This window comes from Abramis brama (assembly GCF_963993115.1).
Source record: "Abramis brama genome assembly, chromosome: 18".
Classification (NCBI taxonomy): Eukaryota; Metazoa; Chordata; class Actinopteri; order Cypriniformes; family Leuciscidae; genus Abramis; species Abramis brama.
In genome coordinates, this window is record NC_139980.1 from 15,816,838 (window position 1) to 15,871,395 (window position 54,558).

The 54,558-nt window shown below is 38.0% G+C and overlaps 1 protein-coding gene across 1 annotated transcript; it reads right to left on the reverse strand.

The window, feature by feature from the left end:
• Nucleotides 1-8,778: 8,778 nt before the first annotated feature.
• Nucleotides 8,779-22,736, reverse strand: LOC311068051 (uncharacterized protein; the record flags this gene model as incomplete). Its single annotated transcript, XM_084090240.1, has 4 exons — nt 8,779-9,659; nt 10,236-10,269; nt 12,278-12,459; nt 22,310-22,736. 4 exons carry the CDS (start codon nt 22,734-22,736, stop codon nt 9,265-9,267), a joined length of 1,038 nt encoding a protein of 345 aa, XP_083946366.1. The 3' UTR covers nt 8,779-9,264.
• Between the last annotated feature and the right edge of the window lie 31,822 nt (nt 22,737-54,558).

The following is a 54,558-nucleotide window of genomic DNA, read 5'->3' on the forward strand; positions in this document are numbered from 1 at the left end:
TGAGAAGTGAGAAGAAAAATGTCAAGCTTATTGTCAGTGATCATTTCATTGAGATGAGGGGCTTTGTCCGAGATTGATCGACAGTTCAAAAGTGCAAAGTGATGATGCATGCAAGATATTCAAATTAGAGGTATGTTGCTGATCGCTATCAATGAGATAGATCAGAGAGTGCTGAATAGTGTGTTAAAGTTACGCTGCGCAAGTGTGGCTCTGTTTTTCTTTCTGCCACAACAATAACCTAGGTACTGACCAGGAAACAAATTCATCCATGGCCATTATTTTATTGGGCATAATCTGCCCTGTGGGCCCACATATAAAAATTTGGATACAGCTGTATGTCAAAATAATTGATTTGCCTCAGTGTCTCGTCAGACACTTTCTTTCATTCCACCCATCATTCACACCCTTTCATCTTTTTTAAGCGCAATTTTCCACCGGACAAAATTGCGATTGTTAACTCATGATTTCTGTTCTGTCTGTGCGCACCAATCTTGCACTTCTATCTACTCCTCAACCAGACCACCTAGAGACTTCGGGTTTTCGGCATTATGTTAAGGAAGGTCTAATCTCGGGAACGCACAAAAAAAATCCAGGAAAAGATTTACTATCTCTTAGTGTTGTGATCCCATGAGGTGAGAAAATTGCGCTAAAACACTCACCGAGTTTTTATTACTTGTTTCTTCACAAAAGCCTCAGCAGATTGTGAACTGACCTTCATCATCAGACTCTACTGAGCATAGAAACTGTGATATGGAGATCTCTGCATAATCGTGGATCCATTGCCAACAATATCAAACACCCACTTCTGTCTATCAACGAACTTCCTTTTTCTTGAAAACATAAGGCTGGACTGGTACCTATTGAAAAGCAGATTAAGAATGCTAGTTATACACAGAATACAAAGAACTGCTGTGAAATCAGTGAATAATCAAGATGAATTAAGTTGATATAATAATTAACACAATTTAAAGCAGTGTCTGTAGTGATCCATAAATATTAGGGGTGTAACGATACACCAATGCCACGGTTCGGTTCATATCACGGTTTTGGAGCCACGGTTCGGTTCGGTTCGGTTCTGTTTGCTGTGGGGGCAGGGTTCATGGCAGGGCACCAGCAATAATAACACTAGATTCACTTTTAACTTAATAAAAACAACAACAACAACAATAATCTAACTTATTAACTTTAACTTTATTAACTTAACTTTATACAGTGGCTTCACGTTTTCTTTAGAGCAGTTAGCACACCTGAGTTAACTAAAATGAAATAAATGCCTCCACTGACTAGTCAGAAATAAACTGCACACCTGAGTAGGGTTGCCAACTTCAGAAAAGGAAAATGCGGGACAATCGTGATTCTTTATAGGAAAACGAGGGACACTCAAAATATTTGTACTGTATCGCACAATGTACATAATTTCAGTGTCTGCAAACTGTAGTTAAGTATATGTTTAAAAGGTTATCAGACAAACACATTTGTATTGCTTAACCTATTTATGTACAATTTAATTCTAAAAATAATTTTAATGTCATACAAACAAAATGTCACATTACAAACAAACCACCATTCAAAATAACAGCATTTATCTGAAATAGAAAGCTTTTTTAACATTATACATAGGCCTACAGTTCAAAAGTTTGAGGTTAGTAAGATAATTTTTTTTGGGAAAGAAATTAAAGAAAGTAATTGCCTACTTTTATTCAGCAAGGATGCATTAGGCTAATCAAAAGTGACAGTAAATTATAGTGTTACACAAGCTTTCTATTTCAAATAAATCTATTATGATCTTTACATTCTTCAAAGAATCCTGGGGGAAAAAACAAAACAGTTTTAAACATTAATAATAATCAGAAATATTTTGCGAGCATATTATTCCCTCAGGTAGATTACATGTTTTCTTGCGTGGCTGGATGTTGGACTCATGAACAATAATCACGTTGTTTGCATTCGCCAAAATTGATTTGCCGAAATCAAAACGTGGACAGTGAGAATTACCGTTAGCGCGAGACGAGTCCGGCTTGAAGCGGAAGCGACCAGACGGCAGAGGATTATCAAATCAAACAATGATTTGTCTCAAAACGATGATTAAAAAAAGCTGTGATATGTCATCATATTGGATGATGACGGTGTTGGTGATCATTCTCAAGTGTCGTGATCAGCACTGCTGCTGTTGTATCAGTCAGTGGTTGTGACCGGAGGGTCTTCAATCTCAATATGCCGCGGAGTTGCCATCCTGAAGTGCGTATGTAAACTCCCGAGCGTGATCGATCACCCAAATCACGTGACATGCATTTTATTTAGTAAATAATATTTAGTAAAACTACAGCTCTTATTAGTTGTTAAAAGTGTACTCATTAATAACTATTTAATCAAATGTCAAGGAAGAAAAAAATAGTTTTGTGACAAAGTGATGTGAGAGTTGGGCCGGGGCAGCAGGGGGCGGGGCGCGTTCGGTTCGACATGAGAGTATCGCGGTTCGAACCGTGGCCGCACCTTTGCCCACAAAGGAAGGGATGGAATTCCTTCTGTTTGGATGATGCGTCAGTTGAAGCTGTTTGGCTGTTGCACTGGGTATTCAGTCTGTGTTGGCACTCAAAGGCCTGGGGCCCTATCTTACACCCAGCACAACTGACTTTGTACACCGACGCATGTATCATTCCTATTTTGCAACCGACGCACAGCGGACTTTTCCCTCGACAGACGCACACCGATAAATTAGAGAATGAACTTGCGCTCATGGGGGAGGTTCAGTGAAAAGAGGAGGCGTGTTCCGGCGCTAACGTTCCCTGGTGCTATTTTGCAGTTCCAGAAAACAATTCCGCCACAGACAAAACCTAGTCTAAAGTCAGTGGCGCGTTTTCAGATGCTATTTTAAGGGCGCATGCTTGGCCATAATGTAGCGTGTGCACAACGCGCTTACACTTTGCTTCTCTCATCTACACTCAGACACAGCAGTTGCCATTTTTGCAAACAATACATAATTACAGGCAAAAATATTTCACATGAGGGAAATCATTGTGGTGTCCATGAAGATGTGAAAAAATAAGCATAAATTAGCTTACACATTTCCCAAAATTATTATACGCCTGTTTAACTGAAGCTAATTTGGGTGGGTTTCTCCCATCCCCATACAATGTCACTTCTCTGTCTTTTACGGCCCTGACGAGAATGTCGTTCTCCTCGGCTGTGAACCGCTCCTGGTGCGTGCCTGGCAAATCCGCCGTTATAATAGCAAACCGCCATGGAACAAGCGCGCCTGCTTTTAAAGGGAATGTGAGATGACGCCTCTATTGGTTTATTTCACGTTACGCCCAAACCACACCTATGAGTAATGTAGCTACTTCAGACCAACCCATTTTAGATTTGCGTCGGGCGCAAGATTCATTTATCCCGCCGGTATAATAGCAACAGCGCCTGAGATCCGCCCACAAAGTTACTTGCGTTTCGCGTTTGATACTTGCATTTCAGATCGTTAAAATAGGGCCCCTGGTGTTGTGAGGTATGGTCTCTGTTGTTTCTCTGCCTCTTCTCAGTCTGGTTTTTGATTGATCCTGTCACAGTTTTGCATTGCAGGATGTTCTCCCTCAGGAAAGGTCTTAAGTGAAAGTTTCACCTTTTCCTGCATTGTCAGTCTTTCTCCACACAGAGGTGTAAACTCCTCTTTCAGGAAAGGAGTTGAAAGCCCATCAGCCCCTTCCTCTTCTTTTCTCTTTTCTTCTCTCTGCAGACGTGTCTTTGCCTCTTCGCCACTTTGTTAAACAGACTCCTGTCTGCTGCTTCCATTTGTCAAGGCAGTGTTCAGAAGCCATCTGAAATTCGAACACTCAGGGACCCCATTACTCAAATTGAACCTTTGTAAATTCTGACCCCAACTGACCTATGGCTAAGCCACGCCCCCTCCACTCACTCGGATAAACAGTCAACAATCGGTAACAGGCGCTATGGCAGCTGTCACAGTAGGAGACATTTCACAGGAGGCAATTGATGATTTTTGGAGACAGAAAGATTATATATCATCTCATAGTCACCAAAAGGGCCTTAACTATGCATTGGAGGGTTATATTAATAATTGTATTGTTGAGAAGGTCGATGAAAAGCTTCAGCTCCAGACAAAGATTTACAGGTCACAGTGTAAACGTTTGGTGCTATTTCGCTTCAAACGCTCGCTTAGCTACGTGCGTCATATTCGCTTTGGACGCGCGAATGGATTCAAAATGTTCAGGCGTCGAACTAGACGCGATACACGCGAAATTGACGCTCTATTCGCGTTTGGTGTGAACGCAGCATAATGAACAGGCTGCGAGGTCAAGATTGCAATGCTGTAATGTGTGTGTGTGTGTGTGTGTGTGTGTGTGTCAGAGAGAGAGAGAGGCGCGGGCGCGATCGAACAGTGGAAACATAAAAACATACTCCATCATTTTGTTAAGCTAGAAGCTAACTTAGGCTAACGTTAGCCTAACCTTACATTAGAGATGTTAAAGATAACGTTCAAATATGTTGTTGACTTACCTTAGAACAGATGTAGACAATGGACGTGGAAGCAGAGAATTAGTGTCAGGATTTTTGCCTATCCGTGCAGCCCTCTGTCACTTCAGAGCGTTTACCCATAGCAGAGTTTCCACTAGAAAAAAATGGTGCCGGTCAAAGTGACCGGCAGAGGTTTCGTTTTCCGGACATTTTGATGATATGCCGGTCAAATATCGCCTCTTAATTAGTCAAGTTGAGGAAAACTGGAGGAAGGCTATGTAACTTAAAAAATGACATAATCAGGCCGAATGCAACATGTTTATTAGCCTAACTTTCAAATAAAAAAACGGAAAAAAAACATGAACGTCCGACTGGCGTCAATCAACGCCAATTGTTTTTACTATGGTTTAACATTCATAGTTTAACAAACCAATCCCCCTTCCCCACATAGAATATCTGAAGCCTATTGTTTTTACTCAAGCAAACTTCCCAGTGTCTCTCCACAACCTGCAATGCGCATAAGCCGCGTAACCTTGTTAGGCGACTTCGCTGCTTCGTCTTGATCCGATTCTGCAGCGAGAACCCCCTCTCTGCAGGAACACTCGAGACCCATTTTCTACTATGGTTTTGTACGTTTCTTCATTCGGATCTATTTGCGATCCATTTCATTCTAAACAAACAACGCCGTTTATATGGTTCGTCCTTGTTTCATTATTCATTAAGATAATAATTAATAAATGCGCGCATAATTATCAGTGAACTTGATAAATGTTGCAGATATGTTTTGCTATGCATGCACAAACAAATGCCTTTCAACTTAAGTGTGCAAAATTCAGAATAAAATTAATGTGCAGCAATTTGTACAAATAGAGAGTCTAGGTCTACTATACGTGTTGTAGCCATTAAATAAGCTCATTTAGTTTAATATTTGTTAAAATATTATAATGTTATTTTTTAATTTATGTTGATTATGAAAAGTGAACCGCAGGAGTAGGATAGGATGCGCAATATCGAGAGACATGGAGCGGGTCAGACATGATTTTGACCACTTAATTAAGTTTGGTTTTGTAGAAAGATTTTTTTGAAGTGAATTTCGTTTTGTATAAATTGTATCTTAATTTTAATAATTTTTTTATCAACCAATTGCCTGTATTTAATAAATAAACAGCAAATATAGCAGACAATTGGCCTAATCATGCAGGCGCCCGCGCGGTCACTTGCATTGCTCGTGAACGGGAGCGCATCTCATCCTAATTTAACGAAACTCAGCGTAGGCCTCACAGACATGAAATATATCTTAAGAAAGCTTGAAATGTCTTTTTAACAATTTAAAACGAAAAGAAATAGGCTACTCTCTGATTATGTAATCCATGATGTGCATTTCTCTCTATAGGCGCGTTCATAAGGAGATGGCGATCGTCAACTTCATCTTTACAGCTGTTGTTGCTGTTAATAAACTAAAAATAATAGGCCTATAATTGATTTATTAAACAATAAATTAAATGAAATTGTAATTGTATTAAAAAAGCAACAAAAAAAATCCTGTTAAGTTTTTTTTACGCATTAAATTCAAGTAGGCTACTGAGTCATTTTAACTGGCCCATCCAGTTTTCTGGAGGCCCACCTACAATCAAAATCCTGGCGCCGTTAGTGCTTCGCAGCGGTCTGATATCAAGAAATAACCGACCGCATTCCACATTGGAATTCAACCAAGCCATGTAATAATGTTTAATAACTTTCAAACGGTAGAGCCTGTTCCTTTATAACATAGCCAAAGGTCGGTGTATTTTTGCTTTATACATTTTAGGCTTATTCTCAAATTCAGATTGTGTTAGGGGGGCGGGATTATAAGGCAATTTTAATCGGACAATTTGACCGGAGAGATTTAATTTTGTCGGACATTTCATTTTTTTTCCGGCCAATGTCCGGTAATTACCGGACAACGGAAACCCTGACCCATAGTAGGGCTACTTCACCTACCGTGCAGACCTCCGTTAGACGGAGCGCTAACAGTAGGAATGTTCTTATTCTTTTATTCACCTGGGAATTTTCTTATTCTTTTATTCACCTATGAATTTTCTTATTCTTTTACTCACCTATGAATTTTCTTTTATGCACACTTCTTTATACTTCATCTGTTTTTTTTACTGTCATCCTCAAGCCCAACTTAACAGTAAATACAGATCATTGCATGCGATTATTCCTTCTGGAATCAAAACTCACTTCTTGTTTTTTGTTCTTTAAGGTTGGAGGAGCTTTCTTTTGAGTGTCCGTACCACCACGAACAGACTATTTATTTGCCTCTGTGAAAAATCTTGGAGTTTTGATCCCAGAAGATTTATATACAAGGTTACGTATATACTAAGCCGAGTCGGATACAGACCAACTCCAGTTTTTTCCAGATTACAATCTCAGCTGGAGGCATAGTCAGGTGTTGAAGTTATTTTCATTACTTGGACATACAGTAAAATAGGACTCTTTGAATTGTTTTTGTTTAATGTGGATGCCGAACAACTCAGCAAAGCAAAACGAGAGAGAACTAATGTCTGGGCAAGTGAGAGGAGTAGATGGAGGAGAGGAGTAGTTGAATCAGGACAAGGGAGAAGAAGAGGTAGGAGAGAGGAGGAAGAATGTGTGTTGGACTCTGCAGCTTTGTCCTTACACATGTGGTACCAAGCTTATTTCTACCATGGAATAGAAAATAAAAAAGGTAAGTTTATTGCAAGTTTGTCTCACAGTTCTGAGCGGGAAAAAACGTCAGAATTTCGTCAAAATATGATCACTGGCATCAATTTCATGTTACTGATTCCAGTACCCTGGAGTATTCTTAGAATAAGCAATCTGTGTTTAATCATTTCTACTTAGTTGAAGTTTACCTTGCAATACTCTGTTTAAAGTACATTTTACTCAAACAATAAACAATAAATAAAAATTATATTATCAGCATTTTGAGAATATCAAGAATGTTCCATCTGATCATCTGTAAAAAAAAAAAGTCACATATACAAAATTGCTTATTTGAGATTAGTGACCTAGAAATAGGCCTATATCTTATTCATTTTACGTAATAACTTTTTCTTCACTTTATTTTCACTATCTCTTTCACTGAAAGTTAATAGAATTTAAGGGTATGATTCAACAACACACTGCAAGATCTGGACATTGATATAATTCCTTGGTGAACAGCCGGGGATTCCTTAGAGTGACATCACAATCATGCAATCAGAGGATTCAGCAGGATAGTGTTACAGTGACATGTTTACATAAGAGACTACTCTTACTTGCAATTGTGAAATAACTGGCTGGATGCAAACAAGCATGTATTGGCAGGAAGACTGACGTGAGAGTAAAGGGAGAGTGAAAGGGAGACACGCATACATTTTGACAAGTCTCAATGTTTTGTGCAGATTTGCTTATGAGGTGAATTCATGGAAAACTGGTCTGGAAAAAACAAGACAAAGATATTGGCTAAGAATATAAACTATGCAAAATAATTGAAAAAATACATGCAGATGACTAAATGTTTCAGCATATCTTTATTGATGGTGTATAATAGCTATCAATAGAAGTGCAAACCTTGCTGTATAAATAAAATATCACTAGAGAAATTGCAGCAGGGGTTTGATTGAGCAAATAAGACATTTAGGGTCATGTTCGATAAACACAAACACATTGCACTGACAATAAAACAAAATAAACTAAAAACATTGGAAAATGTCTGAATTTAAATGAATTTTCATGAGATGAGTGAATGAATGAGATGTGGATGATTGTTTGGTTTTTGCTTTTGAGGTTTTTAGTGCTTTAGTTCACAATCACGATGTTTGATTAAATAATAATAAAAATAATACAAAAAAAACAAAAAACACTTTCATTTCAATAAATACATTTTCTGACATGTGCTCTTAAAGGGAAAGTGCACTACCGAAACATTTAAAGTTCTGACGGTGTGGATTCAATCACATTATCCAATGACTCTGATTTAAATAAAGAATCAAACATTCGATCACATACAGTTTACATAATTAAACTGTTGTAGACAATTAAGCATCATAAAAAACAACATTAATTTCTGCACTACAAACACAACAAACATTTTTCAATGTCTGTTCCAAAGAGGAAACTTTGGAGGGAGGGGAGGGGAGGGGAGGGGAGGGGAGGGGAGGGGAGGGGAAGGGGGGGGGGGTCTTCCAGTTTTGATATAAATATAATGATAATGACAAACATTGAGAACATTATTGCTGTCAGTATTTAAAAGCTGAATCAGGACAATATCTGAGGACATTATAATTATTCCTTCTCAAAGTACAGTGCTATATCAGAAGTAGCTTCAAAATGATCTGCAGCTGGTTTAACTTCAGTTAAAGGCCTTCCTTTCTCTTTCCAACCACAGTCTCAATACATTCGAAGAGCTTATGGAACCACCACTAATCCAGGTTGTGGTGAGGAACGCTCCGTTTGAGCTGACATAGTGCAATTGTGATTAATACCACGTCATCGCCCACTTCCACTTGCTGTAGGTGTTTGACAAATAGTCCGTTTTGAAGAGCCTGGAAGCTATAATATAGTGTGGAAAAATAACAAAGACTTTTCCTCTATGGAAAAACGTATTCGCAGCTCTCCAAATTTTAGCTTTGCGATTACACTTTTGGTCCAGGGTTTTGACTATGGCATCGTCCTAATATTTCAAACTGGGTGAAAGCGAGAGATTTCTTCATGGTAATTCAAGACTGAGGGTCATGCCATAGTTGTAGAATTTAAACGGCTCTTCTGAAGGACGAGCACCTAAAAAGCTTCTTATCCAGTTGAGACAAGCTTGTAGCTTTCCTCATCAAGTGGAGTAGGGAAGCACTCGGATCCCAGCATGTAGTACAGGCCAAAGAAGAGCTCAGTAATTTCGATGGTGCCTTTTTCGTATCCGATTTTCATCGTGACTTCGTTTCTTTCAGACAGCATGATCACTTTCTGCATTTCCTTGCACTCGTTGGCCTGTAGGGTCTGCAGGTGGAACGATTTATTCCCTGTTTCTATTGTCAGGTTGGCACCCATGCCATTCGTTGTTAAGGTTTTCATACAAGCCCACAGATAGACCATGTAGGGTCCTCCACATTGCAGCTTCACCCTCTTCTCATTGTACAGATGCACTTTCTGGTTCCAGAGGATCTGGAATCTGGGCTCATCTCCATCTAATTCTGACACACACACACACACACACAGAAATGAGAATTAGATGGTTTAGTTTTCTTCTATATCTAGAACTGTTTCTTCTGTGACTGACATTAGTCAGCTGATTTCACCTTTCGTAAGTAGTTATGCTAAAAAGTTAAGTAACTAAAGAAAGAAAAAAAATGTGCCAAGTTGTTAGAAATGTACTCTTTTTATTTATGTCGTAAAAAAAACATTATTTATATAATGTTTCAGGGGAGTTAGACCAAATTACATTTTAGAATCCGAACTGACTTTGCCCTGATATAAAGAAGTCAACTTATGTGATATTAGACATATGAGACACTTATTGACCTTAACACAGTCACAAGGGTCTGCAGCTCTTAATTCAGAAATGAATACAAGTTGAATGCATTTTCTGCATAAATTCATAGATATGTCAAAAAAAGAGGAACACCACATCACTGACTCAAAAACTACAAGTATATAATGATCACAGGATTTTGTGGCACTTTATGGCGCTCTATCTGCTTAAACTCTTTATAGGAGGATTTATTATTTATTTACAGAAAATTAATCTGAAAGATAATAGGAACACTTACTGGGACGGGTCATCTGCATGTATATCCCACTGTCCTGTAAAAATTGCAAAACAAAAGTTTAGTGCTCTGATAAAAAATATATGAAATGTACAGTATCCAACTGCAAATGTAAATGTACAAAATCCAACTAACCATATAATCATGCATAGTTGGAATAGCAAAACAAATCATCAGCACACATTCAAAGTTAAGATATTTCTGTCTCTTTAAAACAGCATAAATGCATACACTCTATAAAGCTTCATAATCATAACAGTAATAATCATAATCACACTGGAGGAGAAAACATCAACACTGTATCAGTTAGCCTATCAGCACACAAAGCGATGGAAATAGATAACAGTAAAGAACAGAATAAGCCTGTCACAAATATGAATTCTGAACTGACGATAGCTTTAACGTTATTATTCTGTTTTCTTCTTGTCGCTTACAGTGTAAGCCTATCTTTGAATTGCAGATCATTTAAAAATAAATGTTTTAATAAAAATAGGCCCATATGATTACTTTAATGCTGTGAAAACGTATTATAAAATCTAAATTTGTCAACATATACATACATATATACATATATATATAGACCACCTAAACCAGATACAAATAAATAAATAATATATATATATATATGTGTGTGTGTATTTATGATATAATATAACTGCAATAGAATTTGACTTTTTTTTTTGCCGTTATCTCAAACAATTGCAATTAGATCGAGTAACCACGATTAGACGATTATTAATAATTGCGACAGGCCTACTTTAGAACACAAATTTTTGAAGAGTACTGTCCCTTTAAGAGCACATATCAGTAACTGTGTAAAGCACATTTCAGAATGAATATTTATCATATTCACTTGTAGCAAACTGATTTTCGTTTTTAGTGTGTTATTTTAAACTATAGATTTAGAATATCAGCCAATGAGATAATAAAGCCATCTAAAAAATTAGTACAGTCTTTGTGTTAAGCTGAGAAATCACACTTCTGCTGCTTTACAAAATTGTGAATTTTTGCTGTTATTAATAAAATAAACATTTCATTGTTTTGATATTAGGGACTTTTATTTTACAACAAACTATTTTTGTTGCTGTGTTCGGTCACCACTTGGTATCCAGGCCAAGTTGATTCAAAATACAGAAACAGCAATGATCAAAGTGATGAGAAATACCAGACACACTCATTCTGATCGACATGGAAAATTCCATCCTCTGTCAAATCAACAGAATCGCACAAAAACACTTATTGGCCACAGCAAAACGGCATTTGTGGAACATGTGGGCTGAAAAGGCATGCATAGAGAAAGTGTCACACCTTTGCCCAATAAAATGCCCTTTCAGACAGTTTCTCAGGACCGGGCTCAACCTAAATAGTGTGTGCACATCACATGTGTGGGCACTCACAGTGGGGACATTACAAAAATGGAGTGATTAAATGGAAACTGGAGCTTTACCATCCTGTTCTAGCTGGATAATTTAGTAAGTGTCATTTGCGGGTAGCGTTATCTGATATTAGTTATTTTGACATGGAAGGTTACACCTACTGACCTCAACAGTTAGGTTGACCCTCTAATCCATTTAAGGGACAATCTTAAAAACAAACTCACATAAATTTAAACAGGAGTTTCCCAAAAGGGACTTGTCAAGGCAAAGCTCAATGAGACCACACTCTGAGACATACAACAAGACCACATGAAACAACACCCTGAGGCAGGTGGTTTAACGAATAGCTCTAAACTAAACACAAACTGCTCTCATTTAAATCCCACTCAAATCTACCTAATACAGAAATACTTAATACAATCTCAAAAAGATAATCTGAAAACAAAAGATCATCTATATTCTCAGATATTTAAGTGAATAATATCTGCCTGTGACACGTCTGAAGAGCTTCACTTCAAACCAACCATTGCCATTCACGATCAACACTGCCCTCTAAAGGACTTTCTACTGCACTTTAAGCTGTAGTTACCACATCATACATAATCTACAACACTCAATCAATATTATAGTCCGTAAAGAACTGAAATTAGATCAGAAACGAGTTCTTACAGGCTGTTTGCTGGCTCCAGACTGCTGGCTGAGATAGATGTAGATGCTGAGGGCAGCACAAGCGGCTGTTAATAAACCCTGGATGACCAACACCGCGAGCGCTTTCCTCCGCCTGTTGCCACAGCGACAGCGCGCGCCACCGCCGCTCTCTAAACACTCTCGCGCATCCTTTGAGTCCATACCTAGTGACGGACAGAGTGAGTTTATCTGCCCTGAAAAGAAACTCCGCGCTTTTATAACTGCGAAAAGGCGGAGGAGGGAACAAACGAAACCCCGAAAAAAACATCCCCTTCCAACGCATCGAACCAGAGGCCGTGTGTGTGGAGGATGCTGTAGTTTTGATGTGTTTGGCTTATTCAGACCGATCTTTCACACACTTACCTCAAGCAGGCTAATCGCGGCCAATGCAAAGTGAAATGCCTGCTAAATGCTCTTTAGGCTTCAATAATAATAATAATATGTATTTTTTATTTACAAAGAAATGTTTACACTATACGAAATTAATTTATTCCATATGCATGGACAAAGGATACATATAAGATAAATTATATAGGCATTTTTTTGTAGCATATATATATATATATATATATATATATATATATATATATATATATATATATTTATTTATTTATTTTTTTATTTTTTTTTTTTCAGCATGGTGGTCTGGCACCTTATGCCAGCCTGGACCACTTAAACCAGATAAAATATATTGCGTTAAATCAAAAGTTTATAATTCAAACTTTAACATGTAAGATGAAAAGGTGTTTATATAGCCTATATATATATATATATATATATATATATATATATATATATATATATATAGCCTATATAACCACAGTCTTAGATTTATTTTTTTTTAAAATCCAGAAATTTCATAGATGATGAGTTTACTGATGTGCTGCAAATAGCAGAATGTTTAACAATATTTTAATTTTCCATCAAATTGTTTCAATGTGATATATGCACTGTAAAAATATATATTTGTTGGTTTAACTTAGAAGTAATCTGGTTGCCTTAAAATGTTTAGTTAGGCCTAATTTAATTAAAAAATGTGAGTTAATACAATAAAGGAGATTGATTTAATCAACAGAAACTCAAATTATTATGTTATCTGAACCACATGAATGATCTAAGTTGATTTGACAAAATAAAACATTATTAATAACACATACAGTAGAGTTACAGCATGCTAATATACTCTTTTCAAAATCTTTTTCACAACTCAGACTCATAGAGGTTTAAAACTCAACAACAAAAGGCTGGCAGCTTATTCCACACATATTTCATCCTTTCTCTTTTCCTTTCCTTTTGAGATTAAAGAGGCATGGCTTTCTTTAACAATATACATCATGCCATGTTTCCAAAAACGTTATAGAACAAACCTATATTGTCTCATTTAACAAATTGTCACATTTAAAGTGAAACTCAAGGGAAGGCCAATGCGATTTTTACCGTATGGTAACCCATACGACCCCAGGGGAATAGGCGTGTGTGACAACTAATATTTTAAATTTTATTACCATTGCTTTAGGCCAACTGTCATGCATGCGTTCACTGGTGTAGCCTATGCTATAAGCGCGGATTAGGCTATTTATCAAATCTTATTTTGTTTTTTGGATAAATAAGTGAATTTAAAAGTGGTAATTTTAGAGTTAAAGGCATGTTTACACCAAGAATGACAACTATAAAAAATAACCATATTATAATTGAATCAACATCAGCAGACGATATCGTTCTTTTGTTTATTCTAAGCGCGTGCTTAGTCACTTTAAATGCTAGAGCTCGTTACAGTAGAATGGATTCTGATTGGCTGACAATGTTTCTATCGTTCATCAGCTGGAAAAAAAAAATCGTTCTGGGGTGCGTTTCCCGAAAGCATCGTTAGCCAACTATGGTCGCAAGTTCCCTCGTTACCAATAGAGTTCAATGGACATTGCGATGAACTTGCGACCATAGTTGGCCAACGATGCTTTCGGGAAACGCACCCCAGAAAGCGATTCCAACCATATCGTTTCTCTGTGCCCTTATCTTTATAGCTGTGGTATGAACTCTGCTATTCTTTAATAATGAGAACGATTTTTAGAACTATATTTAGTTATCGTCCTTAGTGTGAACGGGCCTAGCCTTTTTTTTTTTTTTTAACCCTTTTCTCTAAGACTTAAAACTCTATATGTATCTGAAAAAGAAAAGAAAGCTGTGAAAACCATAAATCTTATCAAAAGGAAGGAGCATTATTTACTCGCTCCCTGGAATAATACACTTTGCTGTTGACTGTCACTTCTCACATGAGTTTCACAGCTTGCTGACCGTTTAAAAAGCTTAAAATATTAGTATTTTCTCTCACAGACATATCGTTTTGCTTCAGAAGACATTGATTCATCAGCTGGGGTCGTATGGATTACTGTCGTGACCACTTTGCGTGGTTTTTAAAGTGTCAACTTTGAGAGACTCATTTGCATGAGGGACTGGCAGAGCTTATTTCTCTAAACATCTCCGTTTGTTGTTCATCTGAAGAGAGAAAGTCAAGACATCTGGGACGGCATGAGGGTGAGCACATGAGCAAATTTTACTTTCGTTTGTAGGCTACATTGTATTATTTCAGCAGGCACGTGCACACATAGACATCAAAGGGGGCTTGAGCACCTGCCCTTTTTATTCCTGGAGAGAAAGTGCCCTTTTTCTGGGGTGTTTTTTTTTTTTTATAATTTTTTTTTTTTATAATATATATTCCTGTTTGCGCACAGCTTCCCTGTCAAACAAATATATTTATTGAAGAATAGTATATCCAAATATCAGGTCAGGAGTTATGAAGCGCTCCCTCTCTCTCTCCCGCGCCTGCGCCTGCGATGTCAAATAGACGTTTAGAAGATGTCTTTAAGATGTAATGATTTAGAATGATTTAGAATGCATGTTAAACTGACATCTTCTAAACGTCTATTTGACATCTGACAGGAAACGTCCTATAGACGTATTGCAGATGAGCAAACACTCTTAAAAATACATCTTCCAGATGTAAAATGCACATCAAATAGTCGGTGCTATCTGGGATATGTGCCGCTCACTTATAAGGGTCGTTTCTTACCATTAATTATTGGAAAACACACATACATCTCCTTCGATTAATAATAATGGCTAGTGCAGTGGCTGGGATTGGTACACTGTCAGAAAAAAGGGTACGGTTGGGGTACATTTGTGAACACTTAGGGTACAAATGGTGAAGTTGTACCCTCAATGGGTCATAGTTATACCTTAGGGTACTAATATGTATCATTTAGTTGTAAAAAAGGTACAAATATGTTTCCAGCTGTCAGAGGGTCCATGTTTTGACCATTTATTCCCCAAACAAAGGTACAATCTTTGACAAGTAAAAGCTTATTAGGCTCTGCACAGTGATCTCAACAATTCAGTGAACACATAATTGTCAATCACCCAACATAGATTAAACATAGAGCAAGATATTCATGTTCATGAGTTGTTGGTTATTTAGAAGAGATGCACAAAATAACCAAATATATTTAATAGCCCATTTATTTACTGACTGTCACTGGTTCTGAACAGTAGCCTACACAAGTCCATGACCTTTTACTGATTGTGCAGAGCATCAAGATGATAAGTTTTAAACATAAAGCAAATGTAATAAAGTAGGCCTGTATTTTTAATTGTAATTTTAAACTGTGAATAATAGTGTTTTAACTTGTAAAATAAGTTTGAAGTTTCAATTTAGACTTAAAATAAATACATATGTACTAATCTTTTTTTTTAGCAAAAGCCATTTTTAAAAGCAATGTAGACGAAAACTATTTAACGTTTATTTAAAATTATATGGGGTACTTTGGCCTCAAAGTTCAAGTACACGCATTTGACCAGCCAATGGGATTGTAGCCCGCGCAGTGCACTTTATGCGCGAGAAGTTGGGAGGGACTGTGCAAAAAAACGACGGTTATTATGGCTGTCTCACTCCTGACGCTGTCGACGGAGGATCTTCTTCTGAAATTGAAAGAAGCCGGAAAAAATATCACCGAAGACGAAGCACAGAAATTCAGAGGTATGTTTAGTTTTTAAGTATTGTGAAAATCCGTTGGTTCCCTTTCGAGTTATGTGCACTTGACGTAAGTTAGCGTCTGTAACAGGCCTAGCACTAACTTACTGACATGTGAGGGAAAACGTTTCTTCGAAAATACTGACCTGACAAAACCAACGTAAGTTACTGCTATTATGTTTTAAACTTATTGTTATTACAATTATAAAAATGTTTAGCCATAAATTAAGATATATCTTTTAGCATGACTCATGGTTACTCTACCGCGAGACCGCGGCCATAGAAACAGTTCAAACCGTTCAGACCCATCGCGTTTTGTGTAAAGAAAAACTCAATATAAGCCAACAGATTTATGAATTCAGTTTCCCACAATTTTCTTACAACTCCTTAACGTTACCCGTGTTCATCCCGGACTAAACGTTAGTGCATGAGAGTAATAATTTTGTCCTGTCAGTCATCACGAGCGAACTATGTAAGCAGCAGTCAACTGAGGCGAAGCGAGGGCTCGGAGATCGAGGCGTCCGTCAGCATCGAGCCCCTCCAAAAAAAGAAAGTGGAGTTTGTTAACCATTTATCAAAACGGGTAAACTCGTAAAATACGTTTATAATCTTTGAGCTGCTAATTTAAATAAGTTTGCTTCTAACAGTTAATCATACACTCAGAAAAAAAGGTAACCGTTACTCTCTGTACCGCTATATTAGGCCTGGTAACGTTACTTCAAGTGTAACGTTACATATTGGTACCTTTTAGCCTTTGTACCTTAGGGTACTGCTGCCCTAGTGACGGCTTTGTACCTTTTTTCTGTGAGTGTATATGTACAGTTAGTATTTTTCTAAATTAAAGTAATATTTTATACTGATGAATTTCCATTGAAAGTTTAAAAATTATTTAAAAAAAGACATTGATTTTATTGTTGCTGTTACGACCTTTGATGGAAAGTTATTGTCTAGGAGTTTTAAAAGAAGTAACATTGAGATGACCAATAGAAAAGGCTTAAGTGTGTGGCAAGAGAAACACAAGACCATCAAATTATCACCGCAAAAGATTTATTGCTCCTAAGAAGACCATAAACATTTACAAACAATTAAGAGAAGAATAAGAAATATATATATAACCAAGACAAACGAGAGAGGGAACTAAAAGTAGCGCTAACAAATCAAAGAAATAAATATAACAAAAAGAACCCCAACTGTCTCCTCCCGGTCCTCTAAATAAGAAAACAAAAATATGAAAAGAAAAATCTTCAGCGCAAATGCGCCCTGAACTTACTCTAACTAATAAACACAAAAGTACATATTTAGCGCACTTCACTAAACTAGTGTATCTAATACATAGAAACTCCTACGTGCAAGGTATGTATGTCACGTGACTTACTAAGCTTGTTCCACATCTCCGTCGTCTAAAAGACAGCAGTTAGTTTAAGTGAAGTTTCAGCAGCCAGAAGTGTCAAAGGCACTCGTTCAACAAGAACACAAATGTCACTAATGACAACCATTACACAGCTCATTCCATCACTCTCATGGAAATCTCGTAAGCGTTTAAAGTAGTAGCATAACACAGACAAGCAACACAAACAGTGACACGCCAAGTCAAAACAGCCGCCAACTCTTCCAGCTGCCGCTTCCGTTTTAAACGCGTCGGAGCCAATGGTGTCTGGCGGAGATCCCGCGACGTCACAGTCGACCAACGAAGATTGACAGGCACATCCACCAATAGCGTTCCGAAAGTAGGCGGTACCTAGAAGTGCTAAAAAAAATGACAAACAATAGAAAAACAAAAGAACATACACAAGAAGAAAAACAGTGTACGGTTCGTAACACTCCCCCACTTAAGAATAAACTTTTGGGAAAAACACCAAAAAGTTATACCCTTGAAAGAGCATCCGCTAAGACATTATCAACGCCCCTCTTGTGTCTTATATCCAAATTATAACTCTGCAAAAAGAGTGACCACCGCGTCAATCTCTGATTATGATTGTACAACTTTGAAAGAAATGTCAAAGGACTATGATCCGTAAAAACTACCAAAGGTTGCACACTAGATCCCACATAGACCTCAAAATGTTGTAATGCAAAAATTAGAGCAAGCGTCTCTTTTTCAATGACTGAATAGTTTAACTGATTCTTGTTAAACTTCCTAGAGAAATAACTTACTGGATGAGGTACACCCTGCTCATCATTCTGTAATAAAACAGCACCAGCCCCGACATTACTTGCATCCACCTCGAGTTTAAATGGACGTTCTAAATCAGGAGCTGCAAGAACAGGTGAACTACTTAACAGTGTTTTCACACTCTCAAATGCGTATTGGCATTCTGCACTCCACACGAAAGCAGTAGAAGGACTTAAAAGTGAAGTTAAAGGACTAACCACAGACGAAAAATTTCTGCAGAAGCTGCGGTAATATCCAGCCATTCCGAGAAATCTTCGGAGTTCACGTCGAGTCGTGGGAACTGGAAACTTCGATATAGCCTCAACTTTCGCTTCAACTGGTCGAACTTGACCATGCCCCACCTCCTTTCCCAAATACATCACCTTAGCCTGACCGAACTCACACTTGGCCAAGTTAAGGGTCAAGGAAGCACTCGCAAAACGCTCAAATACAGCACGTAATGACTTCATATGTTCATCCCAATCTCTGGAATAAACAACAACATCATCCAAATAAGCACTACAATTAGGAATGCCAACTAAAACTGTGTTTACCAACCTCTGAAAGGTAGCAGGCGCGTTTCGGAGTCCGAACGCCATGGCCGTATATTGTGCAAACGAATCTGGAGTGATAAAAGCAGCAATGTCAGAAGCTCTGGATGTAAGTGGTACTTGCCAGTAGCCTTTGAGCATATCTAATTTACTCACAAAATTTGCATATCCTACATTATCCACACAATCCTCCATCCTAGGAAGTGGATAGTTATCAGGAACCGTCAGTGAATTTACTTTCCTAAAATCTGTGCAAAACCTAAAAGAACCATCTGGTTTCGGTACCAAAATACATGGAGAACTCCATGAACTAGAGCTAGGCTTAGCAAGACCATTCTTCAGCAAGTAATCAACTTCTTGTCGCATAACTGAACGTTTGACTGAATTCACTCTATATGCATGCTGCCGGATCGAACTAGCATCTTTAACATCAATATCATGCTGAATGACATTAGTTAACGCAGGTACGTCCTTAAACAGACACGCAAATTCAGAAATGAGTCTCACTAGATCACCTTTCTGATCAACAGACAAATTCGTTAAATGTGAATCAAGATCTTTCAATATTACAGAATTGCACAACCTCACAGTCGTCTGAGAAGTATTCTGAAACATAACTCCATCTTCTTCAGCATCAGTAACAGGCTTTTCTGCCACAACCGCAACAGAAATAACAGCAGTGTCGGGAGTTTTGTTATTCACATCAGTTTGTGATCTCGAATGATAAAGTTTCAGCATGTTCACATGACAAACGCGAACTTTTCTTTTTCGGTCAGGAGTACAGATAGCATAATTTGTTTCACTCAATTTCTCTTTCACTACATAAGGTCCGAAAAATCGAGTCGACAATGAAGAACCAGGGATAGGCAAGAAAATCAGAACTAAGTCACCAGGCTTAAAAGATCGCATAACAGCCTTTTTGTCAAATGTTCGTTTCATGCCTTTTTGCGCGTTGGCAAGAGACTCTCTTGCAACCGAGCAAGCCGTATGCAAACGCTTCCGAAACTTTGTTACGTACTCCAGTACATTCGCTTTCGAACTGTCTTTTTCCAGAATTTGGTCTTTTAAAACTTTCAACGGACCACGTACCTGGTGTCCGAAAACCAATTCAGCTGGACTAAAGCCAAGCGACTCTTGAACGCTTTCTCTGATAGCGAACATCAGCATGGGAATACCATCATCCCACTCATTACCCGTTTGCATGCAATATTTTCGCAACATCGACTTCAACGTTTGATGACAACGTTCCAGGGCACCTTGGCTTTCTGGATGGAACGCAGTAGAAGTACGGTGTTTAATTCCCAAGGTCTGCATGACTTGATTAAAAAGCTTGGACGTAAAATTTGTGCCTTGGTCGCTTTGCACCACTTTAGGCAAACCAAATGTCGAGAAAAACTTAACTAATGCCTTGACAACAACAGGTGCAGTGATTTTTCTTAAAGGAATTGCTTCAGGAAATCGGGTGGCTAGACACATCACTGTTAGTAGAAACTGATTACCACTTTTTGACTTTTTCAAAGGACCTACGCAGTCAATAAGGACATGTTCGAATGGTTCACCAAGAACAGGTATTGGGTTTAACGGTGCTGGAGGAACAACCTGATTTGGCTTTCCCGCAATTTGGCATACGTTACAAGATCGACAATAGTGCGTTACATCAGATTTCAGTCCAGGCCAGAAAAAGTGCTTTAAAATCCGGTTGTAAGTTTTCCTTATGCCCAAATGACCCGACAGTGGATGATCATGTGCCAAGCACAACACATGTGGGCGATATGGGACAGGAACCACAACCTGATAAAAAATATCCCATTCATCTTGGTCAGGTGATGAACACCACTTACGCATCAACAAGTCATTTTCTAAAATATAGGCGCTTTGTTTCGTCTTAGCCAAATCGTGCGGAACTACAGAATTAAAAAGTGTAGTCAAGGTTTCATCTTTTTTCTGTGCAGTGATTAATTCCTCTCGTGTGATTTTTAAAATCAACGAATTCGTGTCATTTAAATAAGAATTTTTCACCCTTTCTGTTTTCTTTTTCTCATGGTCCAAATTTTCCTCTCCGTCTACGACAGAAGAAAAAAAAGAATCATTCAAAGCAATCTCTTTACGCGACTGTGCGCGAGTGACAGCGCAGGCAGGAAAAACATGAGGGTAAGCTTCACCAACCTCATCAGATGCACCTTCTGACGGTTTGTCCAGAACTTCCAATAATGGCATCACTTTCCCTCCAGCTAAATCATTGCCTAGGATTAAATCTACCCCTTTCATAGGCAGTGAAGTACAAACTGCAACTCGGACAAGTCCAGAACACAAGTCACTTTTCAAATGCAGATTATGCAGGGGCCTTTTTACACATCCCATTTCAATTCCTTGCACTAAAACGCTGGAATGACATGAAATCTCATCAGAAAATTTCATTGCACTTTCAACAATAAAACTTTGCATAGACCCTGTGTCACGAAGCATTGTGATTTCTTTTTGATCATCATCACTACCAGTCAAAGAAACTAACCCCTTAAGAATAAAAGGACGGAACGTTTCATCCACATCCTCTTTGGAGTGTACAGCCACAGTCTGTTTACAAGTCTTTACAAAACCTACCGGTTTAGCTTGTGAGTTTTGTTTTCGTTTAAGTCGCGGACAGTCCACAACAACGTGTCCTTTCTTGTGACAATAAAAACAGTCACGTTCCTCACTAACTCTTAGTGCATTATTTTTCAAGCGCACGAATTGGGTGTTAGATGAAGATGGAACTGGTGCATTTTCTACACGTGAATGAACAAAGATATTTTTGTGGGTTAAAATGAATTCGTCAGCTAAAACAGCGGCCTGTGATAAAGAATTTACCTTTTGTTCGTTTAGGTAAACAACCACTTTCTCCGGTAAGCAATTCTTAAATTCTTCCAAGAGAACAAGCTCACGCAACGAATTCAAATCTGCCACATTGTTAGCTACACACCACTTATCAAAAAGCGTGCCCTTCTCTCTAGCAAATTCCACAAAAGTTTGACTAGGAGTTTTTCTGTGCGTCCTAAACTTCTGTCTGTACGCCTCAGGAACTAGTTCATATGCACGAAGTATCGCTGATTTGACTGACTCATACTTCAAACTTTCTTCAAGTGACAAAGTGGAGTACACCTCTAAAGCCTTTCCCACAAGTTTACACTGCAGTAACAAAGACCAGAATTCAAGTGGCCAATGCAAAGAAGTCGCAATCCGTTCAAACGCATTAAAATACGAATCAACTTCTGATTCTCTGAATTGTGGAACAAGAGCAATGTACTTACTCACGTCAAAATTGGGTCTGGATGATATCGACACCGAAGAAACATTTGAAGGAGAAACTGGATCTGGCCGATTAGCCTCCACAGCCTTCCTTGAAGCGTCCAACTCGAGCTGGCGCAGCCTCACTTGCGTCTCAGCCTCGATTTCAAGTTTGCGTATCTGCAAACGTAGGTCAAGTTCAGCCCGACGGGTGTGCTCTTGGGAATCATAATGTAGACGTGCCAGACGGACTTTCAGCCGCGCATCGTCTCGCGAACCCACAGAGAGTGGAGAGAACGGTTCAAAGGGTGGCAGTCCAACACCAGCATCTGCAACGGCCTCCACCCCTGCATCTGCATCGGTTCTGCCACTACACACGTTCTTATCTCTCATTTCAAGAGAAGCAAACACCTCATCACCAGGGCTTAGATGATCAGCCGTCTCCTCCATTTCAATATTTGACATGAGAAGTACATTAAGCTCAAGTAACTGGTCTATTATCTTTTGCTTAACTTCGGCTTTACAATCCTGTTTATTAATTAACAATTTAAAATGATCAGCCACCAAAAACAAGTCCTGTTTCCGACAAACGTTAAGCAACTCCAACGACGGATTCTTAACAAATTCCTCTAAACTGAACATTTTAAATTACAGTGTCACGTGCTCAAGAGTGCTACAAACTATGACAAACTTACCTAAGTTACACTAGCCTACTACACAACCAACGAATTCTATTGCCACTACCATAGCTATTTCTTTGGTCATTTTGTTTACCTCCCAAGAATTTAACAATCCATCCGGTAATATCTACACCGAAAATATATTAAATAATCCCGGACGAGCCCCCATTAAATGTTACGACCTTTGATGGAAAGTTATTGTCTAGGAGTTTTAAAAGAAGTAACATTGAGATGACCAATAGAAAAGGCTTAAGTGTGTGGCAAGAGAAACACAAGACCATCAAATTATCACCGCAAAAGATTTATTGCTCCCAAGAAGACCATAAACATTTACAAACAATTAAGAGAAGAATAAGAAATATATATATAACCAAGACAAACGAGAGAGGGAACTAAAAGTAGCGCTAACAAATCAAAGAAATAAATATAACAAAAAGAACCCCAACTGTCTCCTCCCGGTCCTCTAAATAAGAAAACAAAAATATGAAAAGAAAAATCTTCAGCGCAAATGCGCCCTGAACTTACTCTAACTAATAAACACAAAAGTACATATTTAGCGCACTTCACTAAACTAGTGTATCTAATACATAGAAACTCCTACGTGCAAGGTATGTATGTCACGTGACTTACTAAGCTTGTTCCACATCTCCGTCGTCTAAAAGACAGCAGTTAGTTTAAGTGAAGTTTCAGCAGCCAGAAGTGTCAAAGGCACTCGTTCAACAAGAACACAAATGTCACTAATGACAACCATTACACAGCTCATTCCATCACTCTCATGGAAATCTCGTAAGCGTTTAAAGTAGTAGCATAACACAGACAAGCAACACAAACAGTGACACGCCAAGTCAAAACAGCCGCCAACTCTTCCAGCTGCCGCTTCCGTTTTAAACGCGTCGGAGCCAATGGTGTCTGGCGGAGATCCCGCGACGTCACAGTCGACCAACGAAGATTGACAGGCACATCCACCAATAGCGTTCCGAAAGTAGGCGGTACCTAGAAGTGCTAAAAAAAATGACAAACAATAGAAAAACAAAAGAACATACACAAGAAGAAAAACAGTGTACGGTTCGTAACAGTTGCTGTTTAAACCTCAAGCTCACATTGATCATTCTTTCTTTTCTTTTTTTTCAGAAAATTAGGTGGACGGGAAAACAATAGATTGTGGCCTCACAGAGAACATTATCTCATATTTATTTCAAGGCTCCTTTAAAAAACAGTCCAAGTTCAACAAATTTGCACATGAGATGAAAGAGGTGATAGCACTAACACTAGAGCCAGTGCCAGCAGAATCCCACCAACAGACTTCGACTACAGAAATGCAAGTATAAAGGCCATTGCACACTGAGTCCGAAATTCGCATCCGAAATTTTCGCACGTAAAAAAAAAAAAAAACGACCTCACGTTATGTCAATCACGCTTGCACACTGTCTACGAAACTTTCGTCCGTAATAAAAAAATTCGGATCGGGTTCGATTTTCTGCGTTTTTCGCATCCACAGCCAGTATTTTGAGAGTTTTTTTTGACAATTCAGAGCCACCGTACAAGCGAACGACAAAATCCACAATGGATTGAGCAGCCAATTCGATTACTATACTATTATTTGTGATAAATATGAATATGCTGGTCCCTGGCACAAAAAAGGTTGGGAACCCCTGAAAAACCTGGTGACGCCCATAGACAGTATATAAGCGGTGACGCCTCTGTGCACGCGCTGTCCTCAAATCAAGCTACAGCAAAAGAAGAAAAGTTCTTTAAGAAAAGAAGACCAATCATAGCGCTGGGTTCATTCCCCAAATAGCAAGCGGGGATGATTGACAAATGCGTAAGGCCAATCATTAAAAAGAGACTGAAAATCGACACCAATAAAGATTCCCGATCGATTTAGTACTGATTTAACATATTATATTACATGGTAAAAAAAAAGGTTAATGATATGTATTGTACTGATTTAGAAAAAAAAAGCTTAATATAATATTAACCTTAATATTCTTACTGTTTAAGATGTTTTAAACGTATAAAAAGTTGAAGTAAAATTGCTCAATATATGCATCCTGTTATGACACATTGTGATAGTGCTTAAAATATTCATCCTGTGAAAAATGTAATTTTGAATGTTTAATAAATGATAAAGAGCATTCTGGCCTTTTTAATGTGCTGTACAGAGTACACATTTGCTGTCATAAGGTAGGCTACAAAACGCTTGTCACTGGGGCAGTACCCTTAAAAGGACAAATTTGCACCTTATAAGGTACAATTTAGTCATCAGAGGTACATATTTGTCTTTGAAAGGTACATACCGCAAGGGTACTGATATGTACCCATGTGAAAGGGTTTTTTTCCCCTCACATTTTTTTTCTGACAGTGTACATAAACCTACCAACGTCCGTTGCCATGGTTTTTGGAATGATTTTACTTATCGCGAGAGGAAAAAAATAAGTTTTAGTCGCATAACATCGGTTAATGGATCAGTGGCGTCATGCCCATTCAAAGTGAGGGGGCACGTGCCCCCTCAGATTTTTCCTCCCTGATAATTTTTTTGTCACAACTTTATTCCTATTATGCTCCATAATATACCAGAGCCTATAACGACTCAAATGTATTCTTCTGGATGTGTAATAAATCGGTCAGCATCAGCCCGCCCCTTTTTCCTAATATGGTGTCTGTGTATATCAAATCTAGAGCACTACGCGCGTAGCGCTCTAGAATCTTTGCTGTGTATGTTCAAGCAACTCACACGCACGTTGAGCTGGCAATGTTTTACAGATGGTCTTGAAGTGGTAAGTGGGCAAAGCAACAAATCGGCATTGAATTAGTTATCGGATGATATTAAAAGGTAGTGGGATTATTTGTGGTTGACCTGGAAATTTTAACTTGATCAAAAAGTTATGGATTTGATATTAGCCATTTTCAAATAAACGGGGTAGTGTTAACCTTATTCAGCACTGAAATCTGTCAAACTTCTTTCAAAGTCCTTCATCACATATTAATATTAAAATAACTTAATTTCAGAACACCACAAAGTCAGACCTCAGCACCTTTATGTACCTTTAATATAAGATCGTTCTTAGGTCACATACCAATTTAAAATCATAACATAAAAACTGCAATGGTACTGTTTTTAAAATCATGTGTAGTAGGCCTAAGTGTACAGTAAGTGTGTGTGTAAACATGCTTTAATGAAGTAGACTTCAAAAGCTTTTGAATTTGAGCTTACAGTTCTTTCATCAACCTGTCTTTTACATAAACTTACAAAATAGATACTTTAACTTAGTCCTCAGATAGAGGAGGGTTGCTGCTAGCTCCGTTAAGGTATTTTTGTCCCTCCCAAACTGCATTGAAATGGTATGTTTAGCAGCCAGAATTTAAAAATTTTCAGGGGGAGAAACCCCCTGACCCCTCCTAACATGATCCATATCACCCATCAGAAAACAATTGTAACGTCTCAGATTGTGCCCCCCCAGAATTTTGGCTTGCATGACGCCCCTGAATGGAATTGCCGTCATTTCGCAATAGTTTTTTGTCAACATTAAGAAAAAATCGCAAAAGTTTTGTGCAAATCTGTAATGGAAACGCGCCTACCGAGAAAGCCTAGGTTTTATCACACTTCTGCCCAGCAGACGGTTTGTCATTTGGACTGGGAAGCCCCTCTGGGACAGGAAGGCAGCGGTCAGAGGTAATTTCACAGAGGAGGGAATGCGAAAACTAATTGTTTAAAAATCAGGCTGGGCAAGTCAGCTACAGAAAGTTTGTGAGAAATTCTCTTATGATAAAAGAGATAAGGGTGTAAAAGCTACGTGTTTGGGACTTCTCTCACCTTATCGCACTAATCTGAATCATCACATACATAAACCGTTTCGAAACAGAAAAAGTTAATTGCCAAATGTGTGTGTGTGTGTATATATATATATATATATATATATACACACACACACACATATATATATATACACACACACACACACACACACACACATATATATATATATATATATATATATATATATGCACACACACACACACACACACATATACATACATATATATATATATATATATATATATATATATATATATATATTAAGTTATAGGTTTAGGGGTAGGGATATGGTTAGGATAACATTTTTGGACAGGAAAGTTGTTCCAGGATCCACAAAATATGTTGACCCAGGAATGCCCAGTCAATGAAATGTTTTTGGATGGTTCCTAACATTCCTTTTTCTTATGCCACACTCACTATTTCCTCACTACAAATAACCTCATCTATGTCAAATTCAGTTCAGCTTAATACATAACCAAGATAATATTTAATGACTACAATGCTTGATTCATCATGGTAAAGGATTCAAGTTGTTGAACTATAAAAAAAAAAAAAGTTTTTAATTAAATGACTTCTTACAACCTTATCATGAGATGCTGCGTCATTCTTTTGGATGCAGCCATGTTCATTTTCACAATTTATGTTAATTTTTTTTTATCATTTTCACCAATTTTTTGTTTGACCAATTACAAAAAAAAAAGTGTTGAGTGTTCAGAGATGTTCAGTACTAAAATAGAGAAGGAAATATATATATATAAATATATATCCTAATCTTTAGCTCATTTTAGTCTTAACCTTTATGCAGCAATTTAAAGGTTTCAAACATTTTTTTCAAAGGTAGATTGTTTCAGGTTTGTTTCTTCTGTAAAATAATCACTGAAACTTTATAAAACAGGTAAATGTATCACAAGGAGAAACTAAACACAAGCAAATTTGAAAAAGAAACCGAATCTTTGTGCTTAGATTGATCCATCAATGTAAAAGGTGTTATACCTAAACCCTGTGGGCAGACAGAGCTTTCTGAAGATTGGGATTGGTAACTGAAATGTTGTCACTAAATCTCTGATCGCTTCAGAGGGACTGTCCCTGTACCAAATGTACAATATTGTCGTGTTATGCAGGAATGACAAATGTGTAAATTCATGTTTAAATGGGGACTGTCATTGTGAACCAGGGACGGGATGAGGTAGACATTGGCACAGTCCTCTGTGATTAAAGGTGTAAAAAGTACAGATACTGTCAAAATGGTACTTTAATTAAACATCTCAGTACCTAGCCAGAAAATACTTTAAAGTGAAAAAAAAAATTCCATATTTAATTTTACACAAGTCTGCTGTAAACAAGTAAACACTTTTCTTAGCTTTTTTAATTTAAACAAGAGTTTAAAGTCACCTCAACACAGAATGAAAAAGCATAATATATTAACTTAGCATCTGTCATTTAGGGGACAATCCCACAACCATGGCTCTCTAATAGCAAAAAGTTTTTATATTTATGCTTGCAAAATGCAGGGGGAAGTGCCCTTTCACAATTGATCAGAAAACCTCAAATTAATCAGGTTACCACTGTGGCAGTGGCCCTGTTCCTAAACTATACTTCAAGTAGCGTTCACTTACGATTATTAAAGTAGCCTACCTGTAAAATGACAAAACTTAAGCTATCAACATTTATTTAAGCCTCAACATTTTCTATCTATTAAAGAATAATGTTTACTGAAACGTTGGAATTTTAGACTTAAGGTACATCTATTAATAAACCTCAGTCAGGGTAGCACCATATTTAATTTTTGACATGCAGGAATGAAAACAAGGCTGTGAGGATAGAGGTACAATGGTTCAATCGATTGTGCTGTTGTTTAAGAATCCAATTGTTAGTTGATTAAATGTCTTTATGGAGAATAATAAACTCATAACACAAAATTAATGAATAAAGGAAAACATGAAACATACCACTACAACTTATCTCCGCATCACTCGCGCGCTAATCGCGGCACGTTTGCTAACCAAACCGATCGTTAACACTAAACAGAGTTTATAGACATACACTCTCATATACATCGGGAAACAATTAATACAGTGAACTATAAGAACAATGATGGTGTGCATTTTATACATTTGTTACCTGTAAAGGATGATATTAATTAACACATGTCCAAGCGATGGTTCATCAGCGTTGCTTTATCGTCAAAAGATTCACAGCTTATATAGTGTTTTAACCTCGACAACCCAACTGCATTTTACCGCAAACTTGCGACTAGTTAACTTTCTAAAGAAGGCGCAATCGCTTGTTTGCTAAGGGTCGGGTCGGGACTCCCAACATTAACACACTGACAACATTGTATTCAGAATATAAAATATTTTTATAGCACTTTTTAATGTATGATTGTGTAAAGGTGTTCACGAGATACCAACTTTTCGTGAACTTGTGAATTTCTCTGCACCAAGCTTCCGTGCTTATGGGATGATCTCGTTGTCATGGAGACCAGGGTTGCCAGGTGCCAGCAAGGTTTTCCAGCCCAAAACCTCGTCAAAAACCGCGAGAATGCACAAAAAAACGCCCAATTTTTGTGTGGCTTGTTTCTCGTTTAAACGCATTGAAATCATTAAGAAGCTTTAAAATTACCCATTTTTCAACTTAGCCTATCCGATTTTAGAAACAACATTCAATCAAATGAACGCAAAAGTAGGCTACACTGACCTCAGTCAGACTATTCTAGGCTACTATTAAACTAACAGTTATAAGCTTGCTTATGTTACGGAAAATAATGCGATCAACTTAGGCTAGTGAGTCTGTTTTGTCACTAAAAGACGCTTGGAACAAAAGTCAAGTCAAGTTTATTTATATAGCGCTTTTCACAATACAGATTGTATCAAAGCAGCTTCACAGTATTAAATTAAAATAATACATGCTCAATGCTTGTTTCTAGTGGAAAATGTCCACGTTTGGTAATGCTGATCAAAAGCATTCAGTAGCCTGCATAAAAACATTGAGTGGATATAATGGACATAAAAAATAACCCACTTTAACATTTCAATTATTTCAAATAGCAACATGAAACATGCATATTCATTAAGGCTGGGAGAAAAAAATCGATTCACTATCGCGATTGTTTACAAATTTTTTATTACAGAATATTACCGCTATTATTTCAAATTAAATTGCTTTATTTTTGCCCTAGCTTATAGATGAGGTTGACATAAGTTAGCCACTTTCGTTTCAACAGAGGATGAAATGTGTCGTTACAGAGCTGCACGATGCATCTATAAAAGACTGCGTGATCTCGATTCAAACACTCACGCGATCTTCTTCCATTTCGTCTGTCTATTAAATCTTTGACAAAATCATATTGCAACATTCAAATGTGTTGGTGCTGCTGCTGACCCGGAGAGAGTTGTCATGAAACCGCAGTGTCAGTCAGCTAGCTAAGTTTGAAAACCCCGCGATCTAGTGTGTTTCAGGGGCAGGCGGTGCGTCAGCCATAGCTGTAGTGTGTGTGTGCGAGTGAGTGAGACTGCTGCCTGCTGAAAAGAAGGATCTGAAGTGCCGGTGTTTCGGCAACAAAAACCCGCCGAACTGATCCGAAACCAGCCCAATTTTTATCCACCCGCCCAAACCCATTTTTGCCCGCAAAATAGATTGCAAAACCGCCCAATCTGGCAACCCTGATGGAGACAGACGAGGTGTGCACGGAGGGGAGGGGCTGTGTGTGTGTGTGTGTGTGAGAGAGAGACGTGTGAGTGACAGAGAGACGGAGGGAGAGCCGGGAAAGGAAATGCAACTGAACGAATACGCTGCGTGTTTTAAATAGCGTTAAAAAAAAAAGAATAACGAAACGCAATATGTGGCGGCCGGTGTTGATTCTGTGGCGCACCGCCACTAAGGCTAGTCTATGTGTGGGAAAACACTGAAGTCTATCACTCGCTGTCTCGTTTTCTCATAATTAAGTATGCACTGTAAAAAGTTACTGCCTTAAATAAAATAGGCTACAATAAACGTAGATGTTTAAGTCATTTCAACTTAAATTACATTAAACTGACTTAAAATCTTGTATAACTTATAAGTTGAAAATGGCTTAGCTTATTTTGATGAGTTAAAGCAATGTAAAAACATGTTACTTACATATGTTATTTACAGTGTGGTGTACCTGACTAATGCTAGGGCCACACCAAAAGATATTTAAAATCTTATAAGATTTTCAAAATGTGAGAGAACACAAACATGAGGATAAAAAAAAATATCCTAGATTTAACAGTTTTGCTCATAGTGTGTGGTGTGCTGTGATGTGAAGAAGACAACACACACACAAACAGATTTTCAACCCGAGTCCCGACTGTGAACACAGGAAATCTCTCGAGACTTAAGAATAAACATGGCGGACGATAGGCAGGAAGAAATTGCAATGATAGTGTTTGGAATGCTTTTGACAGAACATTCACGGAAAAAAAAGAAGGGTTTGGGTGAAGTCGTGGAGACGGCGGGAGCATGGACTTTTGGCCTACATGTAGGCTACATGCATGACTGTGGGTTGTTATGCCTCCGTCTTCTGTCAGCTCGCTTTCTGATTGGGTATCGTTTCACAATCAACAGAGTATGTGAGCATTTGTCCTCGGGGTTCCCCACCACATATCAGGATTTCTGATTCAACATGTTGAATATTTACAATTCGCGATCGGGGCGGCTCCGATGTCTCTCAGAGCAGGTTCGGTCACTCTTAACACACCTCACACCACAGGAAAATCTGATAAAATAATCTGTAGAACCATCAAGGTAATCAGGACTTCACTTAGGATTGTCAGAAGGGGAGAAATCGGCCCAAATATCTTTATTGTGGTGTGGCCCCAGCTTAAGGTCTATGACAGCGAATGGGAACTTTTCTGCAAATAAAATAATAGATCAAATTTAAATTCTGGCCATTGTCTACAATCCTTTTCATGTTAACTAAGTGGCCGAAAATAAAACTATATACTATGTTAAGATAAAATTATTTGAATAAAATCTAAATAAAATAAGCTTGTTTTAAATGCTTCAAAACCTGTAGGCCAAATGCTTTTTGTATCACAACATTATAGTGTACATGATTAAAAATGATTAGAAATGTTGTGTGTTTTTAATTACAGTATTATGTGATTATTAGTTTTTTTTAGAGTGATGGCAGCAAAAGTAATCTAAAAATAAAAATAGAAGTGCACAATTAAATATAAAAAGCTTGAATATCAGTTGATTGCCAATATGCTACAGATTTGTCAACTTGCCAATACCTGGCTGTTGTCATACAATCCGAACATACTTTTTTTTGTCTCAACCATTAATCATGAGCAGTTAGTCAGATTACAGAGCAGCTACAGAGCTACAAAAAACAAAAACACCACACAATGAGTGTGGTTGTGTTTACCACACAAACACACATATTCAGTGCCGTAGAGGTGGTGAAATCTGGTGTTCCTCAAGGATAAATTTTGGGCCCTTTACTCTTTTGCATCTACATTTTTCCAGTTGGTCAACTTTTAAGATCACTTGGTCTAACTTTCATTTTTATGCAGATGACACTCAGATTTACATACATTCAAAACCTGATGATAATTTGGCTATTGCCTTTCTGTCTGCATTGGAACACAAACTGAGAAATTCTGAAGAACAATGCACAATTTGAACTATTCTTCTAATGCACTCTCCTATGTCTACTTGTAACTAAAAATGGAGAAAAGAATGCTGTGTATGTAATAATACTCGTGTGTGTGTGTGTGTGTGTGTGTGTGTGTGTGTGTTGGTGTGTAGGGAGTCTATTAAGTGTGTTTGGTGCAGATTGAGTGACCAATCTGTGTGATTCACACCACTTTAGCATCTGTGAGTCATTTCGTGTTTCTGCCTCCCTCTTTCTCTCTCACTCTGAAATATTCTCAAACAGGCCAGCAAAATGCTTCTATTTAAATCAATGTCTGAGTCCGGTGCGGCGTGCTAATTACAGTTCTCAGCGCAGGGTTCCTTAAGAAGAGAAAAGGGCCAAAACCAATATTGAAGAATTGATGTCAACCTGTCCTGGGCTATAAATGGGCAGATGCATTTCTAAGAGAAAAAAAAAATGGATGTCTCGAAATTTTCTTTGTCTAAACAGTGACAAGACTGAGGTTATACTCATTGGTTCACCCCACCAGCTACGTAAAGATGGGTCTTTAAATGTGGATGGCTCTATTTTAGAGTTTCAAACAAAATTTTCATCTTAGAAACATTGCCAGACTACGCCCTATGTTGTAATTTCCGGTGGCTGAAAAGTTAATTAACACTGAAGGGAGTGGACTGGAATCCACTGCTGTTTCAATGTATATGTAATGAGTGATTATAATCAAGGTATTAATCAATATTTTTCCTTCAAATGAGTTGAATGACTTCTCTGGAGATTTTACTTTGTTATAGAAGTTACCAGTGTGTTTACTGAAATGTTTTTTTCATGTATTCTTTAATGTCTGTATTTGATATCTGAATGCAGTAACAGTGCTTGCTTATTTAGCCCGGCTGCCAGAAATGAAATAGGGACTTGTTTTGTGTTTGAGAAAGGTCTTCAACGCGTTAAAACATATAGGGGTCATTGAAGCCAATAGTTTAAGGGACCATTTCTTTGTTAAAGCCTTACTTTCCAGTTAGACTAAAGTGTAGCTCTCCTTCAGAGAAAGAACGTATTATCTTGATGTTTTGAGAAAACTCTCCTGTTTATAGTTAGAGCCTGGCCAAATCCAACCTTGGTAAAGCTATGTGTCGGGGTGTGTGTTAGTCTTCTTGGTTACAGGTTAAGGAACCACTGGCATTATTTGAGATTGACTGAGTTGTTCTGGACATGCTGGCGCCCAGCAAACCAAATCTGCGGCCTGGAAGGTCACGACGTGCCTAACTTCAGGGCCTGAGTGTCAGCTGCATAATCGATGGAGATATGCTTCCGCCTATCTATGTGTGGAAAATTACTATGTTTATCTATTTCTTAGCTAATCAGAAACTGCAACCTGAAGCAAGGACGTAGCTTAGACCTTGGTGTAGGGTATAACTGCTGTGATCTTTGTAACTGTAAGAGGGGCGGCTTACAAACTCCTGTGCGAGTCTTGAAGCCGACTTCTGCTGATGAAACTGCAAACTAAAACTTATCTTCAATTTATTATAATTCTGACTCCGGGTCTTATTTCAAACATCTGGTCCTTGGGTCCTAAACTGTCACCCCCTAACAACACTTTTGTATTTTCTCGCATTGATTGATTATTGCAATGCTTTACTGTCCGGGGTTTCAAAAGCTTCTCTAAACAAATTACAGTTTGTTCAAAATCCTGCAGCCAGAATCCTGACCAGGACTAAGGATCACATTACTCCTATTTTGTAGTCCTTAAACTGGCTGCCTGTCCGGTTGATTTTAAAATTCTCATGCTTACTTAAGGCTTTGCATGGTCTGGCTCCTCAATTTGTCAGAACTCTTAATCCCCTACATCCCAACGAGTGATTTCCGCTCCTCTGAAGATGGTCTTTTAACTGTTCCGCCAACTCGTTTAAGATCTATGGCTGATAGGGTATTCTCTTCTCGTGCTCCAAAACTATGGAACTCTCTGCCGTCTGAGATTAGGCAAGCAGAATCTCTTAGTGTTTTTAAATCTTACCTCAAAACGTACTTCTTTAGGGTAGCTTTTATTTGATTACTTCTAACAATGTCTTCTATACCATTTAATTATGGAATTGTTTTGATTACATGTTTTATATTTGTATTGTATATTTGAATGTACTTCTGTTTTATGAATGCTTTTCTTTTATATTGTTGTGAAGTGCTTAGAGATGTAACTTTTGCAGGCGCTATAGAAAATAAAGTTTATTATTGTTATAGTGGCTCCACGAATAATTGACCTTCTGATCTAAAGATGGAGTTTTTTATTGAGAGAATGACCTTTAAAACTCACTATTTAAGGTGCACCCAGGGTTTTTCCTGGCTCAAAACAAGGCGGAGGTGCTAAAATCCTGATCATGTATTTTAAAGGGGTGTAATGCCCTTTTCACAAGATCTAAAATAAGTCTCTGATGTCCCCAGAGTGTGTGTGTGTGAAGTTCTAGCTCAAAATACCCCACAGATATTTTTATATAGCATGTTAAAATTGTCACTTTTTGAGGGTGAGCAAAAATGCCTTGTTTTGTGTCTGTCCCTTTAAATGCAAATGAGCCTCTGCTCCTGGTGCAGTGGGCGGAGCTACAACAGCTTGTGTCCTTTTACCTCACACACACATGCACTGAAAATTTCTAAAACGTTTAGCCTTTTATGTTCAAACCGGAGTCAGACAATAATGGAGAGACTCAAGAAGAAGTGACAGCATGTAGAAGCAACAGGACATTTCTGAATGGTTATTGATGAATTTATGTAGCTTATGTGTAGTTATCTTCTAGTCATTGATTAGCATATTCTGTCTTGATAATCTATAAATCATGTTCCCGGGGGCGGGGTTTATGTAAATATTAGGGTTGGTGATGTCACTAACCCGGGAGGAAGCTCGTGTAGTTCCTACCAGCCGTTTGTTGTAGTCCTTAAAAAGCGATTTCTGTAAAATAAAATATCTTCCTTTGCTTTGAACTTTGAGTGTTGTAACTTTGCAGATGTTGTTTATGCTCAAACAGCAACATTACACACTAACTAAAGTTAGAAAAGTCAAATCATAATCAACCACCCCTTTAATTATTAGGTAATTATTTTTTTTTATTTTTCGTAGACCATCATAAAGCCTTCTGTGTTTCCCACAGTATTTTTGTAGGTGGAGCCCGGTACCTCTAGGGGGGGTCCAGGGGCATTTTTTTCCCTAATTTTATTAAATGTATCCTCCATCTTTCATTTCAAATTCTTAAACGTTAACAATACATTCAGTTAGAATAACAAGACACTAGGCTGTTACCAATCAAATTAAATAATTTACATCGAAACATTACAACTGTATTAAATGAGATTATGAGATTGTTTTAAATATTATTTTTGAATATACAAATAAGGAATGTTGAAAAGAATGATACTTTGAAACTAAACCGCCAGTAGGTGGCGGCAGGCGACCGTCTTAATGAGCGAGTCATTGAGTCATTCATTCAAACGATTCGTTCAAACGGCTGATTTATTCAGAATGAGGCAGTTTATGAATGAGTAATTGAATCTTTGACTCAACCGATTCGTTCAGACCGCTGAATCATTCAGTAATGAAACATGACTGAGTGTTCCTGTGAGATGCGCTCTGGTTCTGCCCAGAGCCGTTAAATACGTCCATTGTTTTTCAACGGCTCTGGTTCTGCTGTGATCTTTGGAACTATTTTCGCTGCTGAAACAGAACAAAATCAGTCATTGCGTCTAAATGTAAGTGACTTAATTTTAACTATTTGTTTATTGAACTGTTATGAAATCAGTGTCTCGGTTTCAATCGTGATGGTATTCAGGAAAAAATCACTCTGGTCGTGTGATGTTTCTTAACTGTATAACATGTTATAAATAACTGCGTGAGCCTCAACAGCACAACTTTGCCGTCAGTAGACCTACACTGTAAAAAAAAAAAAAAACCTGTAGTTTTACGGAATTTTAGCCTAGGCCTACTGTTTTATTTGACAGATTTTCCATTTTTGAAATGTGGTAAAAAAACAACAAAAACGTCCAATTACAGAAATAGACGGCAAATGTACATGAAAACATGTAAATGTAATGTAAATTTCTGTAGGCTAATTTTACGGGTTTTTTCTGGCACCCCAGCTGCCGGAATATTACCGTTTTTTACGGGGATTTTTTATTTATTTATTTTTTTACAGTGGCCTATATTATATAAACTATAGTCTATCAGTCGCCACTTACATTAAATTAAATTAAATCAGATTCATCCTCGGGTTTTCGGTGATTCACTAGTTTTTATTACATTTTTTTATTATATATATATATATTGAAAATTGTTTTGATCAGGGCAATTGTCCGGTTGGGCAAGTACTATTCTTTCACTTGTCCCTTCAAAAAAAAAAAAAAAAAAAAAAAAAAAAACCGTCACGGTGGGAAAAGTGTATCTGAGCATGTGACTGTTAGCCTGACGTCGTCATACTCAGATTCTGGTCAGAATATGAGTCTGATACACTGATCTATATAATGACATGTCATTCTATATAGATCAGTGGTCTGATACTGCTCCACTGGGCTGTGATTACGGGGCGTGTTTCAGCCGAACCAGGAAGGAAAATGCCTCTGCACTCAATTGGATACAACCAATCAGAGCAACGGAGTAAGTGACGTAGGTATGTTCTTCATTAATCTTTTCGATCGACAAATGCCTTGATCGCGGTTTCTCTGTTCCTCTTTTCAAATTAATGCACTGTCGATATCTTCTATAACAGACGCAATGGTGGAATCTACACATGATGTTTCATAAACAAAGTTCGTTGCTAGACCCCTTTTACTGGGGCACGTGCCCCAGTATAAATCTGCTGTGCCCCAGTAAATCTGAAGTTTGAGTTTTAACAATTTATTTTATTTGTCAGTGTATTAAATAGAAATTATATTATAGGGTAATATAAATTATCTATTTGCAACGTAGTAATAAAACAATCAACGCTTGTAAAAGCAACGCAGTTTAACCGAAAACAGAAGCTGACTCGCGTGACAGAAATCCATGTCCGCGCGTCTGTGTTTCCTAGCAACTGCAGCGCGCACACATCTGAGCACACCAAAGTCCGGTGTTGGCACGCTATTGTATACGGGCAGGTTTTTGTGAGGGCTAGATGCTACCCATCTCAGAGGAAAAACGAGGAGCCTCACAAAAGGTTTGACTAATGAGTGCAAAAGTTCCCTGTTCATATGGTGGCAAGTTCGGCGACCTGCGCTTCTTGCTGCCGTTGCAGTACTGTTCACTCGCTGCAGTTGCAGCTCTTTTTCTGCTGAATTTCTGTTACAAGTATAGAAACGTTCTCACACACACTCTCGTTTGTTAGTGTAGCCTTGCTGGCCACAGGAGTGCTGTGTTTTATATTGTTTTGATTAGTGACAGAAGGTGATTTCCAGCATAAGTCTGGAAATCTACCTTAATTATGTGCAGGAGCTTTGACTCAATTCTCTTCCATCTCATTCCATAAGTTATAAATCTCTACTGCTATTTCAACTCTTTCCATAAACTGTTACTTCCGTTTACTGCTGACAGTGATGTACTGTTATGAACAGTGATGCCATGTACACCATTCTTATTAGTATTTCCCTATGTTTTTTTTTCTTTGTGTGTGTGTGTGTGCGTGTCACTTGCCGCTGACAATGGACGTCTGATGGCCTTTTCCTGCAGCTGCGTTGCCTGCGTAGCTGGAAAAGGTTTCTGCAACCACATTGTGGCCCTCCTATATCAGACAGCACATTATTTGCAGCTTGGTGAGAAGACGTGATTTACAGCGATGGCATAGACCGAGAACACAGGTGGGCGTAAGATAAGGTTGTTTATTTAGCCTACTCTTTGGATGATTCAAATACTGCTCCACACACACACACCTGCCTGGTCCTAATTAGACCCCTTCACTTCATTTGAATTTTGTGCAAGTACTGAAGGAAAATGAAAATTAAGTGGAAGTAGGCAGGTGGAGCCAGGCTACACACACAGATACACAGATACACACACACACACATATTTTATTCTGAATTTTAGGGAATCCATCCAGAACCTGTGAGTGATGTGGTGGTGCGAAAGCCAACAGCAGTAGGCAAGAGTGATATTAGGTCCACATTGTACCAGGCATACTCAGGTTAGGTGACAAACTTATGTCCATTTTACTTTTACTATGAAATCAAAATGTTGATTCAAATGGTTGACTTACTGTATCTTTTCTTTCTTTAGGACCATTTCCTGACCCTGATTTGATGGCTGCTGGAGCCAAGATGTGCGAGGTGCAACCCCAGCTTCTCATTGCCCTTGTGTTAGATGGCTTGTCTGAGATAGAGCTGACTCCGTCCAAATTTGGCCCGGTTCCACGTGGATCCCCCCCATCATACCATTGTCCACCTCCACTGGAAACATCCAGTGACCTTATCCTGCACCCCTTGGCTCCTGAATTCCCAGCTCTTCCTCTGGATCAGCATACTTTCTATAACCTGGACTTTGTTCCAACATTGCACCAGCAACTGCACCTACAGTCATTACAAGTGTCACCACAAATGACCAGTGAAATTGAGAAGGGAACCAGGCAGCAGTCCAGATGTCCTGCGTGAGCGCAGTTACGTCAACCACGGTTAACTGCCAGTCGCTTTCGAGAGACCTGCTCTTCCTGGGAGGGAAATGCGGATCCAGAGGCTGCAGCAAAGGCCCTTGCTGGCCAAATGATAAGAGGCTCTAGAAAGCAAACTGCTGCAGTGGTACGAGGTCTGCAAATGGAGTCAGAAGTCCTGACCAATTATGCTGAATTAATGCTAGTTAATGTGCTGTCTGTTGGATTTGTCATTCCCCCAGAAGCACCACATCAGACGGTAGGGTCTATGACCCTTCAGAGTCACCGCCGTTAGAAGTGAAGAGCACCACAAAACGTGATGCTTCGCAGGTTGCGCACCTTAAGAGGGAAAATGGCTATGTCAGGCTGAGGCAGTCACACCGATACTGGCAGGTTCAGGGACAATCAGCAGTAACCGGCCTTGAGTGGTGTGACTGTCACGCAAGAATTTGGCGAGATGTTTCATTCATACTCAAAATGAAGGACAAATTAGACCTTTTCTACTACATACATGGATGTGTCATACACTGAACTGTCCTGGACTCTCAGTAGATGTCTAGAGGTTTAATGGCTTTTAATGTCAAATTAATCATTTGCTCCTGGTACACAAGGCCCAAAATGATACTGTTCCACTTACAGCAGAGACAGAGACAAGAGGAAAAGACAAAGAGGCAGTTATTTACATATATATATACAACAATGACAAAAAGAGAGCAAACCCAAAACCAGGATAAGTATGCAACAGCACATGCAATATAGTCTCCAGATCTCAGTCTTCTTCAAAAGACAAAGGTCCTTGAAAATTCACCATAACACAACAGTTGTGCCAGATCTGGCTGACAGTGCCCATCAGAGTGAGAGGTACAGGTGAGTCCCAGATGTGATTGGACTTAATTCTGCCTATTACCCTTTCGAGCACTATCCTGAGACGCGCTATGGCTTGTGTCTTCTCAGTATCCTCTCTTGTAAGTTGTGCTGAACGCTTGAAGGGTGGAATGATGAGTTTTGCCCCAACACCAGAAAGGAGATCTTCAATGATAAATCCTTTGTCAGCCATCACTTCATCACCTGACTCAAGTAAGGGAAGGATTCCGCTGATCTTTGTTATCTCCTTGTCAGAGATGCTTCCAGTGTACAGCGGCGAGAAGAATGTCACTAAACCATGGGGGGCGACTCCGATCAGTCCCTTCAAGGTTGTCCTGTTTTTGTAGTGGGAGAACGTTTCTGATTGCAGGGTCAGTGAAGAGGCTGCAATCTCAGTGCAGTCCAGTATCACACGGACATTGGGACAGTACTTCTTGAATTTTCCTGGCATGACGGACTTCACCTTCTCCCTACTCACCCAAAGAGGAAGCGTCCCCAGAATGAGGAAGAGGTAATTGGCCCAGGTGATGGTCACACGGCTCACAGTGATTACACTTATCGGGAACATGTCAGCAATTACCTGCTCCTTCATGCCAACAGCTACTCGCAGATGGAAAATTGGTGTAAAATCTCATCTGGTCACCTGACGCACAATACCCGCTGAAGAGGTCCGGGGGTGGTAAGGCTTTCTTCAGCTTGGCTTCCAAGTCTTGGATGTAATCCGCTGTCTCATCTAGCGTACCTATATATATATATATATATATATATATATATATATAGTATATTTGTATTTTATATTCTTTTATAATTATATAACAATTATATAATAATATTATAAAAATATTGTTATTTGTTATATTTTATAATATATAAATAATAATAATATAATATAAATTATAATAATCTTATTTATAAAAAAATATAATCTTATTTATAATGAACAATTAGCCCTATTTACACAAGTTATATTTACATAAACAGTACGTTACGCTACGCTACGTTAGGTAAAAGTAAGGTGCACAGTCACTGCTTTCCTGGTGCTCGTGTTTCTGAAATCGCTGCTCGCGTTCCCGAGATTCTGAACGATGACGAGCGCGTCGGAACTGTGGTCTTGACAGAGGTTCTGAAGAAAGACTTCAGGAATCTGATCAATACGGTACGCAGCACATCGCCTGAAATAACGATCATAGTGTCAGGACCAGTCCAAATCATAGTCTCTCCTGCACCAATTTAAATGATATAAATACTAGTGTAGAACATTGCATAGAAACTGTGTCTATTGCTCGTTTAGTGAGATCAAATAATAATTCTACTGCAGGATCTAGGAGAAATCGAATTGTTATTAAAACAGAAAATGTTGCTATTAGTAAACAACATTTTTTTTTAAAGCTAGGTCTTCTAAACATTAGATCACTCACACCTAAGGCAGTTATTGTAAATGAAATAGTCACAGATAATAGCTTTGATGTACTTTGCCTTACTGAAACCTGGCTTAAACCAAATGATTATTTCGGTCTAAATGAGTCTACTCCATCTGGATACTCCTATAAGCATGAACCCCGTCTGATTGGTCGTGGCGGCGGTGTTGCAACAATCTATAGAGATATTCTCAATGTTACTCAGAAAACGGGTTATAAGTTTATTTCGTTTGAAGTACTTGTACTAAATGTTACGCTCTTAGATGTTAGAAAAAAGTCCATATTATCTCTAGCCTTGGCTACCGTATATAGACCGCCTGGGCCTTACGCTGATTTCATAAAAGCGTTTGCAGATTTTCTCTCAGATCTATTGGTCAATGTAGATAAAGCATTAATTGTTGGAGATTTTAACATACACGTAGATAATTCAAATGATGCGTTAGGGGCTGATTTTATAAATTTATTAAATTCCTTTGGGGTCAAGCAAAACGTCATCGGACCAACTCATCGTCTTAATCACACACTCGATTTAATTATATCATATGGAACCGATCCAACCGATATAGATGATATTCCACAAAGTGATGATGTCACTGACCATTACTTGGTAACTTGCATATTACGTACTGCTGTAATATGTCATGCTGCGCCGCGTTATCGACCAGGCAGAACAATCCTTCCATCCACCATAGATAATTTCTCAAATTGCTTATCTAATCTGTCTCAGCTGCTGCCTGAACCCAAACAAACAGATGAACTAGAAGAACTAACTAGCACTATGAGCACCATTCTCTGTAGAACATTGGATGTTGTTGCACCCATTAAATTAAAAAAGGTCAGAGAGAAAATTAAAGCACCATGGTACAATAATACTACGCATGTTCTAAAGAGAGAAACCCGTAATTTAGAGCGTAAATGGAAACAAACTAATTTAGAGGTCTTTAGAATCGCGTGGAAAGACAGTATGTCACGTTATAAAAAGGCCCTAAAAGCGGCCAGGGCTGAGCACCTCCGCAAACTAATAGAAAATAACCAAAACAATCCTAGGTTTTTATTTAACACCATGGCTAGACTAACAAATAAACAGACGTCACCCGAACAAAATATCCCGTTACAGTTTAGTAGTAATGATTTCATTAACTTCTTCACTGAGAAAATAGAAAACATCAGAACCACAATTGTAAACGTTCAATCCTCAGTCGCGCCTTATAATTCAGCCTCAATTATCACCCCGCAAGAACAATTACAGTGCTTTACAACTATAGAACAAAAAGAGTTAAATAAACTTATCACTTCATCTAAAACAACAACATGTTTATTAGATCCTATACCAACTAAACTACTGAAAGAAGTGTTACCTGTAGTGGAAGAGCCTCTCCTCAATATTATTAACTCATCTTTATCTTTAGGTCATGTTCCAAGAACATTTAAACTGGCAGTTATAAAACCTCTCATTAAGAAACCACAATTAGATCATAATAATCTAGCAAATTATAGACCCATTTCAAATCTTCCATTTATGTCTAAAATACTAGAAAAAGTTGTGTCCGCTCAACTGGGCTCTTTCTTGCAAGAAAATGATATCTATGAAAAGTTTCAGTCAGGATTCAGGCCGCATCATAGCACTGAAACTGCGCTCGTTAAAATCACAAATTATTTACTTTTAGCTTCTGACCAAGGCTGTATCTCAATACTAGTTTTACTTGATCTAAGTGCTGCGTTCGATACTATAGATCACACAATACTCTTAGATCGACTACAAAATTATACTGGTGTTCAAGGACAAGCATTAAGCTGGTTTAGATCATACTTATCTGACCGCTACCATTTTGTCTATTTAAATGGAGAAAAATCGATCATAACTCCAGTAAACTATGGAGTGCCGCAGGGATCTGTGTTAGGCCCTCTATTATTCTCAATATATATGATGCCACTTGGAAATATTATAAGGAAACATGGAATTAGTTTCCATTGTTATGCTGATGACACTCAAATATATATTTCATCACGGCCGGATGAAAACGCTAAATTATCCAAATTGACAGAGTGTGTTAAAGATATAAAAGATTGGATGACGCGTAATTTTCTTTTATGAAATCCAGACAAGACAGAGATTGGATGAAAAACCTACTTATCGGTTCAAAAAACCGCCCACAGAACCTCTCACAATACAACTTTGACATTGTAGGATGTCCTGTTACTTTATCCTCTACAGTAAAAGACCTGGGTGTTATACTCGATTGTAACCTGTCTTTTGAAAATCATATTTCGTATGTTACAAAAACAGCCTTTTTCCACCTTAGAAACATTGCTAAGCTACGTAATATGCTATCAGTTTCTGATGCAGAAAAGTTAGTTCATGCATTCATGACCTCGAGACTAGATTACTGTAATGCTTTATTAGCTGGTTGTCTTGCATCCTCAATAAACAAGCTACAGTTAGTCCAAAATGCAGCCGCTAGAGTTCTTACTAGATCAAGAAAATATGATCATATAACACCGATTTTATCATCACTACATTGGCTACCTATAAAGTTCCGTATTAATTATAAGGTATTGCTACTGACTTATAAAGCCCTAAACGGCTTAGCTCCAGTCTATTTAACGGATCTTCTATCGCCCTATAATCCATCGCGCTCTTTAAGATCAATAAATTCGAGGCTTTTGGTCATACCTAGGATATCCAGATCAACCAAAGGAGGGAGAGCATTTTCACATTTGGCTCCGAAACTCTGGAATAGTCTTCCTGATACTGTTCGTTGCTCGGACTCGCTCTCCCAGTTTAAAACTAGATTAAAGACGCATCTTTTCGGCCAGGCATTCATATAATATCGTTAATCTTACAGTTCAAACTACAATCCGGCCTCTAGTTCATAAATGCCAGAGGAGAACTGGCCCCGACTGAGCCTGGGTTCTCCCAAGGTTTTTTTTTCTTTTCTCCATTAGGTCACCTGATGGAGTTTTAGGACACCATTAGGTCACTTGATGGAGTTTTTCGGTTCCTTGCCACTGTTGCCTTTGGCTTGCTCAGTTGGGGATATTTTGGGGATATTTAATTTTATTCTATCAATCAATAAATTCCACTAGAAACAAACCTTGTTGTATTATTTTATTTTAATTTAATACTGTGAAGCTGCTTTGATACAATCTGTATTGTGAAAAGCGCTATACAAATATACTTGATTTGATTTGACATAAGTGTCAGATTACGTAACCATAAAGAATCAGCATTATATGACACGTCTTCCTTGACCAAGATGATATCTTGTTTGTCCGGACTTTGGCTACAATTCAGAATAGTTTAAACATCACGCAGTGTGCACAATTCTGTAAATTTAGGACAGTCCATAAACTTTCTTTGATATTTCATTTATCTCAACTCCTGCAGACCTTGACGGCTGCCGTTTTTGGCACCTCTCATACCGTGTAAAAGTCACTTTTTCCTTTTGGGGAACTCGTCTTTAGTGAAGCGTCTGCTGCAGACATAAGTGCTCCCCTTTTTTATGGTAAAGTTTGGTCCTTCATCCCGCCGGATAGCCTGAATCCATTTCCGTCGAACTTCACCATCAACAGGGAATGAATGAAACGACAGATATGGCTGCTTTTGAGAATAACAAGAACAGCCCGGTATGCTACAATAGCTCTTGCTAGTTGCTTGCGCCATTTGTTTATGTTTACCTGTTGCCTTGACTGCGGAGGAAGTAGATTACCATGACGATTGCGTATTTCCAGTCACAAATACGGAAGTTGTGAGAAAGGTCTATTGTGGCCAGGGGGGTAATCCAGCACCCGGAAAGCATACCATCCCCGGGGGCCACCATTGGCTAACAAGCCATCACCTGTTGTTAGCATTCCATTGACTCCCATTCATTTTGGCGTCACTTTGACAGCGAATAACTTTACATCTGAGGCGTTTAAAGACTCTATTTGTCCATTGTTTATTTCTAAAGAAACACGACAATGTATAAAAGGCTCCATTACCTTGTATCTTACGTTATGGCCCCATAGAAGCAGTTTTTGTAAAAATAGACTAACGACTGCGTCATAACCACGCGACTCTCTGGAAATTACCGTATAGACAGGAGGAGAAGCTTGCAGTCAATCGGGGGGACGTGGAGGCATAAAGTCCGATAAAGTCAAGGGAGAAGCCCATATAGAGAGTCATAAAGTTACTCCTGCTCCTAGCTCATGGACAGCTCCTACTCACGCTCTCCGTCTCTGCAAGATTCGGAAGGGAATGATTCAGATTTCTCTTGGCACAGCTACTAGAAGACTTACAACTGTCAGACAGGTTGCTCACGTCACATCTACGTCATCAAGCGCAGTTTGAGTCTGCGCAGTACGCTCAGCCATCAGGAAGTGAGTGCTTCTAATTTGCTTCACTTTTCTCCGTTGAAGTCTATGGGATCGCCGTGTCCATTTCTTTTACTGTCTATGATTGTGGCCAGACTTTCAGCAGTTTAGGCCATGATACATTAAGTACTAGATGGCAAGACTGACTGTTTTTTGAGAAGTACTCGGGTCCACAGTCTTACCGGCTAATCCATTTTATCTCAAATAAAGTTTTTCACATATCCCTAATGTGAACAGATAGAGATAAGGTGGGAAATCTGCAAAGTGGTCCTTTAACAGAGAAACATTGGTGAGAACCTACTGTTTTGGTTTTGTGATAGCAAATAAATTACAGTGTTAACACATTGGTATTGTAACCCTGCAATGTACACTGTAATTGTACAACCATTTACCAGAAACTGAAAGAACATTAGCAATGGTCCACAGGATGTCTGCTTTTTCCTCCAGGATGTCGCTGAAGACCTCTTCGTCAACCTCTGTTCCACTGTCATCCAGCACATACATCAGGGGTGGTTTCTTCATTAGGGCGATTGGGCAACGCGCCACCAAAGTGTGAAAGGGACAACCACAGAATTACGCTAGCCGTCACTGTTGTTCTGCCTCTGGATATAGTCCAATCAGTGTCAAGTCACGTTCTGTGGAGTACCGCCTCTTTTTGGGCGATTTCACTCTGGCCGAGAATTGCCCTGAGTGTTCCCATAGAGTGCTTCCATACAAAGATTTTTTTGTCGAACTGCAGGCACTGCAATTTATTCTCTATGGGTTCCGGGAGGGCTCGCACTAACGTGCTTTCATCATCATACGTAAGCTTCACTTGTGCAGCGATTGGCGGAAACAAATATACCTCTATTAATAATGATGTGACATCCAATAATTTCCTCAGTGCATAACTTACATTCCACGGACATATTCTCCATCTGTAAATGTTAGAAAGTTAAGAAAATATTTCCATTTTGCTGTCAGGAGTGGACGAGCTTCTGCAGGCTAACGAGCGCCAAACAGACGGAGCGCAATAATTCTGACTAAAATATATTAACACTAAAATATAAATATATTTTGCTAAAATATTTGTTGTTGAATATTTGTTGTTGGTGAACATAAATGTGCTAAAGAATTTCAAACCTACAAGTGTATTTTTATGATATCAGTTTTCTTTTTATTTATTTTCATTTTAAGTTTAGTAAATTTAACTACTTCTTTAAAAAGCATTATTTTGTATTTAGATTGTAATGTTGCAATGTTAGTGTCATGGCTTGAAGGAAGGATGTCGAAAATGGAAGTAGTAACAAACACTTTCTTTAATAATATAAACTCAAGATATACAGGAACAGGCGAACGGGAGAGACAGCGTGTGAAACACGAACAATACCGGACAAAGAACTGATAACTTAAAGGGTTAGTTCACCCAAAAATGAAAATTCTGTCAGTAATTACTCACCCTCATGTTGTTCCAACCCCGTAAGACCTTCGTTCATCTTCAGAACACAAATTAAGATATTTTTGATTAAATCTGAGAGCTGGATCACTCCTCCATAGGCTTCTTAGACATTATAACTTGCTGGCCCAGAAAATGTATTAAAGACATCGTTAATATAGTCCAAGTGACTACAGTGGCTCAATCTTAAGTTTATAAAGCGACGAGAATACTTTTTGTGCGAAAAAAAGTAAAAAAAAATAACGACTTTATTCCACTTTTCATTTCCTTCTCTCTGGGCCTCGAGTTATTTCACGTAGTGTTTTAGCGCAGCGCGTCTGTGTTATACGTCACACCTAGGCTCACTATTGGCCGACGCTGGTCATGTGTGTGATGCGTGTGACGTGCAACACAGATGCGCTGTCATTATTTTTATTTATTTTTTGCGCACAAAAAGTATTCTCGTCGCTTTATAAACTCTAGATTGAGCCACTGGAGTCACTTGGACTATATTAACGATGTCTTTAATACATTTTCTGGGCCAGCAAGTTATAATGTCTTAGAAGCCTATGGAGGAGTGATTTAATCTCTCAGATTTAATCAAAAATATCTTAATTTGTGTTCCGAAGATGAACGAAGGGCTTACGGGGTTGGAACAACATGAGGGTGAGTAATTACTGACAGAATTTTCATTTTTGGGTGAACTAACCCTTTAAATACACAGTGATGATTACAAATGACAGGCAGCTGTGAGGAAGGTGCTCAGTGTCCATGGTAACAGATTGGTGGCGGGAAACAGACAGGAAAACAGGTGTTGAATGAAAACAAACTGAAAGTCTATGAACTGAACATAATGGTGACAGTTAGAATGTTATGTGATTTGACTCCTTTTTTGGATAGACTGCAAGGTTACATTCACTATGTTTTATAGCCTTCAAGTTCAATATGAACATTGTTTGTAGGACAATATTGATCAGGATATGATTTTTTAATTTTTTATTTATTTATTAAATACAGTTTTTTTTTTTTTTTTTTTTTTTTTTTTCAAATAGAAAAAAAAAATAAATAAATACTGAGATTATACCATACATCGCCATTTAGCCCAACAATTCAGATGTCTTTAGCAATTGGCTATTGCCCAATACCTTATGGCATGCTTTAAAATGCTGAATTTTCCATTTTTAGCTAAGCAGTAGGCTAATGATACATTATCATCACTGTTAAATGTTTATTTAACAATTAGCCTACATTCAGTCCTGTATTAATAATTCAGTTTGTTTGCGCCCCCAGGGCTAAGTTCGTGACTGTGAGTGTGACTGTGTGTCCGAGTTTTGTCAAGAGCCTGAGGCGGCACGAAATTTGACGGAGGTGGTCGCCTCGTAATTCTCCATGCAGGAGAAACCCTGGCACCTCAGGAACATATAGTTTCAGGGTAAGGGAAAGCATGTTTCTTCCTTCGCATGACTCAAGTGTTCCAAATTTGAAACTTCTAATTAGCTTCAGCTGCCCTTATTGGAATAAGCGCTCTTCTGAGAATAAGCAGGGAGAGCGGTGAATAATTTGCTTTCTACTCCCTCTCTGCTGCTACTTCATAACAAACACTGCGATTAAAATGTTATGTTGTTGAATAAAAACAATTATTGCGTGATGATGAATGTCTAGACTGTCAGACACAAACATACTCACCCTTACCCCACAACCTACGAAGCCACATGCGAGACACCAGAGCTCATATCAAAGCTTGATATTTTCCCCCCATGTAGTGGGCACACACCTGTTCCACTTCTAATGAACTATTTCCCTTTCAGATCGATTGGTTGATCAGTAAACACCTTGAAATGTTTATGCATCATTTTTCGTCAGTTCTTTCACGATTCAGTTATTTATTATATAATTATTACGAATTATTAAAACAAAACAAATATTAAACACATGATTCCAAAATAATAATTGAAAAAACGAAATAAAAAAAATACAAATATTCTACTTTTTTACAAATAGCCTATTTATAAATTATTTTACATATTTATATTTTAAATATTTTTAAAAAATCTACGTTATTATTAAAAATCTACAAACCAATGGTTGTTTAAAATATATATGATTATTAAATTATTAAATAAATACAAATAATTAATCAAAAATAATTGTTAAAAAAAACAAAAAAACATTCTGCATTTACATTTGATTTTGATCATGTTGAAATGTTGTGTGTTTTTAACAGTCATTCGTATTCCGCTTTCTCTATATTGCACTGAAACGTACCGTTTGTTCTGCTATAACTTCCCATCATTGGGCTCTGAACAGCCCACCGGGCTTTCCCCGTTCAGTGCATAGTCTCCACCTGTACTAAGAGAATGACCTCATTAGTCAATATCAGCCCTTATGTCAGGCGAGCCCCCTTCCCACAGCCCACAGAGAAGTGGGTGGTCAAGCCCGACAGCCTCAGATGAGCAAGCACGTTTGAGGTGTCAGATATTTAGGACAGCCAGTCGAGTTTAGAGGTGACTGGAGGGAGAGATAAGATTCACTGCAGCAGTTGCAAAGAGGACGCTAGCCACACGAGCACCAACAGAGGCACGCTGGAAATCCCATAGCCAAGCTAAAGGACAGCGTTCGGCAGCAAGCATGCAAACATCAGATTGTGTTGTGATGTAAACAACACTATCAGATAATGGGGTTAGAGAGGAGTTTTTATAACAAAGTGCGTAATAACTCTCATTAGGAATATTCAAAAACCTTTCAATCAAAACTCACGACAGTTTCACTGTTAGTCAGTGACTATATGAAATGATTAATTTTAGGCGAGTCATGAAACTGGAGTCTACTTTTTCAGTCCATACCAAAAGTTTCCAGTAAACCAACAGTACAGTTGCCCCAAAAATTATTTGAGCACTTGCAACAAATAAGATGCCAATAGCATTAATACAATGTTAAAATCACAAGTTCTCACAATTAACCATTTTTTTCCAATGACACAGAGGGTGAGTACATTTTAATTTTTAACTTTGAACATGATCCACACAGTGTCAAAGTGTCAGTTGTTTTACAGCTTAACAAACTTCTATCCATTTATATATTTTCCAAGCCGCCTGTGGTATGTAGGGTCGCGGGGATGCTGGAGGCTGTCCCAGCCAACGGCAGGGTAAAACTCGAACCGATGGCCAGTCCATCTCAGGGCTCACACAGCGTCCAACTGACTTACTCTGTTGGGCTGCTCAATTATGACAAAAATCACACTGTTATTTTGGTCAATACTATGATCATGATTAAAACGATTAGGAGTGGGCGTTGTGACCTTATTCAAGTAATTCTTTTTTACATGATAGCAATATATATCAAGGATATTTTGCTGGAAATAAAGTTGCTATGAAATAAAAAAAATGTAGATTGTAATGTAGAAATTTCACAATTTTCAATACCAATTCCAATACCACAGAGGAAACTAATACTATTCTAACTAATGCAAGTAGAAAAAAAGTCCTCAAACAATTATTGAAAAAAGGTCAGTAATAGAGGTGTGACGAGATCTCACAATATTAAAACGTCGTGACAACAGGCTATTTCTCGTTGAGGTGAAAAACTGTCTTGTGATATCAGCATGACAAAACCTCTTACAGTGCCATTCATTAGCCTACATGATTAGTTAAAGGGATTGTTCACCCAAAAATGAAAATTCTGTCATCATTTACTCACCAAAACCTGTATATATTTCTTTGTTCTGTTGAACACAAAGGAAGATAATTTGAAGAATGTGGGAAACTGAACAGTTCTGGGGCACCATTGACTTCCATAGTATATATATATATATTTTTTCCATCCCACTATGGAAGTCAATGGTGCCCCAAAACGGCCTGGTTACAACCTTTCTTCAAAACATCTTCCTTTGTATTTAGCACAGAGACTCTCAACATTCTACTTGGAAAGCAATAAAATACTTTGTACTCAAATTATGCTCTGTCTGTTTTTTTTTTCTTTTTCTTGAAAACATTTCAACCACTGGGGGGAACCACTGATTTAGCAGAACAAAGAATTATACAGGTTGAGTAAATGACAGAATTTAAATTTTTGGGTGAACTAACCCTTTAAAACATTTCAAAATGCACATGCATTGTTTTGCATTTTGTGACTTTCAGTCAAATAAAAGACTACTTTTGATATATTTCATCATTGAAGATTTCTTAAAATTATAGTATTATAATATCACCTCGGCTCTGTAAGGCCCGCCCAATTGGCGGGTTTCTGCGCGTTGTCTTCTCAGTGTCACAGTTGTTGTGCCATACACTCCACTTAAAACTGTGGCCAGTTGCATAAACTGTTAAGACTATAGTCTTACAAGTTAGTCATCCAATTTTATTCTTTAAAACTATTAATAACTTTTTAAAGTCAGTAACATAAAAGCATAGATTGGTCTAATTTGACACCGAACAGTAAGACTGATTACCCCTAACTAACTTCTAGTTGATCGTAACTAGTTCTTAAGACACAGTCTTAACATAATGGCTATGTTTATGACTGTTTGAGGACAGTTGAGGACAGCCCATTATGGGCTGATCTGACCACAAATCGCCCTCAGCCTTTTGCAGCATTTCATTTCCAGACCAATACAAAACATCCCCCAATGTGGGACATGAACTTACAATAGGAAATTGCATTGACCAGGGTCATAGACCTAGTAGTTTACAACTTTTAAGGACAAAAAGTCATTTGTATGAAAGACAAAAGCAAGCTAAGATATCTATCTCTCTGTAAGCAAGATATCTCTAAACTCTTAATAACTTTATTACCTTTTGGTTTACTACTTTGGGAATGAGACCTTTGTACCAGTCGATACATTTCAAATGATAGCAAACATGTATAGTGTTGTATGATCACATTAAACCATATAGATTTTTGGGTGAATTTCAGGTTATCCCAGCATGAGGACAGAATAGATGGGGGGATGGGTGAGAGGGGGTGAAGGGAAAGAAATGTAAATTAAAACAATAGTGAGGTGATTGACTCTCGGATGGGGATGCTAATTTTACAAGAGAGAGTTCAAATGTTAATTTCCAGAAAGGCCCTCTGTTTTCTCAGAGAGTAGCCCAGGTGGCTCGGCTTCTTCCAGTCTTACAGCTCGTTCTTGTGAAACCAATATCGTTTATCGTCTCGTGAGCTAAGTGTATCGTCACACCCCTAGCCAGTAATATTATATATATATATATATATATATATATATATATATATATATATATATATATATATATATATATATATATAAATAAAATAAGCAAATTACAAACAATAGGACACAGGGCTCCAGACTAATTCTTCCACTGGTTGCACTGGTGCTACCAACTTTCTCAGTTGGTCGCACCAGCACATGATTTGGTACCTTTTTTTTCTTTCTTTTTTTCTACAACATGGGATTAATCAATGCATGCTGATGAATAGTTGTTGTAATCTGCATCCTAGTTTTGCACTGTAAAAAGACTTACAATGACATGAGTCCTCATGTTGGCAAAATGTTTTCATCTTAACTATGAAATGAAAACCATAATTATTTTTTTTTTAAATCACCATGTAAGTTTTTTAATGTTTGATTATATTTTTATTAGTGCTGTCAATCGATAAAAACAAAACTAATTGATCACACATTTTTTTCTGTAATTAATTGCGAGTAATCGCACCTAACATTAAAGTTTTTAATATATTCTTGTTTTGTAATTTCACATTTAATCTCCAAATTAATGTAGAAACAACATAAAGACAGTATATTTTCAATATTTGATCTAACAGGTAGAAAATATACAGAAATTTTATAAAGTTATCAAACAGTCTTCACTTCATAAATTATAAATTAAATATAGATTAATCCTTATTGAAGATACAAAAGTTCAGTCAAGAGCAGTGAGTGATTTTCTCTGTCTTTCGTTCTTTGATTTGCATTAATGACACATATCAGCAGCAGGTTTATTAGGCTGCTGTCTCTTTAAGATCTGAAGTACATGACGCGGATCCGAGTCTGAGGCGCATCGATGTCCTCACAACTCTTTGCATTCATTTAACACCTTTTACCTCATTTAAGACTGTGCTTACTTACGAGGATACTCGAGAAAGTGAACATTTTGGCATACTTGGTGTTTTTGTCCGTTCAAGTGCGAAAGATAACTCAATGCGGCTGCACGGATTACTTAAAGTACAGATTTAAGTTCTTATTTTTGCACCTGATAGCGCTTGAATGAATAATGGTGTGATCATATACTGTAGCACAGTGAATGGATGACACAGTTTACAATTTAACTGCTACTTCTTGACGTTCTACTGTTTACCGAACCATCTACTAGGGGAGAATAGCAGATTTGCCGTAGTCGATAATGTAAGTGCAGGTAGGCAGACTCCGATCAAATTTTAACTCGCACATTCTCAGAAAATGGTCATATTTTCCACAGTCTGGAGCCCAAGAATAAAAGATACAGGTGAAATAAACAATGCTTTAAGTTTTTCTTGCAATTCTATCTAACAGAATAGAAATCAGCTTGGCCTACTACAGAAATTGAATGATCAAATGTATAATAAAACACGTCATAGTCTTCTCAGTATGAATTAAACTTACAGTGACCCTTATTAAAGCTACAAAAGTAGCATTATGGACACAGAGGGTAGCAGGTACATTAAGGCACCTGATTTACTTAACAAGAAATAGCGAAACGAACTGGTGTGATGTTATTTCTAACAAAATCAGGGCTAAACAAACTTAATTTGTTTCGGTAGTTTGCTTTGACTGGTAAACGCCTACGAACTGCCATTGGTCTGTTGCGATTACATAATAGATAGGTGTGGTTCTGAGGCTCCGTCTGTCGTGGAAATCTCATCTGGTTAATTTTTTTCTGTTCAGCCCGTCGAGGTCATATGTGAGTAAATACATGAACATATTGGAGAGCTGTTTTACAGAAGAAATTGAAGGCTGCTATCATTTTAAGACCTCATGTATGGATCTAATATCTACCCTTTTCTGAGTAACTTCCGTTTAACTATAAACAATCAGTGAAAGGTTTGCTCTATGAACACAATAATAAGCATTTTCAAAAACTGGGCACAATGAGATGACATTATTTTACTCACCCTTCAGTCAAACTGATGGAGAAGGATTATTTGTAGAGCAACCTTATGATTTGAAATCATTTGTTTGTCTTTTTGAGTGGACATTTCCCAAATCGAAAGTGCCTCCCATAATCTAAAACGCATCATTAGGAAAAAGGTGGATACTGACATGCATCCGATTTCTTTCCCAACTGTTTACATTAACTCAAGACATAACTGTGTTTGTGGATACTCACAAGCCCAGCATTTTGACATTTTTGTGTGTATTTGACCATTTAGATGTGCACACAAAGCCCTCACACTCTCTGGACATAACTAGTAGAGCTTAAAGGTCCAGCCACATCTTATTCCTAAACGCTCGATGGTGTTTTAAGCCCCCAATGGCTCCTTAGAGGCAGCTAACCCTACCCTACCCTCAACCTTAAACCTACCCATC